The 70,931-nt window shown below is 38.5% G+C and overlaps 7 protein-coding genes across 7 annotated transcripts in view; 3 read left to right on the top strand and 4 right to left on the bottom strand.

The window, feature by feature from the left end:
• Positions 1 to 1,539, bottom strand: part of LOC117305170 (cytochrome P450 2U1-like) — a 2,800-nt gene extending 1,261 nt beyond the window's left edge. The window contains exons 1-3 of the mRNA XM_033789976.1: positions 1,188 to 1,539; positions 555 to 946; positions 47 to 286 (exon numbers count right to left, since the gene is read on the bottom strand). Of these exons, the coding sequence (XP_033645867.1) occupies positions 47 to 286; positions 555 to 946; positions 1,188 to 1,539 (984 nt within the window). The remainder of the gene's footprint in view (positions 1 to 46; positions 287 to 554; positions 947 to 1,187) is intronic.
• A 949-nt stretch (positions 1,540 to 2,488) lies between these two features.
• LOC117306947 (very long-chain acyl-CoA synthetase-like) lies at positions 2,489 to 10,766 on the top strand. Its single transcript, XM_033791536.1, has 9 exons — positions 2,489 to 3,017; positions 3,712 to 3,933; positions 4,795 to 4,953; positions 5,725 to 5,846; positions 6,479 to 6,673; positions 7,598 to 7,691; positions 7,830 to 8,028; positions 9,392 to 9,489; positions 10,442 to 10,766. Exons 1-9 carry the CDS (start codon positions 2,519 to 2,521, stop codon positions 10,747 to 10,749), a joined length of 1,896 nt encoding a protein of 631 aa, XP_033647427.1. The 5' UTR covers positions 2,489 to 2,518; the 3' UTR covers positions 10,750 to 10,766.
• A 424-nt stretch (positions 10,767 to 11,190) lies between these two features.
• On the bottom strand, positions 11,191 to 15,074 carry LOC117306948 (cytochrome P450 2U1-like). Its single transcript, XM_033791537.1, has 6 exons — positions 14,391 to 15,074; positions 13,512 to 13,918; positions 12,684 to 12,923; positions 12,326 to 12,515; positions 11,958 to 12,095; positions 11,191 to 11,398 (listed from the first exon to the last, which is right to left on the bottom strand). The coding sequence occupies exons 1-6, from the start codon at positions 14,740 to 14,742 to the stop codon at positions 11,199 to 11,201; spliced, it is 1,527 nt and encodes a 508-aa protein (XP_033647428.1). The 5' UTR covers positions 14,743 to 15,074; the 3' UTR covers positions 11,191 to 11,198.
• Positions 15,075 to 18,616: 3,542 nt separating this feature from the next.
• Positions 18,617 to 25,340, top strand: LOC117307185 (cytochrome P450 2U1-like). Its single transcript, XM_033791860.1, has 6 exons — positions 18,617 to 19,053; positions 19,750 to 20,153; positions 20,479 to 20,703; positions 21,883 to 22,072; positions 23,551 to 23,688; positions 24,501 to 25,340. The coding sequence occupies exons 1-6, from the start codon at positions 18,702 to 18,704 to the stop codon at positions 24,680 to 24,682; spliced, it is 1,491 nt and encodes a 496-aa protein (XP_033647751.1). The 5' UTR covers positions 18,617 to 18,701; the 3' UTR covers positions 24,683 to 25,340.
• Positions 25,341 to 27,135: 1,795 nt separating this feature from the next.
• On the top strand, positions 27,136 to 34,984 carry LOC117305161 (microfibril-associated glycoprotein 4-like). Its single transcript, XM_033789964.1, has 5 exons — positions 27,136 to 27,193; positions 30,795 to 31,064; positions 32,778 to 32,950; positions 33,491 to 33,761; positions 34,613 to 34,984. Exons 1-5 carry the CDS (start codon positions 27,136 to 27,138, stop codon positions 34,876 to 34,878), a joined length of 1,038 nt encoding a protein of 345 aa, XP_033645855.1. The 3' UTR covers positions 34,879 to 34,984.
• Positions 34,985 to 42,553: 7,569 nt separating this feature from the next.
• On the bottom strand, positions 42,554 to 43,756 carry LOC117305156 (tyramine receptor Ser-2-like). The gene has a single exon (XM_033789950.1). It carries the CDS (start codon positions 43,754 to 43,756, stop codon positions 42,554 to 42,556), a length of 1,203 nt encoding a protein of 400 aa, XP_033645841.1.
• A 1,637-nt stretch (positions 43,757 to 45,393) lies between these two features.
• On the bottom strand, positions 45,394 to 67,509 carry LOC117306871 (ATP-binding cassette sub-family C member 9-like). Its single transcript, XM_033791433.1, has 31 exons — positions 66,913 to 67,509; positions 66,211 to 66,447; positions 65,492 to 65,677; positions 64,792 to 64,950; positions 64,255 to 64,410; positions 63,225 to 63,359; positions 62,690 to 62,852; positions 62,328 to 62,368; positions 61,591 to 61,836; positions 60,775 to 60,999; positions 60,188 to 60,266; positions 59,224 to 59,326; positions 58,527 to 58,625; positions 57,877 to 58,042; positions 57,092 to 57,229; positions 55,868 to 56,099; positions 55,208 to 55,416; positions 54,576 to 54,739; positions 54,213 to 54,282; positions 53,675 to 53,832; positions 52,607 to 52,699; positions 51,898 to 52,000; positions 51,169 to 51,282; positions 50,867 to 50,978; positions 50,574 to 50,701; positions 50,241 to 50,319; positions 49,734 to 49,842; positions 49,091 to 49,197; positions 48,419 to 48,552; positions 47,583 to 47,645; positions 45,394 to 45,790 (listed from the first exon to the last, which is right to left on the bottom strand). The coding sequence occupies exons 1-31, from the start codon at positions 67,507 to 67,509 to the stop codon at positions 45,653 to 45,655; spliced, it is 4,743 nt and encodes a 1,580-aa protein (XP_033647324.1). The 3' UTR covers positions 45,394 to 45,652.
• Positions 67,510 to 70,931: the final 3,422 nt, after the last annotated feature.

The following is a 70,931-nucleotide window of genomic DNA, read 5'->3' as shown; positions in this document are numbered from 1 at the left end:
TAAAACATAGCAAAACATGATCCACAAAAGTTTAAAATGACTGTACCTTCTTTTGCACATCAGGATGTAGAGCCATGTACATCAAAGTCCAAAGCAGAGTTTGGGTCGTTGTATCGGTACCAGCGATGAATAAAAATATAACACTTCGAATAAGTGCACCGTCGTTGAAGAACTCCTTCTTATTTCGACCACCATGTTTTTCCTTGCTCTTTGACTGCTTGACCTCGGCTATTCCCATGTCAATAATATCCCGGATGTCATTTTCATCATATGATTGATGGTGGTCCTTGAAGTGTAAAATTAGAAAGATGCACATACAACAAAGTACGATGATAAACTCTGGGAAATGAACACTTTAGACTACTTAAAACATCACCATCGAGATGAAAACATACACATGAACTGGTAAAACATAAATCCCCGTACCCCCGCCCCCCCCCCTTCGGTCAGAGAGGGGCGTCGGGAGAGGTTTGTTGTGGATAGTGCACAACATAATGCTATAAAAAGAAATACAAAGAAGGCAATATTTGAATGAATTAACATGCATTTTATACCTGGACTATTTTACGGACAAAATCAATGATGAATTCGGCATTTCGTTTTGTCCGAGCTTCAGACGCAGCCGACTTAAAGTTAGCAAACAGAGACGAGCTATCGGACAATTGCTCTCCGAGAATAGCAATAAGCTCAGCGAACTTGGGGTCGGAGTAGTCAAACCTGTAACCGAAGCAAATTTTACAAATGATGTTGGAGACGGCATTATTGATGAGGTGTGTGGCATCGAATGGTTTTCCTTGTTTGTCAGCAAAGCCGTCGAGGAGGTACCGTGATTCCTCGTTGATGGAATGCTCGATGCTTTTCTTGCCCATACCAAAGCTTCTCAGAGCCCCGAGACCAAACCGACGACGCTCCTTCCAAACAGTGCCATTTTCAAAAACGACACTGCCTATTATAAAGGAGACAATAAAGTCACAATGTTATACGTCCTTACCCATTTAATCACAAATCATCGAAATCATCCATGATTGTTGGTTATACTATGGTTAATACTATAAATAACCATCTATTCTGTTATTTCATATCTATGTATTGTCATGATTATGTGGAAAATAAAGTATTGGTAAGAGAAAAGTAAAGTACATTTTGTAAATTTAACAGGTTGTTTGTTATAAAAAAAGAGTGAAAACCTTCCACTCCCAGTAGTTTCGCAAAATCTACAACCAGTCTATCGGAGAAGTCATCAGCTTGCTCGTGCAAGGCCTTCTTGATGCTGCGTAAATCATTCAGAACTACGAAGAGCTGAGGGCCAAGTCGTACACTAAACACTACCCCATACTGCTTGGACCAATTGGTGAAAGCAATATGAGTTTCTCCTGATTTGACTTTTAGTGCACAGCCTACGACTGGCCAACCAGTCGGTCCTGGTGGAAGATTCACAGGCTGCTGAATCCAGTACAGTCCAATGAAGAACACAACGAGGAAGAGAACAGCCGTTTGCCAACCAACCATCTGGAGCAAGTCTACGATTTGGTTCAACATAATGAGTTTAGTAGTTGTTGGTGTTGTTGAAATTTGTTCAATTCTGTAGATTTTACACGTTGTAGTCGATGAGAGTATAGACTTTGGTGTTGAAAAATATAGGAGACCCACAGTGCATTCGTTTCCTTTGTGATTTATATGCACTGATGAGCATCGTTTTTCAAGTGTGACCTCAATTTTAATATACCCACAGTGCATTCGTTTCCTTTGTGATCTATCTGCACTGATAAGCATCGTTTTTCAAGCGTGACCTCAATTTGAATATATAGTTAGTCCAAATGGCTTCTGAAATTCAGTCTTTTTCGGCCTTATCTGAACCACGCATAAAAAAAACCCGAGTGTATTATGTAAAAACATGTTGCGACAACGCCCTCAATTGGTGCCCACGGTTATGTCGCGATTGTCTGTAGAATCAAGTTGAAAATCCGACTTGAGTCAAGACTATTGTTTTAACATCACGCAGTATAGCTGTGATGACACATGGCCAAAGAGCAATAAATAACAGGGAACCCATATCTAAGATAAACCATCATAGAGCAAACAAGTACGTTTTGGTTTATCTAATGAGATAATGCATAATACCTGTTTTTACAGCCATCAGTGTACTGGAGCCGAAGCACTCAAAACAGTGACTACAGTAAACCTGAACAGCACAAGTGGGTCTGTGGGTTTGAACCCAGGTTTATGTGTGCTGTTGTTGATCCAGTCACACCATTCTGTGCGATCCTTTCGCTCCAGTAAACAGAGTTCTACTGAGATATTGTTGTCAAAAACCTTACATTAAATACTACACACTTTGGCAAAAAGTATTCGTTCTAACGTATGATTGAATGCTTATTACATGACAGCATAAAGGTCAAGCTTGTTTGGGTTGCACTGACTCTTCCAATAAGTGTGTCGGTCAACAGGTTATCAAGGCATTTGCAAACTAGTACATAGGCCATTTTGTTTGTGTTACACACTGGTGACTGTTCCAATTATGTCTGACAGTCGAAAAGTTGCCAAGGCAGTCGCAGCTTCGTTGACCACTGGTATCCCAGTTGCCCTCGCCTCGTACCTCCGTCTCAAATACGGACCTACGGTGTTTCAGGACATAGGTGAAATCATGAGGACAAAATCACTGGAAAGGACCCAGGAGACTCTGCAACAACGAGGAATCAAACTCATGGACTTCTTCGAGGAGCATGCACAGAAAACACCAGAGAAGGCTTTCGTTTTGTACAAAGACGGGGTTCATACTTATGGTGACTTGGATAAAGAAGCCAACAAGTTGGCTAGATTCTTACATCGACGTCGGACGTTAGCTTGTGGAGATACTGCAGCTATTTTCATGATGAATGAACCCAGTTTCATTCTTACTTGGTTGGCCTTCAACAAACTGGGTCTGAAGATTGCTTTCTTGAATTATAATCTCAGAGGGGATGCACTGCTGCATGGTATCAGAGCTTGCAAGGTGAAGGCGATTACATGTGGCAAAGGTATATTAACTTTAAGTTTCAAACAAAATGACGTAATGGAAACAACCCTACTCTAGTTGACGGGGGTGTAAATAACAGAATGTGGGTTCGAATCCTGGCCTGGCCAGTCGCGACACTAATCATTGAGGAAAGCACTTTTTCATAATTGCTTCTTTCCACATAGGAGTACATAATGGGTACAAACGATAGCTGGAGGGGAGTAACCTGGGTATTGACACCGGCCCGATGAGCAAAATGAGCGGGACAGACTTTTAATAAATCTGACTGCACAAAATCACTTCATAGTGAATTAATAACTAATTTTAACGTCAAATATTTAGCCCCTCGAGATTGGTTGGAATTTTTGTTATCAACGTTGTTTTTGTCCCTTGTTTTAGTTATTGATATCTGCAAACTTCCAGACTAAACAAATTATAATATTCTCAGCCTTGTAAAATAGCAATGTTTATTGGTTACTTTAAAGTTATTGTTATGGCTTGGTACTCAGTTCATGAAATATATAAATAAATGTGAGTTTGAATTGAAAATTGGACCTTCAGATGAACATATCTTTATAAAGATGAACTTTGTTTCGCCAAGTGTAAACAGTACCACTGCCAACTACAGCACCACTTAAAATGTGTATTGAAAATTGTGTTTATATAATAAATACACTCATAGCATAAATTAATCTGACGTTTCTTTGTGTATCCAGACACGCTTCTAATTGAGGCTCTAGACTCTATCATGACTGAACTAGATGCCATGGGCGTGGAGGTTTTGGTGATTGGGAAAGTCTCACCAGAGGGAGCCCTTCCTGATCGAATGACCCATGTGGATACTTGGAACGAACGCAGCGATCCTATTCCAAGGAATGTACGTGATGAACTACCAAACGATGTCGATGCTCTGTACATATTCACTTCTGGGACAACAGGTCAGCCATTTTTTTTTTCGTACCCATGAGAAGGCCTGGTCACACAGACCAAAAAATTAAAAATGCACGCCCTCGATTGGTTGAATAAGGGTGGTTGTATTCTGCGTGGAGCCTAGCAATTCAACCAATAGACCGTGTTCTCTTTGCGTTTTATCGTTATAGTTTTCGTTATTACTGCAGGGGTGACTCGGCCTTTAGGCCGTGTCTGAATAAGCGGCTACAGCTATCGGCTACGGCTAGATATCCGCCTCATTATGCGTTGAAGTATGGTCCGTACATAGCAACACCCTTAGCAACAGCCGTAGCCGTTGCAGCCATCTTGGATTCGGCCTAAATGTATTATACACTCAAAGACAATGTTCATGTCTTCCGTGATAATCAACCATTGTATCTCTTTTTCTTTTACCGTTTTTACTATACATTATTCTTCCATTTGTCCATTTTATTGCAAAAATACATTTAACTTCATGTGTAAACTAAACTAAACTAAACTGTGTAGGCCTACAAGAAATATCAACCCCGGATAAGATATGGGTTAATCCGATGTGTGAGTGTAAAAGAACGTTGTGAAACCCAAGCACATTATTATCAGCATGAAACAGATTGTCCTTAATTTCCGTTGTAACGGCTGAAAGTTTTCCCGTTTGCTATCCCTTTTCGTCCAGGTTTTTTTTCCTTTCAATTATGACTTCATATCTTTAGGAGAAATGATTTCAAAGGAAAACAAATGATTATTCATTGAAATTTATAAATCAATGTACTTATTATCACCAATTATGTTTAGTAACCTCACAACAAAATAATGTACTTAGACTTTGATATCAAGGTTGTGTAATGTGCCTGTTGTTTTTGTCATCCAAGGGCTTCCTAAACCAGCGAATCTGTCCCATAATCGCCAGACCCGAAACTCTTTCTTGCTGTCCAAAGTGGATTTGACGCCAGATGACGTCATGTACACCTCTCTACCTCTTTACCACAGTGCTGCATACACTTTAGGGCTTACTAATGTAGTAAGAGTAGGTAAGGAGGGTGTTTTATATATAAGGGTTAGCTGCTTTGCGTTTAATTGTATACGCCAGCAGAAAGCCTAGAAAAGGACCAATTAACTGGTCCCCTGTCCTTATCCGCAATGATAAGGACATTTATTGGTTTTACATAACCAGCGAAGGCATAGGATACAACTTACATTGTGTCACATTTATTACATTTTTGTAATTACTTTTTTACATTAAATGATGTTGTATAAAATAAACGTGTACGTAGACTTTGATGGCGAAATGATTGCGAGATCAACGGAACGGTACACCCATACCACGTGACCGTCAGAATCTTGATATACTCTGGCGTAATGCAAGAGTCTCGAAATGCGAGTCTCAGACGTTCAGGCAAGACTTTTGGTGACACGACGATAAATTCTTAAGTACGAGATCTCACTATGCACAGCCTCAATTCCCGTAATAGCATAAGTTCAAGTTAAGACATTTATCTCATATTGACATCCTCAATGACAGTGAATACAATTTGTATGAGGACAATGTTATACATTCTTTGCAACATAATCAGTATAACATGTTTACCGTAATTAAGCTTCAAATAAATTTTACTAGAAGTGTACACTAATGGACTGTTAACAACATCACTCTATATTATGTCAACATGTAGGAAACAAGGTGTAGCCTATAGCTTTGCTACCTTTCCCTAGAAAACTGGGTAGTGGTCCCTAGATAACAACACTTTAAATCACACTACGTTTAAAACCCTTCTGAATTACCCTTGTTCTGCCTCCATCAGGTGGCACTATCGCTATCTCTAAGTTCTCAGCGAGTCGATTCTGGGATGACATCCGCAAGTATCGAGCAACTAGCTTCCAGTATATTGGGGAGATATGTCGCTATCTGCTAGCACAACCTCTGGTGAGATCACAATATGAATTACTTTACAGGACGCTGCGCACTTTTATGAACTCAGATGTGTTACGTTTAATACTGCCTGAGCAAGTCACAAAACACTTGCAAAGGAACTTCACATTGTTTGTTTGATGAAGGAACTTGATGCTGATATAGATAACACCTTAACTACAACGAAAGCTGCATTTGGAAAAATAATCTTCTAAGAAATTATCTCCATGTTATTGACATTGTCTTAAACAATTGCAGAAGAAGTTGCATAATAGATGTAACTGGTCTGAGCAGGATAATAAACGTGGCCCTATTTCATAACGTTAAGCAGAAAATACTGCTTGACAAATTTCTTTGCTAAGCAATCATTGAGTTGGGCACCAGACAAGACAATGTGTACTTAATGCATTTTTGTGCTTAGCAAGTTGGGCCATGGCATCTCCGGGGTCATAGTACTTGCGGACTGCCTTTAATACCGAACTGATCTATCCAACACTTTGGTTACGATAGCTCAGTCGGTAAGTGCTATGTATAATAAATCTGGGGGTAGAAGGTACAGGTCCATCTCTGTAGTTATTGTTCTTTCATTCTACCCAATAATAACAAAACAAAACAAACCATCCTCCCTTTTCAAAATTTATTTATAGCGTCCAGACGACGGACAACATAGAATCCGCTTTGCCCTCGGGAATGGACTTAGGTCAGATATATGGAAGGAATTCCAGGAGCGATTCAACATTAGTCATGTTGCTGAATTTTACGGCGCTACAGAGGCTCCGTATTTATCAATGAATATGGATGGCAAAGTGGGGAGTGTTGGGAGATACCACGGTATTTACAGGGTAAGATATAATGAAAGTGAAGTTTGAAGCTTTTTTGTGGTGTGGATCATGAGGAGAAATTGCGGTTTGACAATTGGAGACTTTGGAACGCTAGGTGGCAGCAGACGCACTTTACCGAGAACAATGGATTTTACCTGGTAAGTCTGCCGCCACCAAGCGTCCCAAAAGTCTCCCATTAAGTATTTAGTAACTTAAACTATGGAAGTTATGTATGACGCTTTGCATTGTGTGGCTCATAAAATGACGCTTTGCATTGTGTTGCTCATAAAATAAGGAATTATATAGTAAATAAAATGGAAGTGATGATTGAAGCTTCGCGTGGTGTGGAACACAAGGCAACTGGACAGTATGAGTAGGCCTAGTTTGACATAATGGAAGTGATATTAGAAGCTTTAGGTGGTGTGGAGCAAAAGGAAAACTGAACGTATCATGGTTTTGACAGGATAAGATAAAATGATGGTGTTTGAAGCTTTGCATGGTGTGGATTATAAAGAAAACTAGATATGCCATGGTATGGGTATAGGGTAACAGGCCATTTGAAAGTGATGTTTGAAGCTTTGTGTGGTGTGGAGCAGAACGAAAACTAGATACAGCACGGTATGAGAGTAAGATAATGGAGGCCTTGTTTGAAGCTTTACGTGGTTTGGAGCAGAAGGAAAACTAAACAATCCGTGGTTTTGACAGGATAAGATATGATGAAAGTGATGTTTGAAGCTTTGCAAGATGTGAATTTAAAGAAAAATTATTCATCATTGTTTGATAATGATAAGATATGATGAAATTGATTCTTGAAGTTTTGTATGGTGTGGGTCATGAGAAAACATCTTATCGTTGTTCGTTACCAAGTAAGTTTATCAAACGTGTTCAATGCCTCTAATTAACCACGACCACCAAACTGTTTGTGTACCACCTTTTATCTGGCAGGATTTAACCGATATATTTGATATCGTTCGATGTGACGTCGAGTCCGCTCAACCACTTCGCGGTGTGGACGGAAAATGCATCCCAACACCTCCAGGTATTTCTCGTTTTGGTTAATTAAACCATTTTAAGTGGTTTGAACCTGGTTTAAACCATTTTGTTTTTAAAACCATTTAATGGTTTCAAATATTTTGGTTTAAACAAAAATAGTGGTTTTTATGTTTTATGTTGACAGGCAAGACAGGTTTGATGCTGGTTCGATTAAACAAAGGCCGTCAATTCGAAGGCTACCTGGCAGATAAAGCGACGAATGAGAAGAAACTGGTGAGGAACGTGAGAAAGGAAGGTGATGTGTTTTTCAACACTGGGGATTTGATGATTCATGATGTAGACGGACAATTGTACTTCAAAGATAGACTTGGAGATACGTTCAGGTTGGTTCATGTTCGTAGCATTTTACCTTAGTTGCATAGGATGACTACTAATGGGAGACTTTGGGACGCTAGGTGGCAGCAGACTAACCAGGTAAATTTTCATTGTTTACGTAGTTCTGAGCGTGCGCACATGACCGAGAACAATGGATATTACCCGGTAAGTCTGCTGCCACCAAGCGTCCCAAAAGTCTCCCAATAGTGACACCTTTTATACTAAACTTGATTATGTTGATATGAAACTCACTTCTTCAAGAGAATTTGTTTCATTTCATTTCATTTCATTTATTAATTTCAGAGGTAAAGATGCAAAGTACAGAAAATAAGAATTGTGAAGAAAACATACACAAACAAATAGGAGAAAGAACAAACAAAAAGTAGCACCCCTGAAGTAAACTAAATTACTATCGAGTTAATCTCCTGAAGCCACAATTTAAGAACAGACAATATTAAAGGAAATTAGATGGAGATTAATAAAACAAGGCATACAGTATAACAATATAGAACTATACATGCAATTAAAACTACAAAAGCACAAAATGGGCATTGAACAAAATTAATATCAATTTGGTGAAAGAGAGATTCTGGTTAATTGCAATGTTTCTGACCAGTTTCTTCTCGTTCGTCGCTTAATTACCTGCCAGGTAGCCTTCGAATTGACGGCCTTTGTTTAATCGAACCAGCATAAACAAAATATGAATATTGCGAATAAAAACATGCTACAAAGGTACTTTGATGGGTAAAGGCAACTGGATTTTAGAACAATTTGCTAAGGTGTCCTATTATAAGTATATTTTTTCTATGAACTAAGGAGATACATCACGATAAGAGAGTACTGTGGTTTGTTTTTTCTTTGACATGGCCAATAATAAGGTAATTTTATTGTTCGGTTTTATGAGCATGTTTATTATAATAATAATAATAATAATTTTTTAATGTCTCCAATTGCTAATAAAAAAAATTATCTGTATATGTTATGCGGACAATAAAGAATTATAATCCAATAAACTTTTCTGTGTCAAGCCAGTGAATGAATAACGGACTGTAAATATAAATGTCCAAACTGTGGGGTCGAGGCGGTTTTTTTGCAACCTCTTACAACTGGGCGCACAGTTACGTGTACTTTCATAGTAACTGTAACTAAACTGAGATTATGCGGCCATTTTAAGGCTGTACTTTCGCAGACTACATAAACTTCAGGAATACAAACACAGAAGAAACTAACATGAGCTGAAACCATAACCAGAAATAGACCTGTGAGACTTTCTATAACCAAATTCACTCACCCTTCCCCTTCCCATCTGCACTTTGCTGAGGTTGTTGTGGCTGTCGCACCTTTAGTATAAGTCAACCATTTTAATTTCAGGTGGAAAGGCGAGAATGTTGCCACGACAGAAGTTGCTCATGTACTCAACCTGCACCCTGATGTACAAGAAGCTAATGTCTATGGAGTGCGTGTGCCAGGTAGGAATCTTAGTAAACAATTAAGGACATGTTTTGCTGGAGCGCCCCTAGTTAATGTTGTCACTTTGACTTGTTGGTACGCTTTTTTGTCTAGTTTGTTTGTATCTTACTGTTGACACTTTCATGTATTGCCTGGATAAGTTTCAACTTATTTGCAAGCTTGATTATTAAGTACGTTTGGGAATTATGTTTCATCAAAGATCGACAAGTAACAAACCGATTTCATACACAACTGATTCTGGCAGAGCTCTGTCATGCCTCTTTCATCCTAATCAATGGTCCCTGTTGAAACACCCCTGAGACGTGAGCAATGGTCCAGTTTCGGATATCAGGGCATTGAGCTCACCAGAGTGCACAACGTGGTTCAGACATGGACATTATTGAAACGTGTCAGCAGCGGCCCAGGATTTTAACAATCACAAACATTGTCAAACTAATGTTTGTCAATTCTGTAAATTGACACTTGATCTGAGAACGAGCAGTTTGAATTAGGTCCGTCCTTCGTTTAACGAAAACAAATTCAGATGAACAACTATTTGAGACAAAATGTTTCAAAGCAAAGTTTATTTATCTGGACAAAATGCAAGAAGGATTGACCTTGATTCGTCTATAGAAGAATTACGACCGTTTTCGCTTGTCATGATTATTTTACAATTTGGCCCAATTCTACAGAGCAGCTTAAGCAGAAAATATTGATTGACACATTTCTGTTAAGCAGAAGTGAGCAGGATACCAGTCACAAGATGTACATGTGACATGGTATTTAGGCTGGTAACCCTATTCTGGTAAGCATACTTTAGTTGTGCTTAACTGCTTTGTGCGCTTACAGCTCTATGAAATTGGACCCTGTAGGTATGCACGCAGGAAATAATGTGCAATGACAGAAAAGGTTACAACACTTTAGACATTGAAATATGCTCAATACAGTATTGTGTTCTGTTTCCTCGTACAGGGCATGATGGCAAGGCAGGCATGGCCGCCATTGTCATCATGAAAGGTCACCGACTTGATTTGCACAATATATACAGTCACGTGGTCAAGTCTCTGCCGCTCTACGCATATCCGAAGTTTCTACGCATCCTTAAAGAGATGGACATCACTGTGACCTTCAAACACAGGAAAAATGACCTGGCCAAAGATGGATTTGACCTCAATGTCATATCTGACCCCCTCTTCTTTCTGGATACAGAGAGAAAGACTTACGTTCATTTAACCAATGACCTCATCAGTAAACTTGTAGTTGGGCAGGCGAGATTATGACTTTTGGAAAAGCTGTTTCGTTTTTACTGAGTTTTTTCTCAAATTGTAGACTGTAATATTATTACAAATTCACGTTGTTGCGGTTCCGAAGTGTACCCTCAATGATGCTGATCGTCCTTATTTACAAATTTTATTTACAAACTCAGTTTAATTGTGTCCGGAGACCTTTGTCTGTTAGCCATATGTGTTGTGATGCAATGACTTGAGTTTTTTTTTTTTTTTTTTACAAAGTGCAATGAACTGGGGTCATATTCATTGATATCCTAAACAGGGACAAACACATATAAAAAAAGGGGGTATAAAACATTCCTATACAATAAAGCGTGTTCACTTGACACTCCAGTGCAATCCTCTAATGACTAATAAAGCTATTTCCACAAAGTTCCGTATGATTTTCTGCAGTTAATTTGGTTTTAAATAAAAAAAACTTGTTAAGAGGGCTTAAAGAGTCAATTCGTATGAGCTTTACTGGTGCGTCTGGTGACACATATTTCAAATGGACCGGGCTTTAATATGATGCCTGGCAGTCCTTCCTCGGAGGGCAAGGGTTTCTCTGCCGGGAACTTGAGGCTGAACTGCTGGAGCAAGTTGACAAAAATAAGGAAGAGTTCTGTTCTGGCGAGACTTTCCCCCATACAGCGACGTCGACCTGAGAGCAAGGCGGAAATTAAAACTGTTATTTCAAGGGTTACATCCACCCATGTTATACATGTGAAGAAATTATAATTCCACTTTGCATATTGAACTTGAATACTTTATGCTGAACCAATTATCATCAGAGGAATAACTTTCTCAAACTTTCTGAAAGTGTCTATTAAAATTACTTGAACAAACATTATATAAGAAAACCAATAAACCGATTGAAGTTAAACACTTAAAATAACTATTGTGTTTCTTTCGTTGGTGTTTATTTTTGGTTTACTTTTTTAAAGGGGCATGGTGATTTTTTGGGTCATAGTTGTTGCCGTGGTCGTTGTTGCTGTATTATGTTGGTGTTTTCGTAAGTTCAAACCGGGGACCTATAATAAGAGAGGGCGATAGAGTCCTCGGTTCGGGACAGGTCCACAGTTGGAGAATGTGTTACAAAGCGGTTGCACAAAATTTAAACAATGCAGACGTATAAAGCATGTTTGGAAGTGTGTGTGTGTGTGAGGGGGGTGGTCACTAGAAAACGCCCATATTCCTCTAGAAGCGCTTGTAAAACCTACCTGTACCAAATGGGATGAACGATTCATGTTGAACGACACTCTTGCCATCAGCAGAGAGGAACCGGGCTGGGTTGTATTTCTCTGGCTCTGTCCACGTAGCAGGATCATGATGTACTGCCAAGATGTTAATCAACACACCTGCGGGTAAACATATCAACCAAGACGCTTAGTACCAAACCAATTTTAGCCTATTTGGGGAAAAAGAAAACACGATCTGAATTTTGTTTTGTAACATGGCACCAAAAAGTGCGTCATCGCACGAGTGTCATCAGCTGCAGTGGAAACATTTTGTATCCCAAACTAATATACCTTGGCAGTAAGCTTATACAGTCCTTTTGCTGATCACAGCTTTGGTAGGTATTTCTTACATGTGTTTCTTGGTACAGTGTATCCGTTCAGCAGTGTTTCTTCTTTTGTTTGGTGGGGAACTGCTAAGGGAACAGCCGGACGAATGCGCAAAGTTTCCAAGATGGCGGCGTTCGTGTACGGCATGTTCGGACTGTCGGCCATTGATGGCTGGCGGCTCCCTCCTATGACGTCATCAATCTCGGACTGAACCTGTAGAATGATTTTTGCAATGGGTTTTAGGTTGAAGTGGTTGAAAGATGGGTAAAGTTATCCGTTTTATGCTTAAAGTAAACACTCTTATTATATGGATATTTGGTACATTTTCACAACAAACGGAACTACAATAAATTTAGTACTGATGAAATTATTCATTGTTACCTTTCTCTGTATATTCGGATGGAGCGCCATAAGCATCATCAACCACAGCAATGTGGTTGATGTTGTTTCTGTTCCACCAACAAACAAATCAAAAACACTCCCTCGCATGGCTACGTCGTCAAATGAGTCTTTCTCGAATCGATCGTCGACTCTGCCGCTGGTTTCACGTTTCTCGACCTCTGCGAACTGCAGGTCAATAATGTCCCGGATGTCATTTTTATCGTAAGAATCGCGATGTTCCTGGAAAGAAAAATAAACGCGTTCTTGTTTGTATTTCTGTCCCTTTCGATTTCGTACCAGAGCGAAACAGGCCAAACTGATAATACAAGGTTTTGTTTGCGCCATTTCTTATGTGGCAGGCTGCTCTGCCAGCGTTCAACAACGACTTTATAAAGCAAGCTGTTGACACGTTGAAACCTAAGAACTCTCTCCGCGTTAGTGAAGTTAATAACAATCCACTTTGAGCTAAAGACTGGCTATGTTCCTAAAAATGTAGAGGATTTATGACAAATTATATTATATTCATGTACACCTCTTAATGAAATAGAATGTATACGAATGTTTTTAAGTGTACGTATTTTCATGACAGCTTTAAATGTCTTAGTTCCCTTTACATTTGTGTAAACAATATTTGTATCGCATGGTAGGAAAAACCGGAAGAAAACCAAGGGGAAAACTTTGTCCAGACCTATAGCTTGTCTGGTTTTTTTTGTCACCCATTACTTGACCGACAAAAACCACTGTCTACAATATTAAGCCACCATTGAAAGAAAACATGTTTTAAATTGTAGCTGGATCACGCATTAATTCCAAATGTATTTTACTCACCCGTACTATACAAGAGAAATGTTCCTTGAGACGTCTGCTGATTGTTTTTACATGGGAGTAAAATGGAGTGTGAATGACACCAGGAACGTAATTAATTAATGATGTTGGCGTGCCGTAGCTTAACTGCTGCCTGATCAACTGAAGTATCTCCGCAATATCTGGATCCGAAAAGTTGAACCTTCTTCCAACGCACATTTTACAAATGACATTTGAGACGGTGATTTCGACTTGGTGCGTAGGATTGAATGGTTTTCCTTGTTCGTCTGCGAAGCCGTCGAGGAGGTACCGTGATTCCTCGTTGATTGAATGCTCGTTGCTTTTCTTGCCCATACCAAAACTTCTCAGAGCCCCGAGACCAAACCGACGACGCGCCTTCCAAATGTCACCACTTTCTTCGGAAAATGCACCTGCATATGGAACCGAATATTTGTATTATTTATTTTGGCTGGTGGATCAGATGACCACCCAACAATTGGAGTGAATGTATTTAAAACATAATAAGGAAAATAAAATAATTCACATTGAGATGCTACAGTTTTATTTCTGAAAGTTTATAAAGAAGTTAGGGAGGTTGTGCTAGTTTTTAAGAGGGGCCTGCCCCAGACAGGGTCTTTAAATTATTACACCGTGCTTCCAACCAACACTTATACACTAAAAAACATTTTCCAGATGGAAAAAGAAAAAAAAAATTTGTTTTTTTGCTAGGCTTGTGTCACAAATCTGAACAATTTAACAATTTATTTTGTTGACGTTTGGAAACAGTCACAGTTGAGTTATGTTCACCTGTGTCATGTGTTCCTTTAACTTCGACATGATCACAATTCACTTTGAACTCTTTGGACTATTTGCTGCTGATATGCTGCTGTTTAGAAAACTTACCTTTAATTCCATTCAGTTTGTTAACGGTCGAATTGTGTCTGTCAGAGAAGACATCAGCCTGCTTGTGCAAAGCGTCCTTGATGCAGCGTAAATCATTTAAAACTACTACGAGTTTGCCGCCAAGTCGAACACTGAACACTTCCCCGTACTGTTTGGACCAATGAGTGAAAACATGATGAGATAGTCCACGGCGAAGGGCCAGTGCGCTGCCGATAACTGGCCAACCGGTCGGTCCTGGTGGCAAATTCTTAGGCAGGCGAGTCCAGTACAATCCCAGCAGGAACACAAACAAAAACACGAATACCGACTGCAACCTGACAGCTTCAAACAACGTTAAGACTGAGTTGAGCATGGCGGGAGTGGAGCGGAATTGAGATGAAAATGGTTGAAGTCAAATGGTACTAGTGACAGCGAGTTCATTGTCGGTTGAATATTTCTTGTCTCATGTCATCAGCTTCTTTGTGTTCACCATGTGGTTCGACTGCCTTCCTGATCATACCAAACCCTCGAAAACAAGACCGACTCCTCGAAACAACTATAAGCCTACTTGTCACATTTTGATGCAATGTTATAACTATTATTTCGATATTATATGGAACTCAGCCTAAACTCTCTCTGTGTATAAAAACACACCAGCAAAATGTCTTACGATATTTCCGTTCATAGTGTCAGCTGTGATGTGTGTTTGTGCACGTTGCATTGCGATACAAAGGATAGGGGAGTTGAAAGGTCAAGATCAATCATTGTGTCGCTATCCGTTGTTGCTGGTTACACTATATGAGTATGACATTTGCATGTCTGTCAATTGGAGCTGTATACGCCTATCCGATTTCTATACATGGGGCATGTTTCCATACGAAGCTTTTAAAGGCAGTGGACACTATTGGTAATTGTCAAAGACTAGCCTTCACAGTTGGTGTATCTCATCATATGCATAAGATAACAAACCTGTGAAAATTTGAGTTCAATCAGTCATCGAACTTGCGAGATACTAATGAAAGGAAAAAACACCCTTGTCACACGTAGTTGTGAGCGTTTAGATGGTTGATTTCGAGACCGCAAGTTCTAAATCTGAAGTCTCGAAATCAAATTCGTGGAAAATTACTTATATCTCGAAAACTATGGCACTTCAGACGGAGCCGTTTCTCACAATGTTTTATACCATCAACCTCTTCCCATTATTCGTCACCAAGAAATGTGTTATGCTAATAATTTGTTTGAGAAATTACCAAAAAATAGTTGCCAACATAAGAAATTACTTGAATGAGCAATGGAGACCTGTTGATAGTATACAACATTGCGAGAAACGTCTCCTTCTGAAGTTTTTGCACTAAGACGCAATTTTTCACTAAAATAACACCCCAAACATTTCTAAATACTGTACAGACTTTACAGACCTGAATGCTACAATCCACGGACGACGCGAATACAGATTGCGAAAACTTTTACTGTGCTCTGCATGTAGTGTCATGTAATCCGAAATGGTTACAGACTAATAATTTATCATCCTCGTACACGCAACGGACGTCTGGGTACTGCACGCCGTGTGCTAGTCTTTCGGACTAGCGCACGGCAAACCGATGCACTATCACACAGCCGTCGTCTAGCAAAACTAAGACATATCATGTGACGCGCTCTAAACCAATGAAAAGGCAGAATATTGGTAAGGGGTGTTAAAAAGCAGTATATCAGTAGTAATGCCCAAACAGGTACCCGAACAAGGTATTTCAAAGGCCTTACAAATGCCAAAAAAAACTAGACCTGATTGCATTTGTGCACAAATGCAGAGCTGTTTCGTTAATAACATTTTCAAATTTCTCATCTGAAATTGACATTTTAATAAACAAAGCAGTTATGACCAATCCTGGCTACTTAACAAAATAATTTAGATTATACCATGTACAGTTAGCAATTAATGAGTTAAAGGTGCAACAAATGAAAACAATCATAAGAAATCATGTGATGACGTCATTATAACGTCATCACATAATTCACAAGAACTTGCCAATGTCTAACAACCTACCAAGTTTCAACAAAGTCGCATTATTACTTCGGGAGTTATACGACTTCAAAAAGTGCACCTTTAAGGCCGCGTCACGTGACCCCCGATAACGTCATCGATCTGAAACTTCACACAAATGATGCCTGCCTGACAGTAAACGTGTGTGTAAAATTTGAAGTGATTACACTAAACTTCACCACACACATCTTCAAAAAGTCCGTTTTAAGGAGTTTTCAACCTGCCGCTAGTGGGCGCTGTTGCGTTTAGTTATGTCATCGATATTTATTTTGAACTGCCCACCCTTGCTAGACACTATCATCGTTAACCCAACTTCATAACTTTTGCACATTTGAATTAGAGGGCACTTCCGGTTTCGACTGGAAGTAGAGGTCATGTGAGGTCACGCACACAAAAAAAATGAAGACCTATATTTATCCCTACCCAATCCCGCAAACAAAAACCTGCGGTCTCTTGGTTGCGTGACCCCGCGAAAAGTTCGTTGTGCGCGACGTCGGCCATGTTGAGTACTATTTCTGTTGGTAACGCGTCGTCTGCTCGCAACAGCAGACGCACGTTTGAACCGAGAAAGTTGGTTTTTCTTCGATAGACAAAATATTTGGTGAAGGTTTTCTTTCAGTATTTTATTTGATAAGACAATGAATTACATCAAGCACATAATATTTACTCCGGATAATGCAAGTCAACGCCGGTCGATACTGTGAGAAAAATACTAACGAGTTTTAATTCGTTAAAACAACAACTGTTAAAAAACAGAGATCCATATGAATTCAATCCTGCCGACTGGTCTCCAAACATTGAACTTTTCTCATCAGTGTCGTGGCCAGATATTATTAAATACCGTTACTCTGAGTGATTTAAGTCCATTGATGCACTATACAATCAAATTGGATGGGTGACGGAGGTAAAGGTGCACATCGAGGAAAATTTGTTTGTGGAAGTAAACAAACTTTGCAGTTTTACGCTGCATTTAGCAAAATTTCGGCAATGGTTACGGTATTTGGCTGTCCTTCATCGGCACTCTGGTATATTTTAGATCCAACTATCTGAAGGGGGCGATTCACGTTGACAAAATGCATTGGCATAGATTTGATTTACTTTTAGATGGTTTGTTTACAATACAACAAAAACATTCATTTTGTACATGGTACACATTTAAAAACTAAAAGAAAAGATTGAAGAAAGCAAAGATGTCTTTAGCAAGTCAAAATTAAATTTAAGAGAGTAAATTAGAGAGAGAACGACGATAAAGGCAGTGGACACTATAATTGGTAATTACTCAAAATAACTGTTAGCATAAAACCTTACTTGGTAACGAGTAATGGGGAGCTGTTGATAGTATAAAACATTGTGAGAAACGGCTCCCTCTGAAGTAACGTAATTTTCAAGAAGTAATTTGAACTCAGATTTAGAATTTGAGGTCTCGAAATCAAGCATCTGAAAGCACACGACTTCGTGTGTTTTGTTTCTTTATTGCTATCTCGCAACTTCGACGACCAATATTGAGCGCAACTTTTCACAGGTTTGATATTTTCTGCATAAAATTATGTTGAGATACACCAAGTAAGGATTGGTCTTTGACAATTACCAATAGTCCAGTGTCTTGAACAAAAACAATAATTATTTGGGACTGGAATGGAAGTTCAAAACTCAAGTGTCATCTCAAAATACTCTAAAAAAATATAAGTCAATGTTATCTTGGCTGCTCTTGCACCTGTGTGTCTACATATCCGTAACAAAAACAAGCAATTAAATTACATTGGGGCAGCTGAGTGCTAAGTTTTGTTTCTATACAAGTTTTGTTTGGTTTGGTCTTTTTGCACCGTTTATGCGTTTCGTTAAATACAGCTCAGCTGATAATAGTACTCAACGGGTGCAAAAACTGACGATTGTGACGTCACGCGAAACCCCTCTATAGATTTTCATTGGAATGGCAATGTGTGCGTGAGGCTATGGCACGCACCTTATGGTACCACTGCACAAATAAAAAGCAGTTTCGTCAATAACATTTCAAGTTTCTCTTTTGAGTTTTAAATTTGTTGTGTATTCAAAGCAATTTTCGTGTACAAATGATTACGCACAATGGCATGGCAATGTGTACGTGAGGCTATGGCACGTAACCTTATGGCATTGCACAAATACAACGTGTCATACGGTTCTTTACATAATATTGCCAAGGATGACTGCTTTTGGTTTATAGCTGATTTCATTAGGCTATTTTTCCATTTTTTCTTTCGAAGCATTTATTAAACGACTTGTTGTTGATGACTGAGAATTAATATTTAAGAAAGATGGCGGGTCTCGCTGATCTATTTGAATCAGTCGGTTTTATACAGTCTTTCATTATCTTCCTGGTTGCTTTTCTCCTCGGATTATTCTATCTTCGTCTGCCTAGACATCTTCCACCAGGACCACCAGGCTGGCTGGGTATCAACAATGTACTAGCCCTTAGTAAAGAACCAGCAACTGCTGTATTCACAAAATGGGCCAATCGACATGGGTGTGTGTTTAGCGTTCGACTTGTCGGGAAGCTTTACGTGGTTCTAAATGATTTAAACAGCATCAAGAAAGCCTTGCATGGACAACCTGATATCTTCTCAGACAGAAACCCTACCAAACTTGCAAAACTTTTTGGTATTAAAGGTAAGCAGTCAATTTGCAGTTTTGTAAATTTTGATACTGCAAGTTTAAAACAGATCAGGAGCCCTACGTGTAAGATGTAGCCTTCTTCATGTAAACGCAATTTATTTATTATTCTTGCAAGATGTTCTTGCATACTCCTGATGTCATATCTTTATCTTCTTCTCTGCCTACCTATTTTCCTTTTCCCTGTCCTTGGTTGCCATTCCATTCGTCTTTTTGTCCAGTTATGGTTTTTTCTTCGGGCAGCGCGTGTCCAGCCCATTTTCATTTAGCTCGACCTGTTTTCTTTTCCTCATGATGTCTCGTACTCCAGTTTTCTTTCGTATTTCTGTTCATTTAATTCTGTCTCTAATTGACATGGATTGTCTGTATGTGCATTGCTCTTTGAACCATGTGTGACCCTCTCTAATACTTAAGAAAGTCGTATAAGGATAGAGGCTAACGGCAAGTTGTTTTCTTTACACTCGGTGCACCATTTTATTTCCTGAAACAGGCGAAGACAAAATACATGTTGTCAGGTCTTCGCTGGAATCATTATGAAGGTGGCGGAAGCGCGCGAAATTGAAATGCTTCTCAAGAGAGGGCGCTTCTCATGAATAATTAAATGTTACATAATAAGTAAGTGCAATAAAAATAACAGTGGGGGGTACAATTTCTATGACCGTCACACATGTTTGAATTATCTTATATAAACAGGCAGTGTATCAGACGAAAACGGCGATATTTGGAAGGAACATCGCCGGTTCGGTGTTGGCGCTCTGAGAAGTTTCGGTATGGGCAAACAAAGGATGGAGTCTTCCATCAACGTGGAATTAATGAACCTCCTCGAAGGCTTTGCAGAGCAAAGGGGAAAACCATTCGATCCAGCCCACCTCGTTGAAAATGCTGTGTCGAATATCATTTGTAAAATATGCCTTGGCCACCGGTTCAGCTATAAAGATCCCGAATTTGCACAACTGCTAGAAATGGTCAGAGTCCAGTTGAGCTATGGTCCAACGTCATTGCTCAATGCTTTTCCTTTGTTATTTCACACCCCATTTTACTCCAATCTGCGTGAGAACAACAGAAGCATTAACGAATTCTTCTCTAAAAAAATCAAGGTGCGTATTTTAATCTTCCTGTCAACAGATCCATATACTGTTCTTTAGTAGTTGATTGTGTTAATTGCTAAAGGAAAAGTTGCCTTTGGATTAGGCTTTTTGATGTGTGACAAGCGTTTGATTAAATCGGAATAGTTGACAAGATGTTAAAAGAAGAATTCAATGATTCACACAAATATTCATTGAAAGTGTGTGATTTGACTTTTAGGTCGTGAACAAACACGCCCGGAAAAAATGTCTTCAGGGAAGAAAAACCAACACAATTGCATGAGCTAATTCTATCTCTTTATAAAAAGGGCATTTCACCTTTAATCGAAACTATCAGGCACGTCGTGAGACTTATGATGAGAACAACATCCGGGACATGATTGACCTACATTTCGCAGAGGTCGAACGAAGGAAGCGAAGCGGGAAAATCGACGATGTTTTCGATGACGAGTCTCTAAAAGGGATGCTGTTTGATCTCTTCGTCGCTGGCACAGATACGACATCAACTGCATTGCTTTGGTTTCTTATGTACATGGCTCGACATCCTGATACACAACGGAAGGTTTGTAAAAATAACGTCAGTATGAAGATTAAAAACCTTTACGAAAATGGGTAAGTGTAGATTTATGATGAAGCTGATAAGAAAACAGTTACAGAGACGATATCCGCCCGTTGGCCTTTTTTTGTTTTGCCCCCAAATATGTTTGTTTTAAAATAATCTTCGGGAGCTTCTTGGTTTTTATTCGTTTATGTAATTTTATCTGTTACGGTGACGTCAAGCTGTCACCTTCTTCGCCTCGTGGTGCGGCACTGTTTTGTTTATAGGTTATAACAGTGTGCAGACGTGCGTATGTGTTTGTGTTTAATAATGTTATAATTCATTTCAATTAAAAAATGGTTTATAAAAACATGTCTCGCAGTTAACAATTGAAAATTGCACATGCCAACATCAATTATGTAAAAAAATACTTCAAATAGAAATTAACCAACGGATGTTAAACAAGAAATTACTATTATATTGTAAAAAACACAATAGTGGCTTCTTATGTAGCGCTCATACGGCGCTTCAGCATTCAGTATTCAGGTATGTGGGGCTCATTTCTGAGTTATGAGACCTACTCTTTTTACATAGGACCGTGTAATGGTTTACATAGCCTTGTCCAAGGCTCTTTACGCAAGCACCGGCTCGCTCTGAATTCAATAAAGCAGGTACCGTTGGACGACGAACTGCATAGATGTATTGGCACGGTACTGGGCATTTACTTAATACTGTGGGGTCAAAGCATGGTTTTTCAAGGTTTTTCAACCTCGTAAAACGTAGCCGAAGCAGTTTTTGTTTGTGCATAGAGAAAGGACTGTGGCGCAATATGCTGACAATCAAACCAGGATTACACCGGGGCGAACTCCCTTTTCCGATAAAATGCACTGGGTTTATTTTACCTACGTTATAAGCCCGGTTCATACTTCCTGCGAATGCGAATGCGAAGCGAATTTGACGTGAATTTGACGTCACACCCTCCTTTCGCAGCGATTATTCGCAAGATAGTTGAACTCTGCTCTACTGCTGCGAAATGTTCGTTGCGAATTTGTGACGTCAAGATTCGCTTCGCATTCGCATTCGCAGTAAGTATGAACCGGGTTTTACACGGGATCAGTGGCTTAACGTCCCATTCGAAAAATGTTTTTATTATGTATTCACAATGGAAATTTACGTGCAAAGCATTTAATTTATATCATACAGGTTCAAGCAGAGATTGATGACGTCATAGCAAGAAGTCGGCAGCCATCGATGTCTGACAGTCCTAACATGCCGTACACCAATGCCGTCATGTTGGAGGTACAGCGCATGCGTCCTGTAGCTCCCACGGCACTGCCTCACTATACGAGGGAGCAGACCAAGCTGGGTGATTACACCATTCCAAAACACACAAGTACGTAAAGGACACCTAGTGAAATTAGTGAGAAATTAATACGCATTGCGAATGGAACTTCATAAAGTACGGGGCGTAATGCCTCTAAAAAACATAGTTGTTTTTTCTCTGTCCGAACACGAAGTTTGTTAAGTTTGATTTATCGTGATTTTTTTTTAAAGGCAGTGGACACTATTGGTAATTACTCAAAGTAATTATTAGCATAAAACCTTTCTTGGTGGCGATTAATGGGGAGAGGTTGATGGTATAAAGCATTGTGAGAAACAGCTCCTTCCGAAGTGCCATAGTTTTCGAGAAAGAACTGATTGTCCACGAATTTGATTTCGAGACCTCGGATTTAGAACTTGAGGTCTCGAAATCAACTATCTAAATGCACACAACTTTGTGTGACAATGGTTTTTTTTCTTTCATTATTATCTCGCAACTTCGATGACCGATTGAGCTTAAATTTTCACAGGTTTGTTATTTTATGCATATGTTGAGATACACCAAGTGTGAAGGCTAGTCTTTGACAATTACCATTAGTGTCCACTGCCTTTAAATAAACGTAAACGTACATGATAAGTTTAGAATTATCGTGTATGTACATGGTAAGTTTGTACATTTATTGTGTACGTACATGATAAGTTTGGATTTATCGTGTACGTACGTGATAGGTTTGGATTTATTGTGTACGTACATGATAGGCTTTGATTTATCGTGTACATATTATACGATAAATTGCCGTGTATGTACACCGTACTGCGTTGGACTTGTCGTGTACGTACACAACAAACTTTATAGGCTTATTGAGTACGTACGCGATAAAAGAGATCTTTTTTGTATTCATGTGGGTTCCGTAGTAAAGCCTGTTTTTCAAAATATTTTGAATTTTAATAAAACCTTTAAGTGAATGAGTAACCCACAAAAACCGAGACGGGCCGGGTTTGACTAGTTACTGCCTCCCAGTAAGACAATACGTTTGGCTGCGGGGATAACTGACTGTCTGCAAGTCATGTGAAGGCCTGCTACAGAACATGGCTCCACTTATAAGAGGGTTGGATATTGGTAGGTCTCCGGGTCTGCACTATTTTGTGTAAGATGTATACATGGTACAAAAGTGTGAAAATATTGATTAGTCCCTTAAAAAGTGACTTTGAATCCCTCGGGGCATTTCGTTTCGGAGAAACCAGTGAAACAACTAACATGTGCCGTCAAACTTGGTGTATAACCAGCCCTCACCAATGAAAGTCACGCAAATGTTCTAAACAGTTACAGGGGATTCTATAATTTTTGTTTATTTATTAATTGATTTCATCTTAAATGAGGGTAAGGTCCGACCAGCGCCCGAAACTGCTGTCCATGGAGACCCTCAGTACAACAAATTTATTAGTAAAAAAACAATATTACTACATGGGAATGGGAACTAATTGAGTTTTTGACGAAAAAGCCTTAGTTCGTGCATGAAGATTTGTTATTATTTTCTGTTTGTATTTTAGCCGTTGTGCTGAATATCTGGGCAGTACATCATGATCCTGCTACGTGGACAGAGCCAGAGAAATACAACCCAGCCCGGTTCCTCTCTGCTGATGGCAAGAGTGTCGTTCAACATGACACTCTCCTCAACTTCAGTACTGGTAAGATTTGGCTCTTTGAGTGGAATTACAATACCCATTTTATTTCTCCATCATGAAAAATAAACAATTAATTTTAATACGAATATCAAGAAAACAGAATATGTATAAAAGGGATCGAACATCGTAATTTTGTGTAGTCAAATTATTTTTATCAACAGAAGGACTTCGTTGGTTCACGAACATAGTTTCGATGAATAGTTTTATGAAACATTTTACTTTACAACTTTACAAACATATCCGGTTCACACTGAACGCTTCTGATAGTTCATATTGCACGGTCCGAATGCGCTGAGTTCGATTTAGTTAAAAACTTTTCTTGATAAAGTATCCGACGGCATCACGCAAGGTTATTGCACCACCCAGTCTTTTAGTTTGTTTTGATATCCAAGACCTGGCGTGGCCCTTTATTTATTCTATTGACTTACTTGAAATCTTTAGAAATACACAATGATTACAAGTTGGACAGGGGCTGTCGAGGTTAAAACAAAAATATAAAAATTGTCATCAAGAGATGTGTAAAACCAAACCCCTGGCAACGATACAAATATTATTATATCATATAAAAAAGGAGACTGCACTCAAATATTAAAAAAATCACATTAGAAAACATTATAACAAAAGCAAAACCAGATTATTGCTGAAACAGCACCCACAACAAAACACCGTAACAACAAGAGGAAGGGAAAAAATATATATATATATAGCCAAACACGAATGTAATAAAAACCCGCAAAAGCCAAAATAAAACTGGTACAGAGATTTTGCTTTGGTGCCTTACACCTCCCTTCTTCCCCCTGCTCTCTTCGTGACAGGTCGCCGTGTCTGCATGGCAGAGAAATTCGCCAAAACGAATATGTTCATCTTCTTTGTCAACATGCTTCAGCGGTTCACTTTCTCGTTCCCAGAGGGTAAATCGATCCCATCACTAGAGGGAGAAGGCGGACTCGTGTTGACCCCCGGTCCCTTCGAACTCTGTGCCGACATGCGACCCTGAGCTGAGGACGCACAGCTTTCACCTTATTAACCGTTCTTTAGAAAGTCAGATTGCATTTTAAAGCTAACTTAGATGGCTGAGTATTATTAAGACGATTAAATCAAAGAAGGGGAGGTGAGCCGATTTCACGAAACGCTAGGATCAATCTTATCTCGAGTTAGGACGAGCAACCCGTCCTAACTTAGGATGAGTTCAATGTGTCCGACGTATTTGGACACGGAACTGAAACCGTCCTAAGTCCTAAGATTAATCCTAAGTTAGGAAGAGTTTGGTGAAATCGACGGCAGGTCATCTGCATGACAACAGGTGGGCATGCAAAACAACCAACTGGACTCCAAGAAACCGGACTAGAAAAAGAGGAAGACAAAAAAGAAGATGGAGAGATGAACCATTAGTATATATCGGGGCATTGCTTGGCAAAATACAGTGAAGAATAGAGTAAATTGGAGAATTGGTTAAGAGGCTTTCCTCCCGCAATGGAGTGAAATAGGCACGACAGAGACAAAGACTTCTGAATGGTTGACGTTTTGCACTTGTTTTCAACTGTTTTCGTGTGCTGGATGTGAGCTATTTGGAGGTCTGGTTAGCCACTGTTTATCTGTTTACACTGTATATGTATAATTTGTGTTGTGGTTCATAATAAAGTACGTTAGATTAATGGTTTTTGTTGATAGTCACTTTTATATGTATTCACTTGTATATAATTCAACCATTGTTACATATCTGCTTCCCATTTGTCAAATAATCTTTATATTTAATTGTATAACTGTATATTTCTTGCCATCATAATTAGTAAATGTTTTCTATGGAGCTTGTCAACTGATGTATTTGCCTACTGAGGGTGATTAAAACAATGAATTGAATTTAGTCGAATTGAAAGATGGCACATGCTTATGTCTGAGATGGACCATAGTGGCCGCCGAAATGAATTTCGAATTTTAAATTCCGACATCAAAGAGCGTGGCAACCCATTGTGACCAAAAAACCCATAATGTACTACCAAGTCTGTGCGACAAACCGTTGTGTCTGACCCATCATGTTATTTTACAAGTCATTATGATCCACCTCTGTGTGTTCGACACACTGCTATGCCAGACCCTTTTTTCTGACTGTCTAGTATTATGCGACCCATTGTTTCTGACGAAAGATTATGTATGACCTTTTTTTATAACAGTCCAGTGTTTGTGACCGATTGTGTCCTACACACTATGATCCATCAAATTTGCGTTCGTATTTAAAACAGGTGATTTCAAAAAAGGTGACCAGATTTAGTTAACATCTGTGAACAATCAGTGTATAACGTCTAAGGTTATCTATTATAATAAGGCATGTCGCGTAGTAGCAATGTTTACGACCGTATAATGACTGTAGTTGCTGGTATGGTATAGTAATTATATTTTGTGTAAGAAAACATCTGAACCAAAACCAAAAGTTCGCAACACAAGCCATCATAGCTGCGAGGAAAAAAAAGTCATGGAAATTGTACTTTTCCCGTTCGCCGTCTTATTGTAAGCCCTTTAAAGGCACTGGACACTATTGGTAATTGTCAAAGACTAGCCTTCACAGTTGGTGTACCTCAACACAAGCATAAAATAACAAACCTGTGCAAATTTGAGCTCAACCGGTCGCCGAAGTTGTGAGATAATAATGAAAGAAAAAACACCCTTGTCGCACCATGGTCACAAGAAGTTGTGTGCTTTCAGATGCTTGATTTCGAGACCTAAAATTCTAAATCTGAGGTCTCGAAATCAAATTCGTGGAAAATTTCTTCTTTCTCGAAAACTACGTCACTTCAAAGGGAGCTGTTTCTCACAATGTTTTATACCATCAACCTCTCCCCATTACTCGTAATCAAGAAAGGTTTTATGATAACAATTATTTTGACTAATTACCAATAGTGTCCACTGCCTTTAAGGGTAACTGTTCATGTATAATGTTGCCATGGAAACTGTTTGACGTACCATCACTTGAGGACTGGAGAGGAACAAAAATCAATTTGACAAATAATATACGCAAAAAAAAATGATAGCAGAGAAATAACTAAAATATTAGGTAAAAAACGGTTTATCGTAATTTTTCCTGGAGATTAAACCAGTTCCTAGCCAGAACGTGACAGCGCAGCGACTGGCGGCCAAGGTTGCTTATGACAAAGAGAGAAAAAAACAACAACAATGGAGTCTATTTTTAATCCCTCTTCCATCGAACCCTTGCAGCAAAGAACGTGTTGCTGATAAATCTTAGCAAACCGTTTTTATTTGATTGTTCATGGCTGTAACTAGTTGAGCTCGGCATTCAAGCGTCAGTCGCTGCTCCAGTAGGTCAGATTGTGTTTTCTTCAAGAATAAAGCAAACAACCTTATGTGAAAACGTTATAGATGTTGATGACTTAGTAGAGACGCATTGACTTAACAGTTATTGTTTGTAACAGCAAATATTGTGTGGTGGACTCCAGCATGGATCTGTTGCTACCGACTCTTACTCTCTTACTCGTTGTTACAGCTGCTATAGAAGGTAAATCTAAAGTTAAAGGCAGTGGACACTATTGGTAATTACTCAAAATAATTGTTAGCATAAAATCTTACTTGGTAACGAGTAAAGCCCCGTTCATACTTCATGCGAATGCGAATGCGAATGCGAAGCGAATTTGACGTGAATTTGACGTCACAACCCTCCTTTCGCAGCGATATTCGCAAGTGAGTTGAGCAAAGGGCAACTGCTGCGAATTTTTCGTTGCGAATTTGTGACGTCAACATTCGTATCGCATACGCATTCGCAGGAAGTATGAACCGGGCTTAATGGGAAGAGGTTGTTGATAGTATACAACATTTTGAGAAACGGCTCCCTCTGAAGTGACGTTTTCGAAAGAAGTAATTTTCCACGAATTTGATTTCGAAACCTCAGATTTAGAAATTGAGGTCTCGATATCAAACATCTGACAGCACACAACTTTGTGTAACAAGGTTGTTTTTTGTTCACTATAGTCTCGCACCTTCGGTTACTAATTGTTCTTAAATTTTAACAGGTTTGTTTTTTCATGCATATAATGTTGAGAACACACCAAGTGAGAAGACTGGTCTTTGACAATTACCAATAGTGTCCAGGGTCTTTAAATTAATTCCTTCGACATAAATAATGGAATCAATGTGTGGTGAGAAGTTTTCAACTGATGCCTGGTTCTTGATAATTTTACTGAGACGAAGTCGAGGTAAATTATCAAGAACCAGCCCTCGGCGGGTTTAAACCACTACACACAGAGAAAAGATTACACAACTTGTGTAAATTATTACCTGTTTTAGATGTTGTGGGCGAACACCATAACGATTAGGTAAAACTTTTTTACCCAACAGGCGTTGAGTAATGTCTTGCTTAATAGCTGTGTAAAAGTTTACATAAATATTGGGTAGTTTTCTTTACTGAATTGTTTGGTAAACCCACTCATGTAAAATATTACTTAATTTTGAAGTAAAGACTTTACCGCTTTACAATGTAAATAGTTGTGTAAAACTTAACATCAATATTGGGTAGTTTTTTTACTGAATTGCTGGGTATAAACCCACTCATGTAAAATAATTAATTAATTTTGAAGTAAAGTTACCTATTTTTAATGTAAACTGTTTGCCTTTAAAACTGGTAATAATATACACAATGCTTGGGTTGAATACTAGCGAAGTGTTCTTTCATGGAGTTTAGGGCTGTAATAAATGGACACATCATAAATACTGAGACTTGGCCACCACAACATGAATTTCAAGATAACAACTTTTTAATAAAAATTTAATGGTAATAACATTAACAATCCAAAACATCGCTTGATGTGGCACAACCTGTTCCAGCCGTTGCTCTCGACCAATAGGAATGAAGAAACTGTCCCGCTCACAACCGGTCATAAACACGGGTCATTATCAAAGGTTTCAACACCCCACGTGACGCGCTCTCCACCAATATGAATAGCGAAATTGTCTGCGGTTTTTATGAATACATTTCAATAGGTTTTCACGGTAGATTTCAGCAAAAGTTCAATAATATACAATTTTTACAACAGGCATTCAAATTGAATGAGTCTTGCTGCCTAGACAGAAAATGGATAAAACTATTTTGACATGTGAATGGATAACTAATCCAATTGAATTACTCCTTCTAACTGTTTAATGCTGATTCAAAGGAGAAATCATTTCCAAACGTAACTAAATAAGTTGAGTGTTAAAATGAATGGATTTTCTTTGAAATACGCCGGAAAACCTTAGAAATACCATAGAAATTAAAATGCTGTTTTTATAAATTATCGTGTGCATCTGTCTTGAAAGTATACGTTGTTAAATACCATTACTTTTGCTCCAATTTACAGCTTAGCAGACTTTTCTCAATACAATTTATTATAATTTAAATCGGTTGTATGACGTGTGTTTGCTACATTGCCTAAGACTTGAGACATTTGAAGGTAAACATTCAAAGTAAAATTACATTTGTTAATTGCTTAATTGTTGTCATGAATGAAAACAACAGACAGAATGTCACGTGACCTGAGATGGGTATTTAACGTCAACAGAAAAAGCGTTGTGCAATATCAACGTGCGTTAAAAATACATGATTGTTGTTGCATTTCTTTGTACAATCGAGGCTTTTCTTTCTCCAAATCAGGGAATAAATATTGTGGAATTTGTACTAGAGAACTTACCCGTGAATAAACTGCCAGAAACCAAACTAAGTTCCACAAACTAGGAAATTCTACGAGAATGTTCACACGTACGATGTCAAGTGTTAAGTGCAGGGAAATTGTAGTATTGCATTGCCCTCATTGTAAGGAATTTGCTGTCAATACTTTTAATAAAAATCTACTGAAGAAGCCGCAAATTCCTTTATTCTTGTCAATTGATTTGAAGGGGTAGATGCATCAGCTAGAGCCTGACAACTTCGCGGTTGTCTGGCACAGCCTCACTTCACATCGTGCACAACGCGCAAAAAAAACGGCGCGTGAGCTCGCTCAAACCTCAGTAATTTACGTAGTCTAACCATACCCTCAAAAGAAACCTCTTTTGTAGTAGAATACTGGATTTACCTAACAGCAAATTTGAGAGCAGATTTTTCTTACTTAACAAGGCATAATTGTAGAAACTGAAATTTGAAAAAGAAATTAACTAATTGCCATATCTTAATTAAGTGTTTACTCCACAAGTCAGTTAATGACCATTATAACAACCAACTCGGTGGAGAGCGAATTTGGTATAAAACGTGCACTATAAAATCGATTATAATCCTTTCTAAAATAAAGCTTTGGTAAAGTTGACAAAATAGTCACAGAGACACAAACATGAGTTTGCCTGATCGACCATAACTAAAATAAAAAGACCTGTGACAAATATTTGAGTTAATTTAAAAACAAATTATGATGACAATACACAATAAAAAAAGATGAATTGATTTTTACGTTCGGTAAAAGCTACTCATTATAATTTTGTGCTGGAGATCTTAACTCGTGGAAAATTAAGCCAATGCGCTTGCCAGAACGTGACTACATCGATTGAGGGCCAAGGTTGCTTATTAAAAAAAAAATCGCCATCACAAAGAAATATAATATTGTTAATATTCATCAATCCCTTGTCGCAAAGAACGTGTTGCTGATTAATCTGAGCCAACCTTTTAATTTTAATGGCTGTAATTATTCCTACTTGGGGCCGGAATTTGAGTTTTATGAGAGGCCATGTTTTGAAGTCTAAGGCTATTAGGCTAGACAATGTATGTATTAATAAAAACAAGTATAGTGCATTTAGAAGAAAAGGTGAAATAACAAAACCAATATAAAACAACAACATCATTAAACCACTGGTCACAACAGCAGAGACAACAAAGCAAAAAAAGAGCCAGTCAGAAAAATAAAATAAAAATAATATAAAATCAATGACTCAAACTTAATAGTTGTTTGTCATTGTGTATATATCAGTAGGGTAATTTTCGATATTGTGTTTTAAAACATGTGCGGCTGAATTGTTTTCACCTATGATTTTGCGTACATTCTACATGTCACATAGTTTAATAAAAACAGAAGTAGCCCCCAAAAAGTTTATTTGTGCATACTAATTATTTTTATTGAGGCAACCTCTTCCATTGGTAACAGTTACTTCTGTGGCAGCCCGTGTCTGTGTACTTGGTACTGAACCAGATGAATCTGCAGGCGGCAGGGTACGGTTCGTTCTACCACCGGGCGATCCTTGCTCCTGCACTCAAGTCATGCTGGGCGGACACAACGCTTATGCACCGCCTAGGAAGGACCAACCCGTCTACATCGACACTCTTCCAAAGGACCCTGAAGGACTCCGTAGATCACAAGGATGTCCAAATGAAAACGCTCAAAGTGAAGACCCAAAGAGAACTTCAACGTCACTAGGTAAGATCGCAATCCTGGAAAACATAATAACTATACGGAGCTCTGAGAGTGGAATCCGACATGTTGAGATGGTGATATCATCATCTTGCAGTTAATTATCTCAGGATTCCAAGCAAAGCTGGTATAATAATAACATGCATTTATATAGCGCTTAATACAGGGTTTGTAGGCGCTGAAACGAAAAATAACAAAACACACTTATATATAAAGACCCCCAAAATGCACGACAACAACAAAATGACAATTTTAAGAGGGATGAAATAGCTGAAACTAAACAAGCTTACTTGGATTTGTATAAGTTGGTCTTGAAAGCCGCCTTAAATGAGTCCAGTGTAGTTGAGGCACGGATGTGGGCGGGAAGGTTGTTCAAGAGAATGGGTGTGGCAATTGGTTTCTGAGCTCCGTATCAAACATCTGTTTGATACATTTATTTATTTGTTTATTTATTTCCAGGCAAACAGTGCATACAAAGAATATGCAACAAAAATATGACTACACAGAGAACAAGCCTGCGGATAACCAAATAGCGAAAATAATCACTATCTAAAGGCGATCCAGACAATAAAAATAACAAAGGCACAAAATGGTACAATGACAAAAACGTCACAAAAAAATTGGAAAACAGCTTATCAAATAATACCATATCAATTTTATATATAAAATCTATAGAAAATTAATTGAAATTCCCCCAAAAAGCCTGGCAGCAAATTTTTTATAAAAAATGGATTAAAGAGGGAAGGCCCCTACATCCTCGCTCCCTTCAAAAAGGTAGGATGCCAAACATTACATTACTGTAAACATACCAATCATTTTCTCATGTACTCTTATACGATGTAAGCACGCAAGGTGATAACCTGAACCGTCAGTCAACTACAACTGGTAAGAATGTAATCCGGGTTTAAGAGAGAAAAACACTTCGACAAGATCAATAGCAATGGTTTATGTTGTCCCCACTCATCGATGATGCAGTTTTAAAGATAAATTTGATTTCAAAGATCATTTAATTGTAATTGTGAGGATGTGCTGTTAATTTGACAAAGACCATGCAGTCTACTTGGTGTATCCCAACACATGCATAAAATAACAACTCTGTGAAAATTATGACTCAATTGGTCATCGAAGTTGCAAGAAAAAACACAAATGTTCCACAAATTTGTGTGTTTTCAGATGCCTCACTAAAGGCTTAACTTGATTGAAGTTGTGTAATAAAAAACCCGTGAAAATTTGAGTTTAGTTAGTCGTCGAAGTTGTAAGATACCAATGCAAGAAAAAAAACCCTTGTAGCCCTTGTGCTTTCAGATGCTTGATTTCGTGACCTCAAATTCTAAATCTGAGGTCTCGAAATCAAATTCATGGAAAACTACTTCTTTCTAGAAAACTACGTTACTTCACATGGAGCCGTTTCTCACAAAGTTTTATACTATCAACATCTCCCCAGTACTCGTCACCAAGTAAGGTTTTACGCTAATAGTTATTTTGAGTAATTACCAACAGTGTCCACTGCCTTTAAGGACTATGCGTTAAACTCCTATCCTAAAAAAAAACACTGTGAAGGCGGTTGTGTTTGTTATCCGCCCTCTACGGTTGATCACACAAAACATGGACATTGTCCACACATTGTCCACACATTGTCAGGCTCAACATTGTTGAGTTTAAAACAAACCTTTTCCACGCTGGTTTCCATAACATTGTGCATGTGTGTTCGTTCTACAGAAGCTACTTCTGCAGCCCCTAGTACAACTGCAATCCCAGTCTACAATGACTGTCAGGATGTCCTCGATTCGGGACACGATACTGATGGAGTGCACAACATCTTAGTTGATGGTAATTCCACAGAGGCCTTCTGTGACTTAAACTCAACGGAGAGCGGTGGCGAAGGGTTCATTGTACGTATACATCCATTTCGGATTGCTCGATAATTTACAATACAATTAAAACAATACAACAAGACGGTAAAAACTCTCAAATTCGTTTTTTTAAAGTGATTTTTGTAATAAATTCTACTCATGTTCAACTTTTACGTGGCGCCTATTATGACATGTTTCATGCGCCAGACCAGACAACTATGTGTATCAAGTACAATTTACTACTCGTGGCTTGCTCTTTTCTACGGAATATCGTAAAGCAGTGATTTTCTTCTTAAGCAGGTTTTCTCTATTTAAGAAAAATTACTGGCCTCGTGTTTTGTTGTTGTCCCAAAACTCCAACCTAAATCCCAATTACCTCGAAGGGTAATCTCATTAAAATTTACTTCTAGCTGTTTTGCCTTGTATTTTTGTCCTTTTTGTTACTCATTGAAAACAGATAGGGTTACATTGTTTATTACAATAAAAGGAAAACAATAAATGACTTGAAATACACACCATGGCAAAGCTTCAAATAAGTTAAAACTTGTTTATATTTATTGGTATCATTAACATTCCTAGGTTATTCAGAAACGCTTCAACGGCTCTGTTGAGTTCAATCGTACCTGGGCAGACTACGAAGCTGGATTTGGTGATCTAGAGGGTGAGTTCTGGTGGGGAAATAGCAAGCTTCGATCCCTGACAGACAACGACAACACCAAGTGGGAGTTGGTGGTGGATCTGGAGGCATTTGACGGGAGCAATGCCAGCGTTCGCTACGATGAGTTCAGCATCACTGGAGACACGTATGATCTTACAGTCAGTGAATTCAACCCCATTCTAGGAAATGCAGGTACTGAGAATCCCCCTCGACAAAAAAAAACAAAAAATCGTTACAGACTATATTTCTAAAGTTTAATACCAAACGAAGCTCTCCTGCTTTAACATCCATCCACTCCTCGGAAGCGGGTTAATAGTTAGAGTTCTTCGCAGGTTGTGGCTTGATGTGAGAGTGGGAGATGTTACGGGTGCGACACTGGTAGGGGTCAGTTGGGAGGGTTTGGGGTTGGGTGTAGGAATACTGGCAGGGGAACAACAACAACGACGACGACGACGACGACGACGACGACGACGACGACGACGACAACGACGACGACAAAAGCTACATCAACAACAGCAACAGCAAAAACAACAGCAGCTATCAATTTCAACAACAGCAACGGCAACAACATCAACAAAAACAACGACGACGACAACGACGATTGAAACCGCAACCAAAACAGCACTACAACAACAACAATGAAAATAGCGGCAGCAACAGCAACAACAACATCAGCAGCATGCAGCAGCACCAACAACCATTATTCTAAAAGCCGTTCAGTTTAGACAAAATTTACATTGATTCTCTTTCATTCTTCTTCTGAGGAGGAGAGTATATACAGCGGCTGATGATCAGTCAAGTCTATATCACCGTCCGGTCCACAACAAACATGACGGGATCATTCGAGCAAGAGCATCCGGACCACCGCTATATGCCTCCGTCCTGTGTGCATACCGTCCCTAACCGAAAGCTCCCTATTTCCCTTATGGGGGACACAATAATTTCCTGTGGACAGATTTGCTTCGTACACCGGCCCCTTAACTAAATAGCAGCAGTTACCTCCTATTCATTCATTCATTGGTCCTTTCTTTTATAATTCGAAGGTGATGGCCTGGAGAGGCATCAGAGGGCATTCACAACGAAAGACGAGGATAACGACGACTCTGGTTCAACTAACTGCGCTGCAAAATTCAACGGTGGCTGGTGGTACAACAAATGTAACAGCATCGAGAGTAATCTGAATGGCAAGTACAGTCAGTCCGAAAGCGTTAATGAATACCAAGGAGTGCAGTGGGTACCATGGAAAAACAGACGTGACATCTCCCTCAAAGGATGTCAAATGAAGATAAGACGCCAAACAACCCCTTAACTCAACCGACCTTCATAACTTAAAAAAAGTACAACACAAAACAAGATAATAAGTAGGGTAAATGGGCTTAGCATTAGCTTTAGTCTGCACAGTTAATAGATTGGTGTTTCAATGGTGTAACGCTATTTAGGATGGTGTAACAAATGCTGGCTCTGCTTACCGTGGAAATCGGTGCTTTCATCCCTGGGAATCACACCTTCAAAGAGCGCTGTAAAGAAGCGCCGAATTCTGCGGTTTAAGCAGTACCGTGAATTAAAGGCAGTGGACACTATTGGTAATTACTCAAAATAATTATTAGCATAATATAACCTTTCTTGGTGACGAGTAATGGGGAGAGGTTGATGGTATAAAACAGTGTGAGAACCGGCACCCTCTAAAGTGCCATAGTTTTTGAGAAAGAAGTAATTTTCCACCAATTTGATTTCGAGACCTCAGATTTAGAACTTGAGTCTCAACCATCTAAACGAATACAACTTCGTGTGACAAGGGTGTTTTTTCTTTCATTGTTATCTCGCAAGTTCGATGACCGATTGAGCTCAAATTTTCACAGGTTTGTTATTTTATGCATATGATGAGATACACCAACTGTGAATGCTAGTCCTTGACAATTACCAATAGTGTCCACTGCCTTTAAGGTCATGTGCCCAATTTCATAGATCTGCTAAGTAGCCAAGCATAACAAAATTACGGTAACGACAACATGGTTACCGGGCAAAGTAACAGCCAGATGTACAATTTGTTACGGGTACCCTGCTCATTTCTGCAGCAACAAAAATTGTGTTCTGCCATCTCCGTGAACTTTGGCTCTGGTGTTGATGTTTGACTTGTCTTGTAGACCGCATTTGCATAATTTGTGTTCGGCCTGTCGATGGTGGTTCAAGTTGTAGGAAAGTGTGAAATAGGACTGGAAAAAATGTAAATATCAGTTATTATATAACTGACACAGATCCTTGTCACTTGATTGGTGGAACTTACTTCACGTGACATTCACTATTACTCCCATCCGCACCGGCGATCAAAAAGACCTATTCGCCCATGGGGAAAAGCAGTTCCCATTCAACAGTAGGATCATCCTTGTTCCAAATGTTTCACACCAGCCGGCTGGTGTGCAGAATGGGATGAAAGTGCGCCAAAAATATAAATCATTAAGTTTTGTGCAGGAAGGTTCACATATTTAGCTTTTCCGACCCGTAAAATCCATTGGTGATAATTAGATCGGAGTATGACGTCAGCAAAATACCGTTTTTTGATTGGTCCTGATGTAATGGACTGTTTATCGCGGTAAAATTGTGACTAATTATTGCTTTTCAGTCAAAACACAATTCTCCTTTCAGCCAGTCTGTGTTCTTACGTTCAAAACTCTGTTTGTTTCGGCTGCTTTCTGCCCATTTCCTCCTCAATTTGTAAATGAAATCCCGAATGTTTTTTGTCACTGACTGACGAATCTCCTCCGGAATATCACATTGCGGAACATGAAACACATCTGTGAATAATTCTAAGCAACCACGACAAGAGTTTGCAATGTTTGATGCATCATCAACAGAACTAACAACTTCAAATAATCGCTTTCTTGGTAAAGACGCCATTGTGCACTGTGGTACAGCTGACAGATACATGTAAAGACAACTAGCGGCAGTATCCCTCATCACAACATGAGACACCAAGTACATTGAAATTTCAACTGCGCAATCAGACATAAATAGGGGTATCATAATTGCACCTTTCCGGCGAGCGCAGCCTTGCTCGGGTGTCGTGTTTCTCAGTAGAGCGCGCCATATGTAATAATCAGAAAAGGGGCGAAAACGTACAGTGATCGCTTCAGAAAAACTGCTCTAAAATCGTGTATCGCAGGTTGTCGCAGCTAAATTTTGTACCAAAATGATGCAAACAAGTTGCTCTATTAAAAATGAGTAGACTTTAGGCAGCAATCGACGGCAATCTTTAGTTTCCGTATTGCTGAACACAGAAAACGTAAATTTCATGTCAATGTTGACACAATTGTCAGTATTTATTCATAGAAAACTTCAACAAAAATAAAAACTGATTTAATTTCCTTCAAATATGAACCCTAAACTAGAGCCAAGTGAAAGTTTAGCTCCGTAACTCAATGCAAGGTGTCTAATTTTGCTTTATGAAGATTTCTGCAACTATTTTCATTTTATGGCCAATTTCTGTGGATTTGAATACCTTTAAGAGGTCATGACAAGTCAATATATATATTTTTTGCTTAATTTCCCCATAAAATGGTCCCATGGGGTATAAGCAACCTCAAAAGTGTTGAAAAAAATTAAAATTAGCAGGGTCACGTTTCACCCTTTTTGGCGCACTTTGGTTTCGGCCTGGCACACGGTGCGGCGCCGCCGCGCCGCTGCTAAAACAAAGGAGCACCTGTACAAAAGGTTGTGATCCGATTTGTGCATTGTTGCTATATGATTTTTGTTTGTCAGTAGTTTGTGTGATTTTTCATACTGTTATACTTTTAAAAAATACATCAAATGACAAGGATCTATATGTCAGTTCAGTTATATAAAACAAATATTGAGTGGCTTTAATTCGTGGAATGGAAGGAATATTATCGCTCGGTAAAGTTTGGACTGTTCCATTTCACCCAATTTCACTCGGCTTCGCCTCGTGAAATGGAACAGCCCAAATTTTACCTTGCGATAATATTCATCCAATTCCACTCTGAGCCACTCAATATGTGTAAACCTGTACAATCGTTGACTTGTTGTAAATTTATATTGGTTGAAACAAAAAACTGGTGTAATATTTTGGCGACTCAAGTCATAGTAATACTTGCATAACTTAGTATCAAAGGTAATGTTATATATTTGGTTTGCGGTAACACCATGTGTGTATCTACTTGCCAGGTAGAGTTTGTTCTTAGTTTGTTCTTACCGGCAAGTAGATACACACATGATGTTACCGCAAACCACATATATATTGATTCATAACCTATGCAATGCCCCAAATCATTTAAAGGTAATGCTGTTGTAAAAGTAAAGTTTGCATTTTTTTATTATTATTATTTTTTGTATGCAAGTCGCCAGACACACAAGGCCTGAAGGCCACTTCAAGGTGTGGGCTACAATTATTTTTGTCCAGAGGTCTATGCCACCTACTCCTAGGGCTGAAACAGGGTTACCCCCTTTACAGTCCATACGGATGTAGGCTTGGGTATCATCAGTCCGAAGCCTGGCCGGTAGAGCAGAAAGCACTACCTCCCCAATTTTATTTAGCAAGTGTCAAAACCGGGATTCGAACCCACACTCCGCTGATCAAACACCAGAGCTTGAATCCGGTGCTCTTATCCGCTCGTGAAGAATCATGTCGATTGCCTTTTATTGTATCTTCTTTGTGGTCAAACGCTAAGCGTTGCAGTTTAAATTTACACCATTCAATTGTGAACAAAATTTTAAACACAAAAACTACAAATTATGATGGTGATAAAATAAAACACTAATTCTGGAAAGAAAAAAGTACTTTTTTCCTAATTTAACTCAATTGTATTTTTTTATTTATTTTATGTTTTATTTTTGCAAACATTTATTTCATTGCTGCCCTACACGTACACTTACACATTTTACAAAGTTTTATAATTATATTCAAATTATGAGTAGTTTACAGTATTACTTAGTATCTTAGGATCTGAAAGTTTACAATGATTTAGGTTAGGGTGAAGCAGAGGCTTTTGTGCATTAACCTATGGACAGACAAACAACATAAAATAATATACAGAAGAAAGAAAACACAAGACAGACTAGACAAACAGAATACACGAAAAGGGGCTATTGATAAGTTTTATATTCTCGTTTATACCTCAGGCTATAGTCTACAATGTAACAACATCATTATTAATACCCGGTATTTTGCACTGCATTTTCTAATAAGCTTGTTAATTTTTGTCCTCTTCAAACCATTCAACGTATGGTAAATTATCACAATACATGCTCCTTTCAACAACATTTGCCTCAACGCACGATGTGGCTGCTATTCGAAATGCCCGGATGTCTCGACTCACAAAAGCTCGTACGCCCACCACCGGATCCACTTATCTGAATGCATTATTCAGTATGCATGAATATGGCAAAGATACTGTATAACGCATATGAAATTCTCTAACTGGCGAATCAACAAGTACCAAACGCAAGAAGAGAAACCTGGTTCTAAAAAGAAACACGCAGATGTAAGTCTACATTCGTAATTTATCTGATAAAAAAAGGCATGACGAAAGAAAAATCAATAGTAGTTGAAAATTAATGTGATGGAATTACTGGTCACTTTGTTTCGTTGAAAAAAAATAACTAATATTAGTTGTTGTTATTTGTTATTTCACATTAATATGTGGTAAGGTTTATTTTGACTACTATGTGGACTGAAGGATAAGACACACATTTGGTGTTTTATTCGCTTGGGATATGGGGAGATTTCCGGCTAAAAACTCTCGTGGATCCTCACACAGTCAAATAAAAGTCAAATGTTTATGTTAAAGATGAAATTGGTTCACATGCTATCTATTTATTAGGTAATTTGGGGTTGGGGCGTGGGTTAAGGTATCTATTCAAAACCATATGTATGTTTATCATAGGGTCCTAGCTCTGTGATTTTATGTAGCATGTTATGCTATTCATCCACTGTATCAGTGATGTATTCACGTGCACTCTAAAAACTCCCGTCTCAGAATTGACCCCGATTTGGGTCCCATAATGTTTGATCCGGAATCCGTGTCAATTTGACCCTGAATATGTGTCATTGTGACCAGAAATTTTGTTAAAAGCGGGGATTTTGACTCAGATTTCGGGACACAATGACACAGATTCCGGGTCAAACTGACCCAGAAATGGATCTGGCTCCCTGGGACCAAAATCCGGGTCAATTCTGACCCGGGAGTTTTTAGAGTGTGTGTCCCCACCCCTCCGTACATCCATAGTCTCGATCTAGAACTATCGAGACTCGACTTCCTCTCTCAATGTCATCGAGTCAAAACACAAGTTTTTGTCAGCTCACCACTCTTTTACAAAGGACCATAATAGTACGGCAATTTGGCAGACGGGTACTTTCAACTCAACTCAGAGAGAAGTTCGTTACAACTTCACTCAAAAAGAGTGACACAGATTGACTTTCACCCACAAAAGAGCAAATCTGACAGCACTTCAGAGACAAGAGAGTGGAATGGTCACTCTTTTATAGTAAGAGTACCTGTATCATTTATTAAACATGTTTATAGGCTGCTTTGTTACCCACATAAGTTTTTCGATAACTCCTTAAAGAATCCTATAGTGGGGAATTATTTCTCAAACTTGGGAATAATTTCTCATGGCTTAAGCATTATTTTCTTTCCTTAACATTTTTTCCCGATTAACACAACTACTGGGGCATTTGTACCAAAAAATGTATATATATACTAAATGCGGGTAAAACAAGTTTGTATCGGGGAAAGGCGGGGACGGGCGTGCAGTGTTTACCATGATACATTTTGTTGACCAGGGCTGAACGTCCTTTTTTCTTAATTTGTAGTCTTCCTAAAAATAATGTCCACTTGGATTTTTTCCAAGTGAGTAGAAGTGGTGATGGGTATTATTGTGGAAAAAAAAATGTCCGTCTTGTCCGAAGTTTTTAGCCCGTATATATTAATTACAAAGTGTAAGAAAAACGTATTTTTTTGTTTAACATAAGAGTATCAAACTTGTATGCAAAGAACTATTATTGGACACTGGACCCAAGAGCTGGCGAGAATTGCGATATTTAGTGAATACATCAATCGGACAAATTTACAATAGAATATTCCAAAGGGTTCTGGCCCCAATGTTGGCCCAGTAATACAAAATGTCACGTTCTTTCGCATGCCAAAACATTCACCTATAGTTTGGAAAACTATTGCAGAAAGTACTGGATTTATTTATTATTATTATTTTTTTGTTTTACCAACATGTGCCTTAAATGACAACAACAAAATGCCTTTCATAACTTTCCGGGGTTGGTTGGTGGTCTGGATGACGTGTTCCGATCTACCACACAGTGCCTGATGTTATCGATATCATGTCTTTCTTGTAAAGTATGTCGATGATCCAAATATTTCATAGTCTGGATTGTTTGCCGTGCATTTTATAGAGAAATACAACGTGTAGGTTCTTTATGTCATCATTTAACGTGACCACTGCAGAGTGCCAATCTGCACATTGCTTAAACTCCGTCGTGGTCGATTTTTTTTTCTTTTGGCAGTTTACTGGAATCGTAGATCAAAATTTCAAAAGGAACTCATGGCTTTCGTATTCAAGTACAATCGTCCTGTTGAAAAACGAGATTATTTCAAGTAAAACGTTGCTAGGGAAAAAAAAGTGCGTAATGGCTACCTGTAATTTATGGAACCTTTTACAAGTCAACTGTGAAGGGGGAATTTAACAACGATTTACACGAATGATAGCCATGATCTGGAATAACGCGTCATCCAGTTGTTGACTGTATCGTTTTATTTTATGTTTTATGGGTTTTTCTGTCAAAAAAGAAGCTGGCAAGAGTTTCATACCTCAACTGCATTGCAGATGCGCTGTCCAGTGTCATAAAAGTACCCATCGCCCAAAGCGACAGGATTTTTGACAGGATTTGTTCGTTTTAAAAGATTTTCAATTTTTTCTTTTAATTGTCCTTTTGATAAAATTGTTGTTTTAAAATATAGTGGACAAAAGTGATCTGTCAAGAGCAAAAATGACACAACATTGCCCACACGTTAATTTCCCATCAGCTGACGGCTCAGGGTGCCCAGAAGCCCATTGATGTCTTTATCGTCGCGAGCCTCACCAGTCTAATTGAACGTGACCAAAGGGTACCAGTCTACTTAAGATCTTCATGGTCTGGATATGTTATACCCCATCCCTGTCGCTCGATTGGTTTATGAATGTTTATGTAGTTTTAAAGCGCTTCAGAGCGCTGCTTAACGGTAAGCAAACTTGCGTGGTAGCAGACAAATTTGCCTAAGCCTTAGCGTATTTCACATGTTAGCAGAAAAATTGGGCGGCCATATTGCGTGTTTACCGTGGATTTGCATTGTGACGTCATTTATTTTCGTGCGGTTATAAGCCCGGAAGGTTGTAACCTTTTCGTGTGCTTACGGTATGCAGCGCTTTGAAGTAGAAATTGCTAAATAAGCACAAAATCGGCCGCTAAGCAGCGCTATGAAATCGGACCCTGGGCCCAATTTCATAGCGCTTATTTATAGCGCTGCTAAGCACAAAAAATGCTTAGCATGAAGTTTTTCCCTTCATAAAAACAGCAATGCCAACTAAATGTCCACATGATTTTCAGGACAAGCAAACAACAGCTGAATACCAGTAAAAAAGCAATATGCAACAAATGGAAACTTGGTTGGTAATCCTGTTATTACCAAGGAAGAAATTTCATGCTTAACAATTGTTTTTGCTTAGCAGCTTTATGAAATTGGGCCATGGTCATAGGGCCAGTAAAAATCATTATTTCGTTCGCTCGTCGAAATATTGCTTCATTTCCTCGAAATTCTATCTAATACATTGGGACAAAATGTTTTCGATTTGACGCTCCATCCTTTCAAAGAAGTGTATTTTAGGCAGAACGAATTACTGATTCTTTCTCCTTATGTTTGACCTTACCTCACACTTATTGCATGGGCTCCGAGTCGTAGTGATAGCGACACTACTATAAACTAACAAAGACTCATTTTTCTCAACACTTCTTTACAATCTTTCCTGAATCGTCTATTCGCAAGTCCGTAAACTAAAGGGTTAAGCGCATTGTTGATGTACAAGAGTACGTGCATAGATCGTAGCAGTGTGAAATAATTCGGATCAATGTTTAGACATACACCGAGGGATAGCAAACTGGTGAGTAAGATGAGGATCCAGTATGGCAGCCATGTCAACAGGAACAACACGCTGGTAATGAAAAGCATTCTCGTTGTCTTGCGTTGCAGATTGGGATTTTGTTCATTTGTCGGAAATTTTCGTATAATTGCAACATCAGGTGGGGTCGTTATATCAGCCTGGTGTTCCCTTATTGGTGAAGTCGTTCGCAAGAAGCCCACATTCAAATCTCCTCCACTCTGTTTCATCGGTTGTGATGACGTCTCTGATATGCTCGGTATCCGTACATGACTGTTGAACGTGTGGATGTCTTTAGTTTTGCTAGAACATGGCACAATAGCCGAGTTAATTTCCTTACCAAGTCCATTATTTGGTGGTCTGCCTGTGTGAATTGAAGTCCTATTGATGAATTCAACTTGCATGGAAGGTGCACGGCCAACTCTAACGTGTCTTCTGATAGCGGTGTAAACTTTCGTGTAACACACGGTTATCACCAGAAGTGCAATGGCAAAACCAACAGTTTGAGAAAGCAGTTGGATATAATAAGGCACAGCGACGAAGCTAGGGATCGAGATGATGATTGAGACTACTAAAGACACCACTAGCGTGGCCTTAGCTCTCTTGGTGGTGAAGAATCGCTTACGATGACGGCAGATGCAGTCGTACCGGTCCGCTGCGATGAGTGCGGTAATGAACACCGAGGTGACTATGATCGCTTCTTTCAAAGTCATGATAAACTCCAAAACGTACGGAACGCGCGTCTTGTAATTATTGGTCACAAGCACAACCAGCACATTGAAGATATGCATTAGACACACCGCTAAATCCGCTGCAGCCAACGCCATGATGAAGACATGGGTGCTGGTCTTAAGTGTCTTGGTGCGGTACACACAAACGATGAGGACATTTCCAGTTACTCCAAAGAAGAACATGACACCATAAACAACAATTCTGAATACGTGTGTTGAGCTAGTATCGCCGGAGAATTTCTCAAGTGCATACTTGGTGGACATGCAATATGATGTGTTTTCCATGGTAACGTCCATCTTAGCCACACGATCCCATCAGCTGAATGTAAATTTCCGTAAAAAATTGAAAAATCCTCTCCAATATAACGACCTTCATAAATCAAGTGGATGGATATGGCTGTAGTAAAACCTGAGAATTAAAATTGTATGTTTCCTTTAAACTCATCATTCAGTTTGGTAAAGTTTTTGGCTGTTTGTACAAACACTAAATCACAAGAAGTGCCAACCAACATGTAGCACTCACTACACCATCGCTCCGTTGTAGTGAAATAAAAAAACACAGTCGACTGTGTTTTTTCTGTATAATTCCATACGGAAAGGCCAACCATGTGCATTAAAACGTGAATACCTTTTGGGGGCTCTAATAGGTAATGCAATAAGTCTAGAGCCTTTTAGAGCCTAGAGACAGGGGCTTGAAATGTAAGACACGATTGTTGTCGTAGCTTCGTACACTTCATAATTCACTTCAGCGACCCATTTATAGGAAATGCTTAAGTGTTTTTGCGAAGGACGTTTCGTAATAATAGGGTAATACATAGCACCGGCACACTCCCATACTTTAATAAAACCTTTATCAAGCCTGTATTTTCTACATAATTGGTCTTTATTGAATTACAATGTACACTACAATTATATGCCTGGGTTATTCGCTTTCATCAACCTCTAGCTTGCCTATAGGATTCGGTGTCTCGTAAGAATGAAACAAAACGTGAACAAACTGCTTTTTTTTCTACAAGGATTAATCAGTTGTCAGATAGGTTGAAACTCTTTGAACTGAATTATACATGTACAAAACACAATACTGTCTGGGTAATTGGCATCCATCAGGTCCTAGTTTGCCTATATAGGTTTCGGTGTCTGAAATGAAACAAAACCTTAAAGGCAGTGGACACTATTGGTAATTGTCAAAGACTAGCCTTCACAGATGGTGTATCTCAACATATATGTATACAATAACAAACCTGTGAAAATTTGGGCTCAATCAGTCATCGAACTTGCGAGATAATAATGAAACAAAAACACCCTTGTCACATGAAGTTGTGTGCCTTTAGATGGTTGATTTTCGTGGAAAATTACTTCTTTCTCGAAAACTATGGCACTTCACAGGGAGCCGTTTCTCACAATGTTTTATACCATTGTGACACTGTCTAGAAAATCCTGTTCTATCACCCCCATTCTGAAACAACTACACTGGCTCCCTATCTCTCAACGAATCATCTTCAACCCTGATGCTCATTGTCCACAAAGCTCTAAATGGCAAGGCTCCCCACTATATTTCTGAACTGCTTCAAGTTTACACTCCATCAAGGAATCTTCGATCAAGTTCCATGCTTCTCCTCATTGAACCCAAGTCTCGACACTCATGGGGTGACAGGTCTTTTTCTTCAGCCGCGCCACGCATCTGGAACTCTCTACCACTTAATCTTCGATCTTGTGTTTGTACCGCAAAATTCAAGTCTCTTCTCAAAACTTATCTTATGTCACAGGTTTTCAATGACTTATTTTGTTTTGTCTGTTTTTCTTTGTGTTGTGTTTTGTTTTTGTTTTTGTGTTTTGGTTTTACTGCGCCTTGAACACCCAGCAGGGTGGATATGTGCGCATTACAAGTCTTATTATTGTTATTATTATACCATCAATCTCTCCCCATTACTCGTTACCAAGTAAGGTTTTATAATAATAATTATTTTGAGTAATTACCATAAACTCTTTTTCTTTCTATGTTGTCCAATAGATTGAAACTGTCTGAACTGAATTATAAGTATATCTAGTTACACCAGACTTGATGTCATTGACCCAGGAAATCTGACCCCAAAAATATGTTTTTTTATTTATTTAGGAAGCATGCCGCATGCATGCCAAACTGCGTTTTCATAAAGTATACTTTTCTGAAGGTTCTGAATTTCTACTTTTCCTTTAGGACTCTGTGTCTTGTACAAATGAAGCGAATAACCCTTCTTTCACTATCAGCTCGTCCGGTGTTCCGTACTCGACCAATCTCCCATCGTCAAGGACCAGGATCTTATCGGAATTCAAGATGGTCGTAATGCGGTGCTGTGGAAACAACGAGAACGGGTTGTTATTTATTCTGTCAATTATTTATTTTAAATCTTCCGACAACAAATCAATTTGATCAGGAGTAGTCCAAGGAAGTACACTAGTTAAAAAACTGTAATAAAAAAATATGAGTCTTCCTGCAATAATAATACTAAAAACAAATTATGAGGCCTATGTAGTTAAACAAAATCCAATAAATCATTTTGAACAGGAGTAGTCCTAGGAAGTACACTAGTTAAAAAACTGTAGTAAAAAATATGAGTCTTCCTGCAATATACTAAAAACATTTTTTTACCAATTATTAGGCCTATAGAAAAAGAAGGAAAAAAACTACACCTCCAAAAAAGTAGACAACAACGTAACATTGAGTAATTGAAGCAGCAAGTAAACAAAATACAAAAAAGGAAAAGGCAAACGACGCAAACAAAACCAACCAAACAAACAAAACCAAGCAGCTACAAAACAAACAAAAAAGACAGACAGACAGACAGCGGGAAGACATGACAAACAATCAAATTAACAAACAATAAAATATTCCTACAACGTAGACTAAATTCCATAAAAGGCATACAAATAAGAGACAAAAGCTCAAATGGGAGCTGTTTAAACAAAAGAATGACGGTATAATAAGGCATATATTTACATTACATTTAAAAGATGGCTGCTACACATGTATGTTAAAAACGGGGTATAAGTATGTTATAAACGGGGTATAAGTCAATGTTATAAACGGGGTATAAGTCAATGTTATAAACGGGTATATACAGTAGTAGCATGACTGAAATAATTAAGCATTGTTATGTGAATTATCATAATACAAGGTTCTAAATATGTTACAAGGCTGAAGCATCACTGGATACTAAATCACAGAGTTTAAACATGGATATCTGAAGTAAGGGGTCGTTTCTCAACTTTGTATCCAATCGGCGTACCCCTTTAATTTCATGTCGTAATAAATAAGAAGATGGTGTTCGAAGCTTCGCATGGTGTGAGGAATGAATGTACCTATAAGTACAGTATAAATATATAAATACTGTTTATACTTATATTTATAGTTACTCATAAATAAGAAGACGTATATTATGTGGAGACACTAGCTTAAATTGCTAACAGAAAAACATTTCAGTAGGCATTAATATACCAACGACGTGACGCGATCTCCTCTAACCAAAAATACCTCCGACAAGAAGAAAAAAAACCCAGAAAAACAGACACTTCTTGAAAATATTGAAGCGGCATTGAAAGTAGCGACCAAATAAATACCGGCATTGGCAACAACAAGTGATGTGATGTCTCCATGATTCTGAGAAAGATTTACACTAGGCACTTAGAGGTATGCGCTATCATTCTATTTAAATTAAAAAAAATAACCCAGTTGTGAGTTTTGGACCGTGGGATGGAAAAATCTGCTCCTACATAAGTCAATAGATTTGGAAAGTAAACAATTATATTATTCTCATCATTGTTGTCTTTATCTTGCCTGTTTTTGTTCTAATTGTTAGTCCGTACGTTGTTGTACATGTTTATGTCATGTTTGTCTTGTATAGACCTTATTCATTGACGTCATCCAGCGGCCATCTTAGTGGAAAAACGGTGACGAAACAATCGAAACGCACAGATTTGTACGCGTGGCGCACAGGATTGGCCAATAAACAACCTCCTTTTGACCTCTAGGTGAGGGCGCCCTACTGAAATGACGTCATGCGCATACCGTCTATTGTTTTCATGAAGTATGAAAACAATTGTAAGTTTGAATAAACGAACGAAAATACTCCACATTCAGACTTACGGCAATCGTCAGCACAGTTCGATGCGCAAAAGCTGTGGCCACGACTTTCTGGAGAATTTTATCCTGTAGTTAGAAGCATTTTAAAACAACACAAGTTCAAATTATATGAGTGATAAACTCGTATTTTTTTGTGGTGTAGACATGGGAATTATGAGGGGATTGTGCTTTTGGTTATACAAGCAGGGAAATTGGCACATAGTCAGCGTAGGCCTACCGGTATTAGCCGGTCATTATGTACCAAAAACATTTTTGCTATTATTATGGCCATCGCAGATTTCAATTTTGGAAACAATATCGGTAGAATAAAAAACGATTTCAAAGTTTCAAAACGGCTGTCAATACTAGGGCACAATTTCATAGAGCTGCTAAGCACGAAAATTTGCTTAGCATGAAATTTCTTCCTTGATAAAAACAGAATTACCAACCAAAATATCCATTTGTTGCATTTTGCATCTTGCTGATATTAAGCTGTTGTTTGCTTATCCCGCACGTGGAAATTGGGTTGGTAATCCTGTTTTTATCAAGGCAACAGTTTAATGCTAAGCAAATTTTGTGTTTAGCAGCTCTATGAAATTGGGCCCTGAATTTTTCAAAAATGGCGATGGCCCGCTGCAAAATAAATGTCTTATGGCACACTCCGACTGTGTGCCACAAGTTCAATGTCAATATTCATCAAATGCACAATCCTATCACTATGCCTGCCATTTTAGCCCAATTCATCATGTGAATGGTTTGCTTTTTACTTACAGAAACAGTATACGGTTTGAACATTCATGGGATTAACAACCGATAGTTTTAATAATGGTTGCATCATCAGTATATTAATGATGTCTTACCGTTTCCAAGTCGATTGAGGCGGTAGCTTCATCCATGATCAGGATGCGAGTCTTCCTCAAGAAAGCACGAGCCAAGCAAAATAACTGCCGCTGACCAACGCTGAAATTCTCGCCTCCTTCCGTCACAACAGAATCTAGTTCAACAACACAAAATATTGCTTATAATTATACAGAAATCTGTAAAGCAAATATCACAGCACTTTCATAAAGCTAGCTTATAATATAGATACAACAATGCAATTCCAGATGTATACAGAACCATACAACAAATGCAAAATGTCATGATTAACTAAATGAGTTTTGAGTGTACTCTTCAACAGCTGGGCCCAACTTTACAGAGTTGCTCAATCACAAAAAGTAGCAAAACAAAATTACCCTGACTAAAATAAGGTTACCAGCTAAACTGCCCTGTCACATGTACAATTTGTGAATGGGGTATCCTGCTCATTTCTGCTTAGCAAAGTGTACGATACAATATGGGAAGCGACAGTAGAGCGACTTTTTTATTTCAAATATCAATACCTGTTTTTACTAAAGGTAACCTTGTTAAAGAATTTTGATATGAACAAAATAACATTAACTAGAGCGTGACCTGAACAAATGTTGGTAATCATTTTCCAAGTTGTCATGTCTTTTCAAGGCTACCGTACAACAAGTAAGCCGCAAACTTACCAAGTCCCAAGTCCAGAGATTGCACCATTTCTTTCAGCTGTGCTATTTCCAGTGCTTTCCATAGATCGTCATCGCTGCTACTCCCAGCTATTGGGTCCAAGTTCTTCCTGTAAATTAGTCACCAAAAAGTTAGTAAAGTAAAGGGAAAGTATACGTTTGGTAATAACTCTCGTATTTCAATTAGTTAAACGCATGTAAATATAAGTAGGATTTGAAACTTTGCATGGTGGAAATACGATAGAGTAAAGGTTTGCGGTAACAGCATGTAATGATAATCTCTTTGGGGTGGTTTTGAGCAGAGCCGTTGGTTTCAACTCGACGTTTCGATCACTTTGCTCTGCCGTCGTCTGAAGATATCACTATGTAATAATAGTATAGTGTTGTTTGTACTCAACTCTGAGAGTGTGTTTTAGGGCAAGCTTTACACGGATGCGTAATAGGGCACAACCCGAATGGGGGTGTTATGCGTAAGTGCCCGGAATGGGTAACAAACCGAGGCCAATTTTGAAACCATGGCTCAGGCTTGTGCTCCACCTACTTGTTTGAAGCCCATGAGGACAACAGCATTTTTCTAAACTGACGGAGCCCGAAACCAATCCATGGTTTCGAAAACGGTATTTAATCGATTAAAAAAGCTGGTCACCTGACTGTTCCTGTGAAAAGCACAGGATCCTGCGGTATGATTGATATCTCACTCCGTAAAGTCGTCAGGGGAACAGACATGATGTCAATCCCATCAATTAAAATCTTACCTGCATAAACAACGATATTAATTTTGATCAGATTATAGGTACGAGGTTGTCAAGCTGGTATATTTTCCGGTTCATTAGCTATAAAGTTGACCCATGTTCGAATCCCCTCAGACCAGATTGTAATCTTATCGGATTTGTCTAAGAACCTGTAATCCCCGATACGATTGCATTCAATGAAAACATTATAATTGACAGCAGTTCGTTTTTTTTGTATTTGAAACAACCTCAAATTTAAAAGGGATACCTTTATCTCAATGTAAAGCAGTTTTGTTTGGCTTCCATTTAAACATCTGAAAATGGGTAATCGCACCCCATTTCAGATAAGAACAATGGTGTATGACACACAGTGAACATAGTATTCTTCAAACTGCAAGCATATCCACCTTAGTGGAACTTACCGTCGAAAACGTCAATGACACGTAGCAAAGCGAGAGTCAAAGAAGACTTCCCAGCCCCAGTCCGGCCACAAATACCGACCTAAACCAAACAAAACAAGTTAGAATCATCAGATAATTATAGTAAACATTGAAAACGGTAGTCAGCGCGAAATAGTGATAAGAGTGGAGAAGTGTGTCTCCTTTGATGCAATGGTGACCAAAGTAGTCCAAAACATTTTCAAAATCCGCGAGCATTGCCTGTTCAATAAAGAAACATTGCATGCTCAAATTTGCTTTAAACTTCGAAATGTGTTTTGAGACTGAGAGTGTTTTAATATATGTCTTTTTGATTACGTTTTCTCCTTCGTGGAACGTAACCGAGACGTCATTGAGAACGGGTTCGGTGTCTTTAGCATACCGTACAGAGACTCGTTCCATCTGTATCACACCACGCATTGGCCAGCCCAGGGGTGGGTCGGTACCTATTATGGGTTGATCAAAATAAAATCTTTTATTATAACAGAGAATGATAAGTGAGCATATTTCTTCATGACATTTTCATTTCAATTCTAAACAAGTATTATATGGCATGATAATATTTAGCTTTCAGAGTTGTTTTGTTTAATACTTGTTTATCAATGTTTTACCTTCATATGGTTCATTCTCAATGTATGTATAATGCTTTACACGTTCCACGGCATTCATTTGCATCTCCAACTCTGCAATACCACGTACCACGAAGTTCAAAAACAATGAAACCTGAAGAGGAAAAACAATGAACCAAATATCCCTCAGTCATTGCCAATGCAGGATGAAACGTGTTTTTTTTTTTTTGTTTTTTTTTACAAAATTCTGCGTTTGTTATTAGATGCAGAAGTCGGTGCTTTACCATTCAGAAATTTACTTTGCAAAACCGATGGCGTTTTCCCTACATGTTTTTTATATTTACCTGTAGAGAGTAGGATACTGCTAGACCAACAAGACTTGGATCCAAATCACTCACAATAGCGCCAACTAGTGTTGTCATCCCAGCAAGAAGAACCACTATAGAACCAATGAAATCCTGAAAAGAAAATGGTCGTTCATTTAAAGAAAACAAACAAATTATACAACCGTATTTCTTTTCTTGCGAGTTTGCATTGTCCAGTTTACCCAGTCTTGGTTTTTCGTTAATTATGCTTGTGGTGACATTTGGATTGTTCCAATTAATTAAAATAAAAAAATATAACAAAACTTTGGTTCTACATCACTAATTTAGGCAGGGCCTATTGGTAAACCAACATGCTCATTTGATATTCTCAGTGTAGTTAGCCGTTGGTCCCATGTGTTGTGTAAACGCATGCAAAAGAACCCAGTGCACTTATCGAAAAGAGAAGGGGTCCGCCCGGTGTTTCTGGCTGGATTTGCAGCATATTGCGCCACAGCACCTTGTAAACCATTACAAGGTGCTTAAGGGTTTGGTCTTATATCTCAAAATTCGCCCACTCCTTGCAGTAATAATACCTGGCGCTTTGTATCCTTTGGCAAAAGGCGCGTTATAAATACGGTTATTATTATTATTATTATTATTATTATAGTTAATGCACAATGCAAAAAGAAAGAAAGGAACAAAAACAAACTTTTTGGAAACTGCAATCGGCCAATTAGTATTTAGAGGGTTTGTAAGTATAAGACTTACCAAGCGAATACCTAGCCATCGTGTGGCAGCTTGTAGATACAGAAATGCTGATAGATTCACGTTGATACGCTTAATGACAGTGCGGTAAAAACGGTCCGATGCCCTGATGGAGGTAAACAAGGACAGAGAAAGTCTTAAAATTAAAATAACTTTAGATCTCACAGTTAGCTTAAGTTTTTATTGGTACTGGTTCGTTCTGGGGAAACGCTTTGGAAAAAACAAAGATTTTTACATAATTTTATTTAAATAATTCTGTTTTAAATTAGTGATGGTTCGGTGGCATTTTGCCCTGCATTTTGTATCTTTTGGGACTTGGGTTGAAATTCCACCTTGGAAAACAAAGAGCCTCGCGTGAAGTTAATTGGTGCTAAGATAATGTTTACATCTATTTTTATATATTCGGGGTTCTCCAACCTTTATTAAACAGTAAATTATTATTTGAGTAAGAATTTACCTCTTTCTCAAAACCTACGTTACTTCAGAGGGAGACATTTCTCACAATGTTTTATACTACCAACAGCTCTCCACTGCTTGTTACCAAGTAAAACAAATTAGTGCTGATATTTGTGTTCAGTAATTACCAAGCGTGTCCAGTGCCTTTAAAGAGACCATAGCGCTCTACCCATGAGATATAAGATGTACTGTAACCAATTGACTGAAATGATTTACATCAAATAAAATACAAGAAATAAGAAAGGAGGTGGCTCACTTGTAGGCTCGAATTGTTGTTATTCCACCGAGGCTTTCGGAAAAGTAGGCAAAGATTGGCGACTTGCTGATACTGTCCAGTCGTTGTAACTCCCTGCGGTGTTGATCAAGTTGTTGAATCAACAAAAGTGGACGAAACAATTTAATCAAAGAACTGATAACTGAATACCTTGAGAAAAATACATTGTTGGCAAAGTACGATGACAAAGTAGTAACATAAACAGTACTTTAAAATCAGATTATATGAATTGGAAATACAAATAATGCATCATAAATATAAATAAAAGCAGTGAAAAGACGTTGAACATATAAACAAAATGCATTGAAATATAAATACATGCATTTAAAATATTAATAAATGCATTGACAAAATAAATAAATAAATGCAAAGGAAATATAAATACATGCATTTGAAAAATAAATAAATGCATTGACAAAATAAATAAATGCATTGAACATATAAATACATGCAATGAAAATATAAACAAATGCATTTGAAATATAAATGAATGCAATCGCAAAAATTAATCAATTCAAATTCAGAACCAAAAGTTACTAAATATAGACCGTGCGTCCTATACGGCCTTTGCTAAACGGGGTCATTGAATTATCCGGCCTGCATTCGATGTTGTACTTTGACCAGCAACCCAAACTTAGTTTCGTAAATTGCCTGCAAATACTGCTCCGGGAAATAAAATAAGCTGCAATGAAAATATAAATAACTGCATTGGAAATACAAATAAATGCATTGGACATTAATACATTCAAAGTTAATAATAAAGATGACACTAACGGGCTATCGTACGGAAGATCCGTGTTTATACCGCATTCAACCTCTGTTTAGCAGAAAATATTGCTTAGATTTCCAAGCTGAGTAGAAATTAGCGGGATACCAGACAAACATTGTACACATGACGTGGTACTTTGGCTGGTAACCTTATTCTGGTAAGTATAATTTTGTGCTTAGCGAATTTTGTTTTTTTATGCAGCTCTATGAAATTAAGCCCACGACAATAGATAACAATCAAGTCTGAAGGTCTGGTTTTGGAACAAATTGAATAGGTATTACCTGGATGACGCCAAGAAGTAGGTTTGTAGGAAATAGTAACCAATGGCAACGGGAATGAAAAACGCAATGAAGATTGGCATGACAACAGTGTTTACTATCACTGCTGAGGCAACTTTCAGAGCAGAATTCAGGAACATATTGATGGTCTGAGTCAGCCTCTGGAAATGGATAATAACATAGAAACTATATAGCAAGATATACAAGTTTAAAAACTATAATTAAAGATAGAAACCATTTATATTTATATCTCTCAACTGTATAGATTTCATGAAAACGTTGAGGTGTTGTTGTTTACGTTTTTGTAAAAACGAAGTTAAAAGTTAGTGATATCAGTTGACAGGACAAAATTCATAGTAATTAATTAAAATTGCAATAAAATATATGTAAATATTAATACGTCTTGTAGCATGACTTGTTTTTATAGTCTAAAGAAACAGGAGAATCTTTACTAAAGTAACAGGCAAAATAATGTTTCAAGCTTTAATATTTTAGTTTTAAATTTAGTTAAGAGTTAAGGGGGGGGGTGTCATTGCCTCACCATATCAATCAGCTGAGTGTCGTTCGAAAAGCGGTTCAAAACACGTCCAACTGGCGTCATGTCAAAAAACCTGAAGGTTTTTAAATGAAAACAAACAGTTTGGAGCGTCAAAGCCTAACCTGAACCTGAAGTTTACCTAATCAGTTACAACTAAAGTACGCCCAAGAGTTTTAAAGAACACTTTTACATATTTGCCCTATATTTTCTCCCAAACCATCAGATTACTGAAAACATGTAACGACTACCTTGTTAAAAAAAAAAAAAAATACGTGCGAGAAATAAGTATCACGGTCCATCGAATGTATCATGGTTTGTCATGGAACTAGAGAAAGGATAGGCAAATGGTATTCTTTGTTGCGTTACCTAAGTGGTACTTTAATGATATTTCTCAGTACACGTTGATGAAGACGTCTAGCTGCTACGAGTATCGCCCATACCAGTGTACACATGGACAGTAGTCTGGCAACCAAGTATGAAAATGACAATCCAGCATAACCACCAAAGAACTGAGCAGTCAGGGCATCCGTCTGATGGGTAAAAAAAAAAGGAAGTCAGTTTAATGGGATACAAAACATTTGTTTGGGTCTAAAATTGCCGGTAGGCCTACCGATAAATAATTAGATTCAAATTTTTCAGACAGAAGTTTACATTCACGAGACAATGGGCCTTTCGGAATACAACATGTTTTGTCTTGAAAACAGAACAGAACCTGTGTAACTGTGTAATACGCTGAAAAATAAAAAGTTTCCAATGTTGCCATAATATTATCAATGGCAAGAAATAAACCGCAAGGGAATCTGACTGTGTAAGTTTAATAAATATAGGCTGGGTTGACAAAAAAAAGTTGACAGAAGCGGGACCTGAACTAACGACCTGCGGATTAACATACTGCAACCCTCCGTAATTAGCAATCATGCTATAATAATCTTCATCTGCTTGTTATTGCCAACAATGGTTTTAAAACAAACATAAAATTAAAAGAAACGTCCACCAACTTCATTTCCGAGTCCTGCCTCTGACCACGCTGACAGCCAGAAACTCGTTCCGATTGAAAGACTGGTATCCAGCACTGCCATAATGAGGACCAATAGTAACATGCACCAGCCTACGTTTCCAGCATAGTACATGTAGACCGAGTAGGAGACCGACCCTCGCTCAATCTCTTCCTTCTCAATTAGCGCCCCCAAGGTTGGTTCACTGCCATCTTTTCAAAACGAGAAGAAGGAATGACACTGTCATGAAAAATGGAAGACTGACATACATTTCAGGAAAAATAGGACAAGTACAACTGAAATTTACTAAGTTGTTTGACGTTGAGGTGGATCACTGAGCAGTGGAGTATGTTTAGAAAATGTTACGGTGGGATAAACCATTGGAGTATCATACCAAAGTTTCCAGAGGGAATCTTTTCCGGCAAACTAAAACAACTGCTGATTGCGTATGCAGTTTTAAAACAAAATATTACTCCAAGCAATGACAATATACAGTTTCAAAGTTCAAATTTGCAAATGGGGTATTGAAATCCTTTAGGGTGTGAACCGCGTCTCCCCCCTTTAGTTACGACACTGCACATTAGTTACCAAAACTTGGTCTGACACCAAATGTTGGCCGCATCTTCAGTCCGAAGTAAGTTGGCACTCTGTCATTGGTCATACCTTTGGACATCCTGCTGGACATAGACATCGCTCTTTTCTTTACTTCACGTTGCAGTTGTAAACGTTCTGCCCTGGTAGACTCGGACTCGTTCCCAGATAGTTCGGCCTCAACCTCGGACTCTGTGGCTAGTTCCACTGCCTTGTTGTATTCACTGTACATATCTGGATCGGCAGCAATGATGTCATCTAAAGTTCCCTGCGCGGATACCTTACCATCCTTCATCATTACAATCTAACATCAGATCAGACAAATGAATTGTGATTAATGAGAAGTCTCTAATAATGTACATTCGATACCATTCAAGTGAAAACTTTGTCAACATACACAACAGGGGATGACATCCTTCTCAGAAAAAAATAAGTTCGTTTGTTTTGTACGGGGATGTTCTGGTTCATTACTTACTTCGGAGCAAGACAAGCCACTTGATGTCAGCGGATTTCAACAACCAAAGCATCTTTGCGTTTCAAAGAGTAACTGATTTCATCGCGCAATATCAAACTCAATGCCACTTGATCAAAACTCAATGCCGTTTTGATCAAGTGTCATGGAAAGTTGGGAACTGAACAGAATTCCAGTACACAAATGGTTCAGAGAAATATGTTTCTACTAATGATGTCATCTGTTGTTTGTGATGATGGAAGGGTTTCGAATCAATGGTAATTTATTCCATTTTGACTTGAGGTTACATGTTTTCCCCACTCACATAATTATGCGGACTCTTTCTATTGGAAAATGAGTACTTCTAGAGAGAAATTTAATTTGGCATTTTCCTTCCCCTATATTTTCGCGCTTTAATCAATCATAATTACGTGTCAATGTTGCACAAATTACATGTAGTAATACAAAGTGAATAACACAGAATGCTAAAATATGGTCAAATTGAAAGTACATTTTATAAAAGTGATAAAAAGGTGAACTTTTAACAAAAGGCAACATCTGAGTCCAGGGAGAAGCAACAGCTTTTATTCCCCAGCCTATGGACGGACAGACAAAAATGACAGAAATATGTGAAAAGACAGGACATAACGGGTGTAAGACACAGAACTAAGGCCGTTATTATTTCCAAAATATACAAAAAATACTGTCTTGTTGTGTGGCACTTTCCTTTCTAAGTTTACTCACAAAACGAAACCTTGCACGGGATCTCGTCTCACAATGGCTTGTTTGTTCAACTAAAACATTTAATTCTGTGTTTATGTTTCAAAGACAAAAAAAAAACTCACCAGCTCTGCTCTGTTGAGATACTGCAGTTGATGAGTGACCAGCACGACTGTTCTGTTTCTTTTGACCAATAGTTTCATGATGCCATGTTCGAAGAGATGTCGACCAACATGAACGTCTAATGCGGAGAGCGGGTCATCCTATAATAAAACAAGTTGCCAGATGAAAAGTTGAAAAATGAATTATCTTTATAAACATAATGAGTTCAAGACTGGTTGATATTACTACTCAACCCCGTGATCCAAATACATTATGTTTGGTTCAAGGACGTCTGTTTTATCTGGACATTCTTGTTCAAGAGTATTGACTTGTAGATGTGCTGCACAAAACAACTTTAAGATGCACATTGTTTTTCAAAACATTCTCAGAAATGAGAAAAGCTCACAAACCGTCCGGACGGTCTGAGTTAACTAACTTTGGCCTTTTTTATTTTATTTTTTAATATAGTACCACGATGGTTTCAAAATATTGTTGTGACAATGTTCAACTTAGTGAACGAAACACTGGATTGCACTTTCAATGGAAAATGTATGCCGGTGAAACTATAAAAAGAAATCCCTGGTCAAACTGACCTACACTCCGGGTCAAGTTGACCTAGATTTCGGGACAAGTTGGGTCTGACCCATTTCTGGCCCCGTGTGACCCGGTTTATGTGTCAAAATTACGTAGAATCTGACTCAAAACACCCGTTTGTGGGTCATGACAACCTGACCCAAAATGAGTCAGTCATGGACCTTGTGTCATTTCCCGCCAGGGATTGATTAGAGTGACTCAGTTCAGTGCATACCAGAATGATGATATCCCTGTCTGAGTACATAGTCCTCCCTACGCTGACTCGTTGTTTCTGCCCACCGCTCAAGTTGATACCCTTCTCACCAATCTCAGTCTGGTCTCCGGCAGGTAAGATATCGATGTCTGGTTTCAGGGCACACGCATCTATTACACGCTTGAATCTGGTGTTACAAACATCGACATTGAAAAAGTAATTGTAAAAGAATGGTTTTTTTTAAAGGTGAGTTTACTCAAACTTACCAGTTTGCGGTCCAGTGACGTGTTTCCTTGTGCACTCTTAACACCTCCCGGTCAGATTTAGCCCGGAAGTTTTTAGAGTGTAGGGGACTGGCCCATTTTGGGGGTGAAGCTGCGATCCTTTAATAGTAATACATTTTTGTGTTTTTATATAGCGCTTCTTCGCTCCCGAACGGGTGTCTTAAAGCGCTTCAAATTATTACCCCTGGTCACTGGGCCTTAATTCACTCCTTAAACCATCTCAGCTCCCTGGGGAGTATACAGCCTCGTGCAACAAATGCGCTACTCGGCTTAATCAATCACAAGAACCATCAACAACATAGGAAACGCATGCACTGGATTAATACTTTTGTGGAACCTGTGTAACTGCATCTTCTATTAAAGACCTTGAACTTTTATCAAAAGTACCTTTTTGAATCGTATGGTTCAGAGAAAAGGATGTTATCTCGTAACGTAGCATTCAGTAACCACGGCTTCTGGGCTGCAAGAGCAACCTTCGTTCTATCCCTTTGGAAATAACAAACAAAACAAACAACAATATTTTAAACTTTCTCGTTACCGATTGATGACTTAACCTACATTGAACCATCTGGATATATGTGGATAAACAATAACGAATACTCAGATTCACTTACCCCCGCCTTGGGCCCAATTTTCTAAAGCTGTTTAGCAGAAAATACTGCTTAACAAACTTCTTTGCTGAGCAAAAATTTAGTGGGGCACCAGTCACAACAATGTAAACTTAAAATAGTTTTGGCTCCCTGGTTAACCTGTTTCTTGTTTCTTGAACAATACTTTCCTGTGCTTTGCAAGTTATTGTGCTTAATGTAATTTTGGCTGCTAACCTGTTTCTGTTGAGCAATACTTTTCTGTGCTTAGCAAGGGTTTGCGCTTGACTAAGTACCCGTGTTTGGGTTCTATTTCTATTGGAATCTCCTGTATTCTGCCTTTACAAATCAACATATTTTGCTTGAACGAGGACACGTAATTCATGATCCACCTATGCTATTCAATCGATTCATCGTCACTGGACGTTGGTGAAGAATACGATCTTATAAATGCAAAGCGATAAATGCAAGCAATTTAAACTAAAACAATGATTCACCTGACTTGTATAAAGCCACCCATTGTTGTCATTTCTCCTAAGATAGCAGAGAGTAATGAAGACTTGCCGCTGCCTACTTGTCCAATCACGATGGTAAGTTTACCTAAAGAATGTGGAAATGAAGACGAACTTCGTCAAGTCAGTACAATCCTGTACAATCAGTCTGCTGTACATTTTATTGTGTCGTTTTCAACTTTGCTCTGTAGATTTGGTATCGTGTCTTGCCGTTTGTATGTTGAACCCATACATGGACATGTGTTTTATGTTAGTCAGTGTTGTGATAGTCTGTTGGTGTGTTTGTTTGTTTGTTTGTTCGGTTTTTTTGTCTGTCCGTAGGTACGGGAACAAAGCCTTTATTCACCCTTTGCCGAGATGTTGTTCTGTTTGTGATTATTTACTCAACTTCCGTGTAAATTGTTATTGTCTTTACTACATCTGTGGCACGGTTTTCCATTATTTATTCATTATCATGTATATTAACTTTAATGATGTACACAAATGTAACTTTATGGCAACATTGAAATAAATGTATTAAAATCAAATCAAATGTTATTGATGTGGAGTATATTTCGGAATTTGGGCCACTTAGTCAGAAAAAAGAACTGTGTTTTTTATTAGATTGCACTCGCTCCTGCATATTTAGGCATATCATATCCTACTACTACAAACAAGTGGAGTTTACAAATCGGCTGGGATCGTACTTTCAACTGGGATGACTTCTCGTCATTAACTTAGAGTATCAACTCGAGTATCAACCTGTTGGATGTGTCAGGGCTAGACACATCTTCTTAATCCATTCATTGCAACGCAATTCAATATTCAGTGGAAGGAATTATTCAATTAAGCAATTACATACTTTTACTAAATGGTAACGCTCAGAAAGTTTGTAATAACTCTGTCGGTAACTTTGCTACAACTGCATTTCATATAACAATAATGGTATGAGAATTGGTTGATTGCTTACCTTCAGGTATTTCCAGGTTGATATCATTGAGAACCGGACACTCTGATTCTAGATCCCACCTGTAGCTGCCGTGAGATATCTAGGCAAATACATACATTTCGATTACTCTTAAAGGGAGGGTATACCTTTGGTAATTATTCCAAACAAATAATGACATAAACTAATCTGACTTGGTTTATAAGAACTTCAATCGGAATCGAGAAACGATTCCGATTGAAGGATTGTGGTTTTACAGAAAGGGATTTAGAAAATGTTCAATCTAAAAAATACTGCTTCGTGTAGAAACGTTTCTATTGTACTCAGATAACAGATTATTCTTCCTGCGAGGACAATTATTAAAATATTTCGGCAATATCTCAAAAAACGCTACGACCTTTTGAAATTAAATTTTGACAGGTTAGTTCATTGTATAATTATGTCATTTTTCATAAAGGATTCATAAAAAAAGGAGAGTATACTTTAAGTGCCTTTAACAAACGATATTATAAAAGTCTACAATTCACAACCACTTTCATTGACGAACAGCACTTCCAGACATAATACAAAACATAAAGAAGGTTTCAAATGCAAAGATTATTGTGTATTACTTGAATAGCAACGGTTTTCTTGAGCCTAGTTGAGGGTCCCGTTTTGAATTGGTTCCTCCTGGTTCCTGCTGCACCATATCTTGCCTCCTTAGATTTCCGCTTCTTAGCGGTGTTTCCATTGAGCAGGGTTGTTTTCTCTGTGCCTGGGTCATCTTCCAATTCACTAGCACTGCTAATGATGGTGATCTGGCTTGAGTCTTTACGGAACCCAACCGAGAGGTCTTCCTGTAGAAGAACAAGAAGTGTATTATTGTTGATGTTTACACAAACGCCGATGTGTGTTAGCACTGTATACTTAGTACTTTCCAAAGTCCTGCAGAAACCATCAACAAGAAGTGTGTTATGCATGTCCATTTCATTAGTGTTAACCGAATGCGGACTAGATGATTGGTGGCTGAGTAAATCGTTTAATTGTATTATTTCATTTTGACCCTTACACCGATGTATATTAATTTCTGCATACTCGCACTTTCCTGAGCTCTTTAAACATAAAATAAAAACACAGGCAAAACACCTGGGTGGGATTCGAATGCACAACCTTTACAATGCTAGATTAGGATGTCTTACCACCAGACCCTAGCCGGGTGGCTAGAGGCAGTTTGAATTATTGTGTGTCAGCAGAGGGGGGGGGGGGGGGGAGGGGGTACTGGGACGATTTAATAGATCTTAGTTTTGCATCGGGGATCAAGAAGACAACACATGTTTTTACCAATACAGCGATAGCATTATATACTCAGTACTTTCCCGAGTTCTGTGTGAGAGAATCCAATGAAAGAATTAATTTCCCCACCTCGACCATAGGACCGCTAAACTCACCTCCGCATTCTGATAGCCAGACACGGAACGCGGTCTGACTATACCCCGACCGTCAGAATCTTCAATCTCCGGGGCAAGAAGGAACTTCAGAACCCGTTGGCCGCTGACTACACCGTTAACCACGTACACTAGAGACATCGGTAGCATCATCAATGGCATAGTGAGCATGTTGAAGAGAGCAAAGGCTGAAAAGGTCACTTCGGGTGTTAAGGGTTGGCCGGTGAAGGACGAGTAACTTCCATAACCCTAAAACAAGAAAGGAAAAAGTTGTACATTTATGTCCAAATTTTTCTTCTTTCAAAAACGCGTCAATTTGTCTCACTGTGTTCTCACATGTTTTTCGTTTTCACATTATTTCATTCGCCAGCAAACATTGGCAATTTGCAGATAAAGGATAGAAAAGAGCTTTGGGACGCCCTCCGGGTGTGAAAAGCGCTATATAAAAACGGGTTAATATTATTATTAAGAGCAAACAACACATTCTGTCAATGAGACTAACTTAAGGCGGGTTGCATGTCGAAACACAAACATGTCCAAACACCACTTTGAGAACCCCGGGAAGACAGACATATAGATGTATAAATCTCAAGCCTGATGAGTTTCAATGTAAAACTGAAAGAATTAAGTTCGTTACCTATACCCTGTTCAAACTATGTTAACACTAGTTGACAACAGGGTAGGCCAATTTATTTCCCTTTTTTGGTTAACAAGTAAAATACGAAGTCATCAATACATACCACAAGTGTTACCAATACTGGAGTAGCAGAAACCAACAAAACTATAGGAGAGGAAAACACAAACACATATCAATTGCAAAGTATAAACTCAAAACCATAGTCACTGTCAACCTTTAAAGCAATATTTTATAGATCTTATGCTTCCACAATTTGTTAGTGTATTCTGTTTTTACAAAATAAAATCTTTATCTTTTTGTTTTATAGTTGACATTCGAATAAAATGACACATGTGCTGCGATAAAGCAACATTTTTGAGATCACAATTCTAACCTTTTTGTTAAAAAAGATGTGTTCTGTTTTAAAATTCACAAAAATAGTATATTTAATTGTATGCTAATTGACTATTGAAAATAAATACACACTTGTTGCGATGAATCCCAGATTGATCTTGAGTAAGACGTTGAGTTCCTTAGCTCGGATTGCTTCGATGGCTTTACAGTAGAGCCCTTCCCATGCATTCAGCTTAAGTAGTTTGATTCCTTGAAGAAGCTCATTGGTTTTCTTAAGACGGTTATCGGAGAAGGCCTGCAAAGAAAACAATTTATTTATGACTGGTAATGATTTAAAAAAAAAAAATCACATTGTGGGGCAAAACAAAAGTAGCTAAGCACAACACATTTCGACTTACCGGTTTACAAAGGTTACCAATCCACTGCATTAGTAATACAATCTCTGACAGATACCCTGTTATTTTTGCTTAGCAGAGTATTCTTTTAAATATAATTTTCTGCTTTAGCTCCGTTAATTTTGGCCGACAATTGTGGACATTGTAAAGTTGAAATGTTGATAGCGTTTTCAGATCAAAAGGACGCACACAATAATGGAAGGCCTACATGACAAGAATTTGTACAAAAAAAGTCGTCTCTTTAAAACAGCGGATAATACATTTCAACTCACAAGCATTTCTTTCTGTTTCTTGCTGATAATTGTTGCAATTTTGAACTGTATTGGACTAAGGACGAGAAATACGACTGTCCCGATCAGACCAGCGTAGCCCATGGCGAAGTATAGCAGTATCAGGTTGACGATTAGCTGTGGGGAGATAACAACTCGTCAATTAGCAGTTATAAGGTCAATTCAAACCTTCCTGCCGTCGATTTCACTAAACTCTCCCTAACTTGGGATTAATCTTAGGACTTAGGACGGGTTCAGTTCCGTATCCAAATACATAGGACGAATTGAATCCATCCTAAGTTAGGACGGGTTACTCGTCCTAACTCAAGTTAGGATTAATCCCAACGTTTCGTGAAATCGGCCGTTGAAGCATTTGGCTCATCGATATCTTACTTGAGAAATAAACCAAATATTTAAATGCGAAATATAATTTTTTTTTTTTTTTTGTAAACGTTCGAATGTTTGAATCATACATAAATGTAGATATATCTATTTAACTGACACGTGAACATTTATTTTCAAAAGGTGGTCGTATTTTTGAGACATGGTCGAAAATCCGGAGCGGTTATGTCCACGTATAGTAAAAATACTCTCTAGGAATACATTATTTTAAAGGATTTTGATACTTTTTGAAGCACAAAACACAATGTCCACAGGTTTATATGAAACTTACACCGTAATTACCAATAGTGTCCAGTGCCTTTAATATCACATCACAGAGGAACAGATGAAGAAACTGACATTTCCATCTGATGGTCTTATTTACAGTACAGACGTTGTCAAAATGTTCCAGAACGGTCATCAGAGTTTATGGGAGAAAACCAGATATGAACATAATCTGACTCATGCTATATTCAATGATTTACTTATGTATTACTTAATTGAAGATTTAACATTAGCTTTTTGGAATCCCCGTTTTATTTATTCAAATAATAAATTTAATAAACTGACAATGGAAGTGACCAAACAACCCATTGTGACCCGATTGGACCAAAAACAAAATTTGCCAAAGTAGCGATTTCTGTTCACCCACCTGCACTGGAACACACCACAGGTTATTGAAGTTTTGGAACATGAGTTGGATAGCGTTGGGGTCAACAGACATGTGGTTGGTGATTTGACCCATATTCATTGAGCCACCTGTAGTTGCTACTGTCGAAAGCCTTAGCGATTTCTCATACACCATTGCCTGAAAATAAGTCAAAGAATAGTGCAAACACAAAATCTAGTCGTGTCTAATAAAAATAATATAATAATAGTAAACATATTTATAAAGCGCCAAAACCATTTGAAAATGCTCCCGGGCGCTTTACAATAAGACAAACTACAACATTTCCACAGAAAGTAATCATGAAAAGGTCATAAATAAGATCCACAAAATAAGATCATTAAAACAGTAATGGTAAAAGTATACAAAAATATTTAAACAATCTATCACAGCAGTGAAAAACACTTAAATAATCAAGATTCGGAAGAGGTTACCCTAAAACCTGGAATAAAGACTATTTTTCTTTCAGAAAACAAGAGCAACACCAAACTGATATGTCACATTCGCTCAGCCTAACCATACCTGTACAGCAGCTCGCACATTGACTCCTTCCATGATGCTGAAGTAGAAGTGTGTTTGTAAACAGAAGAAGTTAACCAAGGAAGCTATGAACATAACCACAACTAACACAAATCCATTCTGGAAGAATTCATCCACGGTCACATGATGGTCAGGGACGGGCTGGATAAACGAACAAAATATATATTAAATTATTGTTGTTATTTGTTTTGTTCGTTTGTGGGTTCGTCTGTTTAGGTGTAAATTGGTGTTTATTTTTGTTTAGCTGTATGTCTGTTTGTTTGTTGGGTTATGGGAAATTGCTAAATTGGAAACAACTGTCTGCGGTGTTCCTAGTGTTTACTAGCCAAAAACCTTGTGATGGTACTTTTAATGTCACAATGGTATTCTAGAGAATTTGTAAAGAGTAGCAAACACTTGTTTTATTTTAGGCCAAAAGCTGCTGATTATGTTTTCTACTAAATCCATGTTTTCTGTAGAACTGTTCACTCTGAAATAAAGTCATTTGCGAGAATAGTGCATCTGAACAAAATAAAACCCCACAATAAATGACTCACTTCGGTGTTTGCACCATGCTTTCACGGATTCGTTATTCAATGTGTATAACGTATGGTTGATCACATACAACATAACACTGTCAATGACTTTTTAGTTAGCCCCACCAACTTGTTACGGGAACTGAAAATTAACTATGACGCACCGCATCAGCAGAGGGCTTATACTTGAACGTCGTGACGTAGGCCGTGAGGGCTCCAACTGCAAGGGGGTTAATGAAAGCGAACAGTTCACCAATGAGCTTGAGTATTGCAGCAGCTAACAGCCGTCGGCCGTAAACCCTTCCATAGATTTTCAACAGTGAGGGTTTCTTTCCTTTCTGTTTCGCTTTCTCCTGAAATACAAGCCGAATAGATTTCAAGTAATATGATGAGACACATCCTGCAGACATACATGGTCAGGATAAACTTACACTTTCGAAAAGCCGCAAATACTTTTACGTATACGTTTACGTTTACGTTTCATTGAAGAAGGAACACAAAACGAAAACAAACAATAACAGCAGCAACAACGACAACAACAACATTATCAATAAATGTAATTTAACACATGTACAATTTGCTTGCAGAGATTGAGAATTATATTTGTACTTTACCCATACTCAGATGTACTAAGTACTGTATGCTGTTTTTTCCCCGAGTCCCCCCATGAAAACATAACTACAGGCATAGTTCGAACTCATGATCTTTGTAATTTTGTGCTCATGTCAACTTTAATTACACACGAGCGCAATGTGTATACATATCCATCCACACCCCCTTAAAAACAACACAAGCCCTCTTTACCAATCCCCATCCAATGTATATCATGTTCTATACTTTAACCCTAACCATCCCTTCTTACTCATCCTAATTCTCAATTTCTCACCGATTCTTGTATGAAGGCTTTCCGAAACCTCTCATGATTGTACTCAGCCTCATGTTGCTCAGGGACCACACCCAGATCACTAAGCTCCAGGTGTTTCTTAAACCCCAGAGACAGGACAGAGTTAAGCCACCAATACACAAGACTTGAGAATAGGCTGACGTAGTACTGCATGTACCTCATGTCTAAACGCTTCAAGTCATTCGGGAAGACGTCTGGATTCCGATGGCAGCAAAAAACCTGAACGAACAAGAAAATCAAACCCCGGTAAATGTACGATTCAATAAGCTATGTTGAGATATGGTGTACACATAACTAGTATGACACTATTATTTAGTTCAGTGAAACTTGTCGTCTGTAGAGTATACCTCAAACAAAACAGTGCACTCACACATAGTTTTTACTTTCTCTCAAAAATACACTGTGACTTGGTGGCATTGTTGCACACCGAGTAAAACGAGCTCGGCAAACCCTTTGTCTTCTTTCTCCAACAAATCCCCAAAAGAATGTTGTGCACGGTGCAGCCCCCCCCCCCCCCCCAAACACACAAGCAGGAGAAAGCAGAATTCCAGGGATGTTTGTGCTCTGCCAATCAGCATGACATGTTGGATGTAATGTTTTCATTTATTGAGGGATATGTGCACTTTTTGTCAACAGGTGGTCAGATTTGGTGAGGATGATGTCACTAGAACAATCAGACGCTACCTTTGTTCTGATGATGTTAGCTTCAATGCACAGCAAGACGAGGTAAATTACTAGCTTGACGATGGTCAGGTCAAATATGAGCCTTTGAATGTCGTCTTCCTCCTGGTACGTCAAACTCATCAGCCGGAAGATCTCCACACCTGCACAACACGTCCAGTACACCAGCAACACCACAGACATGCCCGGTAGCTGCCATTGCTCCATATGATGGTAGTAGACAAGAGACGAGACGACTGCGACGAAGGCTACGATGCTGTGAACGTACAGATGCGGTTGCGTCGGTTGCTCCTTGTAAGTGTCATCGGTCATCGCGCCCTCACCGGCGGAGGCAAGAATGAGGACTAGCAGCAACGCCGATAGGAGCCATCTTAGACTGTGTCCAGGGTACACGAGGAGGTATCTGGTATACACTCTTCGATTCGTACAGCATCCAATGAACAGGAGGAGAATGGAATGGACGAGTAAGAACACACCGTGTGGAAGTGCGGCGACACCGTCTAACAAACAGGTGTTATTGCGGACGTCATCGAACCAACCTTGGCCATTATCGATGTACACTGAGTTTCTTCCACAAAACCACTCCCATTTTTCATCCATGATGTTTGAGCTCACCGTGACGTTGGCTGAAAAAAAATGGATGTGCCATGATTCTTGCTCCGCCTTTTATCATCAGTTACAGTTTTTAATTGAGTGTAAGTATTTTATATAAATTGTTCATTAGTATTGTTATCTTTATAATATACATGAACAAATTAACAATCATAGAGGACGGTGTTGTCAACCTGTACCCGTACATTTTAAACAACAAAATTCAAGAGTCCTTTGATCATTAGTAAATTCATTTTAAATCGCTTTACTGGCGTGCTACTCAACTGCGTAAATTTGTTGCTTTACAAAGTCGTTGAGATATAGAGCCCAGGATGGGGTCTCAGATGTTTTGCTTCAAACAGACAGACGGAACCGTCAACGGAACTTCTGTGTATACCGGTGTGTTTTCATCAAAAAGCCATCATCTTTCACAACACTGAGCAGCTACTGAAATTTACCCCAATTATTATAAATCATAGACAACCAAACCTAGGTCTACTTACGTCAGAAGTTTAGAGAATACACTGCGTTAATATTCACGCACAATGCAGTGCAGAGAAGTCGTGTAACTGTTTTGGTGAACATAATAGTGGGGAATAGTTCGTTTGATTGAACTTTGGTGTATCAATGAATAGTGCTGAAGATTATGTTTACAAATTCATACAGACATGTGATCAAATAATTCACTGACCTTATAAAATTGATGGACTTTGAAGTTGTGCAAGGCGTCTCATAACTCAACCTACCCCGATATTCTTGATAAACATCAACAAGTGTAAAAGGTCACTGGTTGCGAGCACTAACGGTTTAGGACTAAAGATACCCTATGTAATTTGTTGTTAATTTTCCACACGTCGTCATCAATATGTCTGCCCTTAATTAAAGCCAATTCCAATGATTTTGTTTTCTTGGAAGGGTTATCGCTGCGGGCACAATTATATTAATCTGTTATCTCTTCTTACAGGTTCGAATCCCGGTACTGCATTGTATTACTTGATTTGTCACATGCACGGTACAAATTGGAGACGGCGGAGACCTTTAGATGAGCTTTTCCCATTTATTTGCACTCAGTGTATAACATTACACAGGTGAAACTATAATTAACAAATACATAAATAGCTAATAAATGACACGAAAAGTCCACATTATTAAACAATTTAGGGAAGGGAGACAAAGGCGAACCATATCAGCCTAACAAAAACAACTTTAAATGCGAACGAGATACAGCGATAAAACAAGCAATGACCGAGGGCTGATATTAAAGTGAAACTTGAATATAAGGTTACTGACGGGAGATGGCTACGGAAATTTACATGTCTGAGAAGAACTAAAATAGACTCGAACAGAACACAACGGAAATCAGGAACAGAAATGACTTGGAAAATACAGGCACCCAGGTATATGTGTTCAAAAATAGGGGCTTGCCACACCTTAAACGAAATTCCTTAAATGCCCGCAGGCGATTGACTGAACTTTGACTTTATGCAAACAAGGATAAACTGATAAACGTAAGAGAAACGTATAAATTACAAACAACAATATAAACACATCAGCGGTAGGAGATGACATGATTGATTGCTAACTTTCCTTTCATTTCTTCCAGCATAGATACTACATCGAGACTGGCGAGAGAGAAGGCAGGATCGAGGAGAGAAGGGAGAAACGGAACCTGTGGAAAAATCACGATTTATTTATATATATTTTTTTTATATTTCAGGATTTAGCAAACTAATAATTTCTGGAAACCGGTCCCCTATGAAAACCAGTTTTGGTACATTTATTTGTGATTTTTTTTCCTAACAGAGAATCAATATTCATGCTTGGTGTTTACATTTTGCACCAAGGCAATGTTCATTGTATGAAGATTGAGTTGAGCTGAACACGATCAGAGCATACTGATCGAAACATTGAGTTGTCAACCACCGTTTGTTTTCTTTGAAACCAGCACCATGGTGCTTCCATAAGTCTCACCTTGGTATATCTTTTCTACAGATCTACAGATGTTAAACAACCAAAATGGCATGTAGTCACTCCCAGGGTAGACTTGACTCATCAAGTGCCATCCCCAGGAAACTACTGTTTTGTGATGCTCTGCATTCCAAAACCTGTTCCGCATGCGGGACAGGCATTCTCGGGACCACATTTTTACGGCGAGCGCGCACTGTATACTGTATTCTACGGGTTGTTTCATAGTAAGTTGAGGTAATAGCTTAGGGACCTCTCACACGAGAATGGGACGTGAATCAAGTCTACTCCCAGGGATATTTTGGATAAGTTTTTGTGTTGATACATACCCTACTATACTATTTAAATGTATGTCTCTTTTAACTATTCCATTTCCCTTGTCAAGACAGTGAGGTATTTCTTTAGGTTCTGTTTTTGTTTTATAGGCGAGGCTGCAATGTGTTTCTTTTATATTATTTATTGTTGATTTTGTGTGTGCCTTTTAAAAATTCTATAATATGTCATATTTTGTTAACTATTGCAATGACTCTGTAATTCGACCTCGGGTCACGAAGTGTGTCAATTTTAATGAAATTTAAATTTAAATTTTATAATTTTCTATCAGCATTCTGGTGAACTTGCCCCTCCTAGGCACTTCTAACTTTCCTGATAGATACAACCAGTGATATGAGAATTGGTCGCAATATCCGTTTGTTTCACCAGACAAGGAAATCAGAGCTACCGTTGATTATCAGAAAAATGATAACAGAACACAGCTTTGTGCACACGGATGGCGAGATTGCATTTGATTTGAAAGTGTGGACTTCCCGGTGACCTTATCTAACTTTGTACGTTTCAGGGATCCGGAGTATTTCCTGGCAGGTAAATTTTACATGTCAATCAAAAGTACAAATAGAGATTGGAAGGCAGTTTTCTTTTGTACATTTTAGACTTCGAAGACGGGTGGACATGGTACACGGTGCGTGTATTAAAAAGCGCGTTGCGCGACGTGTTAATACACACTGAGCAAGTGTCGGATTGACCCAACCTTGTTCCCAGGGTTGATCGATCTCTTCAGCAAGGAATTTGTTGTTTAAAGATGTTTTAAAAGTAGAATACAATAATCCACACAAATTTGCCGCGAAATTGCGTGGTTTTCATTTTACTGCGCGAACTAACACGTTCGGCCATGAAGGGAGCCCAAAATTTGACTCCCATAAATGGCCGACCGTGTTAGTCGACGAGGTAAAAGGAAAACCGTGCAATTTCGAGGCATGTTTGTGTGGATCATTGTATTCTACTTTTACAACATCTTTCTACCCATATGCATTTTATAAAAAACGGTTACAAACGCTTTTCAAAGACCAACTCGACCGATCCAAGGCAACGTGTTCCTTTAATATGATCTGGAAACTGGTTTAAAATGGGGATATTGTGGGAATTGTTTTTATCAGATTATGCGCCAGTTTGACATTATTTGGGGTCAG

The sequence above is a fragment of the Asterias rubens genome, chromosome 2, assembly GCF_902459465.1.
Source record: "Asterias rubens chromosome 2, eAstRub1.3, whole genome shotgun sequence".
In the NCBI taxonomy this organism is placed as follows: domain Eukaryota; kingdom Metazoa; phylum Echinodermata; class Asteroidea; order Forcipulatida; family Asteriidae; genus Asterias; species Asterias rubens.
This window is presented reverse-complemented; position numbering and strand designations above follow the sequence as displayed.

What these genes read in the sequence shown, in the direction of transcription:
- LOC117306947 (XM_033791536.1), top strand. Translation starts at nt 2,519, where the DNA reads ATGTCTGACAGTCGAAAAGTTGCCAAGGCAGTCGCAGCTTCGTTGACC. An exon ending in ATTCACTTCTGGGACAACAG is followed by an intron (nt 3,934 to 4,794) that starts GTCAGCCATTTT and finishes TTGTCATCCAAG; the next exon opens with GGCTTCCTAAACCAGCGAAT. An exon ending in TACTAATGTAGTAAGAGTAG is followed by an intron (nt 4,954 to 5,724) that starts GTAAGGAGGGTG and finishes TGCCTCCATCAG; the next exon opens with GTGGCACTATCGCTATCTCT.
- LOC117306948 (XM_033791537.1), bottom strand. Translation starts at nt 14,742, where the DNA reads ATGCTCAACTCAGTCTTAACGTTGTTTGAAGCTGTCAGGTTGCAGTCG. An exon ending in CACTGTACCAAGAAACACAT is followed by an intron (nt 12,096 to 12,325) that starts GTAAGAAATACC and finishes GTTTACCCGCAG; the next exon opens with GTGTGTTGATTAACATCTTG. An exon ending in GTTCATCCCATTTGGTACAG is followed by an intron (nt 11,399 to 11,957) that starts GTAGGTTTTACA and finishes CCTTGCTCTCAG; the next exon opens with GTCGACGTCGCTGTATGGGG.
- LOC117307185 (XM_033791860.1), top strand. Translation starts at nt 18,702, where the DNA reads ATGGCGGGTCTCGCTGATCTATTTGAATCAGTCGGTTTTATACAGTCT. An exon ending in AAAACTTTTTGGTATTAAAG is followed by an intron (nt 19,054 to 19,749) that starts GTAAGCAGTCAA and finishes TTATATAAACAG; the next exon opens with GCAGTGTATCAGACGAAAAC. An exon ending in TCTTCTCTAAAAAAATCAAG is followed by an intron (nt 20,154 to 20,478) that starts GTGCGTATTTTA and finishes CGAAACTATCAG; the next exon opens with GCACGTCGTGAGACTTATGA.
- LOC117305161 (XM_033789964.1), top strand. Translation starts at nt 27,136, where the DNA reads ATGGATCTGTTGCTACCGACTCTTACTCTCTTACTCGTTGTTACAGCT. An exon ending in GCGGTGGCGAAGGGTTCATT is followed by an intron (nt 32,951 to 33,490) that starts GTACGTATACAT and finishes TAACATTCCTAG; the next exon opens with GTTATTCAGAAACGCTTCAA. An exon ending in CCCCATTCTAGGAAATGCAG is followed by an intron (nt 33,762 to 34,612) that starts GTACTGAGAATC and finishes TATAATTCGAAG; the next exon opens with GTGATGGCCTGGAGAGGCAT.
- LOC117305156 (XM_033789950.1), bottom strand. Translation starts at nt 43,756, where the DNA reads ATGGACGTTACCATGGAAAACACATCATATTGCATGTCCACCAAGTAT.
- LOC117306871 (XM_033791433.1), bottom strand. Translation starts at nt 67,509, where the DNA reads ATGGATGAAAAATGGGAGTGGTTTTGTGGAAGAAACTCAGTGTACATC. An exon ending in TACTTCTTGGCGTCATCCAG is followed by an intron (nt 52,700 to 53,674) that starts GTAATACCTATT and finishes TCAACACCGCAG; the next exon opens with GGAGTTACAACGACTGGACA. An exon ending in CAGTATCCTACTCTCTACAG is followed by an intron (nt 50,979 to 51,168) that starts GTAAATATAAAA and finishes TTTCCTCTTCAG; the next exon opens with GTTTCATTGTTTTTGAACTT.